This window comes from Juglans microcarpa x Juglans regia, chromosome 3S, assembly GCF_004785595.1.
Source record: "Juglans microcarpa x Juglans regia isolate MS1-56 chromosome 3S, Jm3101_v1.0, whole genome shotgun sequence".
Classification (NCBI taxonomy): Eukaryota; Viridiplantae; Streptophyta; class Magnoliopsida; order Fagales; family Juglandaceae; genus Juglans; species Juglans microcarpa x Juglans regia.
In genome coordinates, this window is record NC_054599.1 from 21,951,921 (window position 1) to 22,009,150 (window position 57,230).

Consider the following 57,230-nt stretch of genomic DNA (forward strand, 5'->3'; position numbering starts at 1 on the left):
TCTTATAATATAAACCAATTAAAATGTAAACCATTAACTTGTCCTAATTAAAAAAATATAAACTAAAAAAACTAATTACCTATAAAGAATGCACAATTATTTGCATAAAATGCCCTAATTAAATACATTGAAGTACCTATTAAACGATTTTTAACTCAAATACTTTGAATAATTTGCATAAAATGTCCAAATTCAAATAATTTTAATTATTTCTCTAAATTTCCAAATTAAAATATAAACCATTAACTTGTCCTAACTAAAATAATATAAACTAAAAAACCAATTACCTATAAAGAATGCACAATTATTTGCATAAAATGCCCTACTTAAATACATTGAAGTACCTATTAAATGATTTTTAACTCAAATACTTTGAATAATTTGTATAAAATGTCCAAATTCAAATAATATGAATTATTTCCATAAAATACCAAATTTAAATATAAACCACTAAAATGCCACATTGAAGTACCTATTAATTTTTATAAAATACCCAAATTAAAATAAGATTTCTCTAAATTTATATTTTATATAAACTAGTGGCTTGGTTTACTAGTTAGGACTGGAATGTTAGTATTATTTTCATATGCGAGTGAATCTTAGACCCGTTCGAGAGTTGTTGCCAAACATTCTCGTAAGAATGTTTGGGTACAACTCTTGAATTGTCCAAAATTAACAGTTTGAGATTCTATCATCTATATGGCAAATATATTCAGTCTAAACTCTTGTATTAGTTTTAGAAATTTTGGTTCAGTATTTCCTTACATTCTTCGGGTGTGTGGTCCATAAGTTGCTCGACACATGGATATGGTCGAGGACTTTTCACAACTAGCATACTTGGAGAATAATGCTGCCGAAATTTCGACTAACATGAGAGTTTTGGATTGAGTATATATGTGATATAGATGATAGTCTCTCGAATGGGACCAACTACCTTATCAAAATAAAAGCAGTGAATATGAAAAGATCTTTGATAGTGTTTTTCCATGAATTAAGTTTTTTTTGATAGATAGTCGACGAGTAACGGAAATAGAATGGATAAGAGTTGGATGCTTTTGGGAGATAGACTTGGTTGAGATTATAAGGAGTATGCCTAATGAGTAAAGTTTTTTATAAAATTTGCTTGCGGGAGTGTTGACAGTCGAGGATTTATAAGATGTTCGTGCAAGAACTGCAAAAACCTAAGTTCTTATAACTTGGTAGTAGTGGATGAACATTTATATATAAATGGAATCGATCCTAAATACTCACATTGGGTCTTACATGGCGAACCATTTCCTAAAGGTGTTAAGTTTGGCAGTCAGTCCAACCAAATGGAGGAATGTAACGACATCGCCATAAATGACATAAATGTGGATGGGTCTGATGATAATGGAGAGGATATGATAGAGATGTTAGACGATCTTGGTGCATGAATGTTTGGGGCGAGTGATGGAGAAGGAATATCTACACAATCATTTGAGGGAAATGGAAATTTTAAAAGACTGTAGGAGGATGCACAACGAGAACTGTACGAAAGGTGCACTCGTCATAGCAAGTTGACTTTCACGGTGAGGTTACTCTATATTAAGTCTATATGTCGTATTTCTGCAAAGGTCATCGACATGTTGCTCGAATTATTTAAAAAAGCTCTCCCACAGGATAACGTGGTACTTCGTAATTCTACTAAAGCAAAGCAATTGAAGCGAGGGCTCGAATTTGATTATAATATCATTCACACATGTAAGAATGAATGTGTTCTCTTCTTGAAGTAATATGCAGAATTTGATTCATGTCCAGTGTGTCATGAGTCAAGATAGACATCCAATAAGTGTAATGTACCCCAAAAAGTATTAAGACATTTTTCGTCAATTCATCGATTTCAAAGATTGTTTACGTCCGGTTGACTGCCAAAGATATGTCTCGGCATTACACAGAAATAGTCTGAAATGAAAATTTCCTCTCGCATCCTGTAGATTCTTTGCAATGGAAGAAATTTGATGTCGAGTACCTATGGTTTGCCAAAGAACTTCGCAATGTACGTCTTGGTTTAGCAACGAATGATTTTAATCCATTTGGCAACATGAGCATTTCTCATAGTAGTTGGCATGTTATCTTACTGCCATATAATCTACCATCTTGAAAGTGCATGAAGGATCTATATTTTATGATGACGCTACTGATACCAAGGCCGAGGTCACCAGGGAACGAAATAAACATATATTTGCAGCCACTAATTGTAGAGTTGAAAGAGTTGTGGGATCAAAGTGTCAGTACATATGATATAGTCTCTTCGCGGGAGTTCAAGATTTATGTTGTAGAACTGTGGACAATAAATGATTTTATAGCATACAGAAACTTGTCTAATTGGAGCACAAAAGGTAAAATGACTTTTTCTATTTGTAATAAAGATACACAGTCGCAATGGTTGACAAATGGTAGGAAATTATATTTCATAGGATACAGTCGATATTTATGACATGGTCATAGATGGTGTTCAAATAGAGAGATGTTTGAGGAAGTGAGCACATGTCATCACCGCCAAAGTTGTCTAGGATTGATATTATTGCGCAGTTGGGGATGTTTCAAAAAATAGATTTGGGAAGGATGCAAGAGCTTGCAAGAGGAAACGACAAGCAGTGGAGTTGAATTGGACAAAAAAAGCATTTTATTTGAGTTACCATATGGGTCTACCTTCACACTACGCCACAATCTAAATATTATGCACATTGAAAAAAATATATGCGAGAATATATTGGGCACTCTAATGTCAATAGAAGAGAAGACAAAAGATACAGTTAACTCTCGTAAAGATTTAAAGGAGTTGAGAATTAGATCGGAATTGCATTTGCAAGATAATAGATCGTCATCTTATATGCCCCTTGGATGGTATACACTTTAAAATGATGAGAGAGAAATTTTGTGACTAGTTCCTGACAATCAAATTTACTCGATGGCTATGCTTCGAACATGTTAAAATGTGTGTGAACTCATGATTGGAAGATAACTAGTGTTAAAAATAAGACTGTCATGTATTTCTGCAGCATTTGTTGCCAGTTGGTGTGCGTGGAAAGCTTACTCGAGATGTTCGTACATATTTGACAGAATTAAGGAGATGTTTTAGGGACATTTGCATTAGAACATTGAAAATTGATGCATTAGTAAAAATAGAAGCTGACATCGCAGTGATATTCTGCAAATTGGAGAGTTTGTACCCGCATTAATTCTTTGATATAATGGTTCATTTGGTTGTGTACTTACCTCGTGAGACTTTAGTCGCTGGGCCGGTTAAGTATAGATGAATGTATCCAATTGAACGACTTTTGAAAAAACTTAAGCGATTTGTGAGGAATAAGGCTTGTCTGGAAGGTTAGATCGCAGAGTCATACATTGATAATGAATGACATGCATTTTTTTAATGTATTTCCATGAGGTTGATACTAGATTTACGAGATTGGACCGAAATTATGAAGGTAGACAAATGAGAGTCTCATAATCATTTTCCGTATTTACTCAAATTGAACATCTCATAGGCGCACAAGGGGGCCATGACCTATGTGGATGAGAGTTTGATAGAGTTTGATGGTATGTCTTGAATAACTACGCAGAGATTAACCATTACTTGCGGTTAGTGATGAATCTTCGTATCAATATAAATTTAAGTTCATGAAATATAATACAATATAACTTGATATAAATTAATAGTTAACTTGAACATGCGCAATGAACATATACAACTACTTCGTTTGGATGGTGTAACTGACATAGAAAAGAAGCACAAAAATGAATTCGCCTCGTGGTTTGAACATACGGTATTATTAAAAAAATATCTTATTGTCTACGAACTTTATACCACTAAACTCTACGTTTTTTCTATCTAACATTGATATGATTAAAATAATATTTAATGATGTAGGTTGTATCGAAATATAGTAAAAATTCAAAAGAAATCTTACCAGAACTGTATGTTCTGGCATGTGTTCCGTCCAGACGGGCCATCCAACACTTAGAATGTTTGGTGCGCGGATATAGATTTTACACGGCTGACAGAGAACGATATATAAAAATTCAAAATTGTGGGGTCGTAGTCGAACGAAGTCATGGGAAGGATAACATTAACTTCTACGCAGTTGTAGAAGATATTATAGCGTTAAAGTATGTGGGGGGATATATAGTCTGGTTGTTTAAATGTAATTTGTGGGATGTCTCAAATCCTAGATTGAGAGTGCATAATGATGAATATTTTGTGAGTGTCAATACATCTCGCACATGGTATCAGGACGATCATTTCGTTCTCGCTTGCCAAGCGAATCAAGTTTTTTATAATTTAGATGATCCGGAGTATGGAAACCCAGAGGCAGACAAATTAACAACATGAAGAATTTGATGGTCCAACAAATGAAGAAGCATATCAAGAAAACGAATCAGACACAATCTATTTATTGGTCTAAGCCAACATGACATGGTCCCATTGCGTAGAGAAGATGTTTAAACAGAAGTAATTGAGGATGGAATGTCTGAAAAACATCAATCAAATGAAGTGTCTAGTGAGGATGAGGGCGACTGGTCCAGCAAAACTGATAGTGAATAAAATTAATATTTGTGTAAGATCATTGTTATAAATATCCGTAAGATCTTTTAGAATAATAATTTATTACAGTTTCAAACATATATGCATCCCAAATGCAAAACAACTTATGTGCCATCTCCATCCATTACCGACTCCCCAGTTGGTTTACTGGCCATGAATGGTAGGCCAACATCACCAAACCCAAAAGAAGGTATGTTATGGGCGTGTTTCACCGCCACCACCTCACGATCACCTGCAACCAAAGTGTAGAGAGCACGAGGGTCCAAGGGAATGCCTCCAATGCCTAAGTCATTAATCTGAGAATAACAATAATAATAACAATAATTCGATCCCTTTACTTACTTGAGTTTTTCCTTTATATAAAGCTCCATGAGTTATCTTTGTTCCCTCATTGGATAGTAGTTACCCTTTATTTGAATTCAAATTTAGAGATGATGATTCATCTCTTAGCAAATTTGAATGCTAACTTCCTTTATCTTTTGTTGTCGAATGGATAGCTATCCCGTTGGTATTGGCTTATCCAGTCATTATTGGTCACGAGTTGGGCTCTCTTTGTGTTGGGCTGGATCTCTCGGTCATGATAAGGGCCCATGTCCATTTTAGGGGCTAACCGGTCGGGGTGTCCTCTCTAAGGTATTTACCAAATTAGACACTATATTTATTGCTTGATTTAAGTAATATACATTTTCAATATATTAGTATCTAATTAAAATGTGCTTCAATTACTGTACGTATATATAGTTGTTGTAAGTCAGCCCCTAGATCGAGACACTACATGGGGTATCTGCATATAGAAAGTAAGGAAAGCAAGAAAAATTAAAGTTGATATTCCTAATGATCACACCGGTGGCTCTGGGGATTCAACAACTTGGCTTGCTTCTTATGTCGGTACCCTTACTCACACATATGCACCGATGACTACATCCTCCTGGCTAAAGTTTCCCAAGATGTGAAAGACTACATAAAAAATCGTTGTCTGGTAATAAGTTATTAGTAAAAAATTAAGTATAACATGTTAATCAATGATCTAGAACAATTCTAGAACTTATTTTTCTTCAATTGTCTTTTTATTATTCTGTCCCAACAATGGCAATCAATGATGTCCATCACATTGTCCGTTCGAATATGATCAAATATATTCAGTCGTTCGAATCAAGTTTCTGTACTGTTAGAACTGATCAAGTGATTCTTTCCCCTCGTGAAGAGGCTTGTGTTAGGCTAGTGGAGTCCTAGGCTCAAGCTCACCCCAAACTGTGCCTCTCGGATGCGCTTTTAACCCTTAGTAACATTGAGAGGTTTGTGATGGTTCCATGTCGGACCCATATTTTAGGGCGTGAGTTTTGGGGTGCTTCCCCACTGGTGGGAGACTTGAAAAAGAATAAACGTCATGTCGAAGGAGGGAAGAAACAAAGAAATGTTAAAAAGGCTCGTGTCTCACCTCGTTCAGATGAGTTTATTTCATCCAAAGGTGGTTCTCTTCTTTCCTTGGTGGTGGACAGAGATATAAAATTGGTACCTCCTACTAAAAAATAGAGTGGGGCCAAGTTGTCTACCTCTAAAGAGAAACTTTTTTAAAGAGAAACTGAGTGTTATGGCTGCCTTTAAGGATCCACTACCTCTTTCTTTGGATGACGTAATGTTGCAGCCCTCGACGGCTCCAACTGATGATTCCCAGCAATAATGTGATGATACTCCAGTGGAAGAGGACATTCTTATTTTGAATCTCGTCCTCCGTAAAACACCCTCTTCCACTTCTGCGAGCTTCCCGCCTTTTGAAGCTTCTACGCCTCTACTGACCTCATCCCCGCCAATCGTATTTGTGCCTTCTGAAGCTCCTTCGAATCTACCTCGATTGGAGGGGAGGGAAGAAAGGGTGTTCAAGAGTTAGTTGCAGCGTCTAGTTCCCCTCTTGCCTCAATGACTTTGGGTGGGGTTACTCCGGATTTGCCCATTGTTTTTCCAGCCCTCTCCCTCACCAGTGGCAGTAGGGTTTCAATTCCTTCGCCACCTTTTAATGTTTCTCCTCGAGGAAGTGGCGAAGCATCTTTGACAACTCTTGAGGAGAATCACAGAATTGATCAGACTGCACCTCGCCAGAATGAAACTGGTGAGATGGGAAGGCAAAAAACTGCTCGGACCCTTCTGCTGAACCATCTGTTTTCTATCCTTTGTTTATTGCCACTGAAGCCGCCTTTCCCCAGGGGGATTTTGCTAATGTTTCCTCACCGACTATCAAGCCGAGAGGTTCCTCTAGCTCCCATCTAGTGGCTTCCCCAGCCTCCCTACATACTCGCCGAGTGGAGGTCATCAATGCCTTTATTCAACAACTTCGTAGTATTTTTGTGCCGGTATTGTTACGTTCTCCTTAATGCTTTGGCCAATAATTTCAAAGAACATATTTTTAATCCTCTCTTTTTTTAGGGGGTTGATTGCCTTGCTGTTGACTTGATGGATGACTGGATGCACTTGGAGGGCAAGAAAAACCAACTGGCCGACGAGTTGGCTCAATTTGAGGCCCACTACCATTCATTTGATGACGAGTTGGTTACCCTTCGCACCTAAGTTGCTTCACTCCAGGAGGAGTTGGTGATTTCCGCTGCAGATGCTGACCACTACCGTCGGGAGGTGGTAGCAAACGAGATATTCCGTCGGTATTGGCTTATCCAATCATTATTGGCCACAAGTTGGGCTCTCGTTGTGCTGGGTTGGACCTCTCGGTCATGATATGGATTTTAGTCGTTTGATAAGGGCCCAAGTCCATTTTAGGACTAACCGGTCGGGATGTTCTCTCCAAGGTATTTACCAAATTAAACACTACATTTATTGCTCGAGTTAAGTAATATACATTTTCAAGATATTAGTATTTAATTAAAATGTGCTTCAATTACTGTACGTATATATAGTTGTTGTAAATCAGCACCGAGATCGAGGCATTACAAGGGATGTCTGCATAGAGAAATTAAGGAAAACAGGAAAAATTAAAGTTGATATTCCTGATGATCACACCGGTGGCTCTGGGGATTTGGTAGCTTGGCTTGCTTCTTATGTTGGTACCCTTACTCGCACATATGTAACGATGATTACATCCTCTTTGGCTAAAGTTCCCCAAGATGTGAAATACCACATAAAAAATCGTTGTCTGGTAATAAGTTATTAGTAAAAAATTAATGTTAATTTAATATTAGTTTGTATTTATACAAATTATTTATAATTTTTTGAAGGAAAAATTTGAACTTAATTTTGGCCGGCGAGAGGATCAACTAACAGTTGAGGAGCTGATGTCCAATGCATTCATGAGGTACAAAGGTCAATGCCATGCACGCTATTAGAAGTTTGGTATTGCAACAGAAGCGCGTCAAAATCCATTCCAAGCAATGCCACCAAACGAATGAGAGAAGGTCTGTGATTTGTTTGAAGATCATGTTTATCAGGTAATTTCGCTAATATCTTTTTTTATAATATATGATAGATGTATTAAACATATAGACATAACATTTTTTTAGCAACGGAGTATTGAGAATAAAGCAAATAGATTAAATTTAACGATACACCATCATGCAGGTTTTTGATATTTTCATTGTTTTTCTAAAAAAATGGTTGCAATATACTAGTCCCTGTTAAATATTAACATATATACCTTTCTGATTTAAGTTCTAATATAGAATTTCCTTTTGCAGCAAGAAGAAAGTCCTACTGACTATAATCTGACCCAATTGTATGCTAAAACACATAAAAATCGTGATGGTGTTTGGACCAGTCCCGAAACAGAAACAAATTCTGTAAGTTTAAGTTTTTTTAATTCAACTGTCTAATAATATTTTTATTACTTATACTAATTACTTTAATGTTTTTTTTTTGTAGGAAAAGATGATATTATTTAAGGAAACTGTTGTGGATCCATCTGATAAATCATCTATCAACGATGCTCAGAACTTTTCTCAAGTTCTTGGATCGCATTCTGGATATTTGAGGGGTTTAGGACGTTGTGTGAAATCATCATCAACATCATCATCCTCTCCTCAAGTTAGATTGAATGACAAAACTTAGGAATTCGAGGAAGTAAGGGTTGAGATAGAACATTTAAGATCCAAAGAAAAATGGTTGCTGACCGGATTAGATCAAGCAGCGGATCTAGAGGTGAGATTAGAAGAAAACATGCAGAAAAAGCTCGAGATTCAATCCCAAAAAATGTTTGAACAGTGGCAATCAATAATGTTCCAAAACTCTATGCCACAACCACAATTCTAAAACTTATTTTTCTTCAATTGTCTTTTTATTATTCTGTCCCAACAATGGCAATCAATGATGTCCCAATACTTTGTTCGTTCGAACATGATCAGATATACTCAGTCATTTGAATCAAGTTTCTATACTGTTCGAACTGATCACAGTTGTTCAAATGAAAGGATTTCCATTTGAACGAGTTTTTGGGATGAAAATGTTTTGTCTCAAAAAAAAATTCTCGTTCGAGCCTACGACTGGTTTAGCCCAATTTCGTCTCTAAAAGTAATTTTTTGGGAAGAAAATTAAATTTTATCTCAAAAGATTTTTTGAGACAAGCTTTTTGAGACAACTTAAAGAAGAATTTTTTTTGTTTCAAAAAATTTTTTAAGATGAAAATGAGATTTTTTGAGACGAAATAGTTGGTCCCAAAAAACCATATCTCTTGTAGTATATAAGAGTCCTCAATGTTGACCATGCAGCACGCGGATCTAAAAAGAAAAATAAAATAAAATAATCAGAACTTCAAAGACAGAGTCATGGGTGTGCAGCAAAAAACTAACCCTACTCATTTTTTTTTTCTCTTGTTTTTTTGGAGACGACATGGCCTTGTTTGTTAAAAAGGAATTGAGCCAACGGTAGGCTGTGCAAAACGAACCTGACAAACTCCATTCACAAACTCTCCTTTATTAAAGAACAAACCCTTAGAATTATCCCCTACGCTGTCACATGTATGGACTGACATAAGCAGTAGTACTCATCATACCACATGCACATGCAAACAAACATGCACCTGTTTGATCTCTCTCTTTGTCTCTCCCAAACAAGTTAAAATGAAAAAAAAAAGTGTAGATCATATGCATAGTGTATTGGATCACACTCTTTGATAGATGATCCGATCGATCGTGTTGATGATGGCATTGATGACGAGATTAAAGCCTATCCCCTTTTCTTTTTTTATTTTCTATCTTCCATCGATCGCACTCTTTTACTTAGTGGGTATGAGAAACGCAAACCCCACTTTCTGTAATGGGAACATGCACCTTAAAAAAGCAATTATCATTAGGGGTGTCCCCCCCCTCCACCTCTTATTATTGTTTGCTCTAGAGTACGGTATGCAAAATCAAATCCCATTGACTCTTAAAACGTATGAAATCATCTATCTCCCATCAATTGTCACGAGATCAGGATCGGATCGATCCCATGCATATGATTATTACGTAGACACCAATACATGATGCTTTATTATCTTCCCATGATCTTCCCTTTCCCTCATCCCTTGGGGATCTGAAGTTGATCATATAATTGGCTGGTACTTTGATAATTGGCTGCTCTCTTATTGTTACTGACTCTCGATGATCACTATATCGATCGCTTGGGGCCCCAATTCTGATCAGCTACGTACATATTGTCTTCCCTTTCAACAAGTGGTCATTTCTTATACTAATTCTTTCTTCTTTTTTGTGCCTTTCTAATTCTCATTAGGGTTCCACATTTCATGATGACAGTGCAACTAGCTAGCTGTTTGGTCGAAAGGAATGTGCAGCTGGAAATTAGCTAGCTAGGGCTCTCTGGTCATTAATTCTTCCACTGACCTATTAGCTGGCCTAGCCTGCTATATATATAGTGTGGTTTATGGACTCAAACAACGATTTAATTAGAAACCATTCGGGCATAGAAAGTTTTAGAGAGCCCGACTCCGGTGAGGAATCATTAATTATTTCACATCATTTGGCTAGTTTATGATGACAAGTGAACCCGTCATTGAAAACAAAGATAGACTGTACAAGATAATTAGTTTTAGATTTCCTTAGCTACTAATTGAATGATGCACGTGCCACACCAAGTTCTTACCTGATCATTTCAAGTTTCCAACTTAAAGCAAGTTCTATATAGATCACTACCACACATCAATTTCATCACAATGGAACATAAATTAAGATCAGTAATGCTAGCGCTATATATACGGCCAGTACCATCCCTTTTATTATCATACTCTTACCATCTCATAATATGATATTAAATGATCGGTAACTATTTATACTACAACAGATTTGATCTATTGTGACGGACGAAACCGTCACAAAAAATAAGCAAACATTCACAAAACTTTTTTGTGACGGTTTGAGACCGTTCCCACAACCGTCACCAAAAAGGCATCACAGAAAGTATTTTGTGACAGTTTACTGTACAACTGTCACTAAAAGTTTTTTTTTGTGACGGTTGGAAGTCTTACGTAAGATATAATGTTCAAACGTTAAGAGTTTTTGTGACAGTCTAATTCCATCATAGAAAGTACCGTTCACACGCACAGAATAACATTCGAACGTACCCAAACGATTAGCATTCGAACGATAAATATCTAACGTTCGATATTTTTCATTCGCACATTTGATTTTTATGAACGTTTGTGCTGCGATGTTTGAATGTCGCATTCGCACGTTAATGGGAAATTGTTCGAACGTCAAAGACTTAACATTCGGATGGTTAATCAGTCCATTCAAACGCATCTTTTTTAGTCATTCGAACGTTAACTGAATAAGTTTGAACGTTTGTGGAGTGTATACATTTGAACGTAGTGCAATATGTTCGAAAGTATTTATCAAACGTCAGTGTAATTATGTTCGAACGTTGCTTTGAATGTAAAGCAATGTTCGAACGTTTTTTCTTTACATTTGAACGTACTAATCAGAACAAATTATTTTATAAAATGAAAAGCATATAAATTGTATCATATTATACCACTAATAGCATCATCTGATGAAAATTTTTTATAGAGTTGCAAAATTAGAAAACAAAAGTTTTGACCAATAATAGCTTTATTTCTTCTCTTTCCTCGCCCAACGCGATCCTTCTACAATGACATAATACATTCCATTTGGACCAGCATCTTCCTCTGGACTTGTTCTTGAACTTCAATGCATATTCTTTCCTCCTAGTCTTTTTGTCGCTCCTGCAAAAGCATCTCTAAATCAAACTGTCACAATAAGAGAGCCTCCAACTCCTACTGTCTCGACTTCATCTGCTCAATTTCTTGGCATGCGACACCCAAATTTTTGAAAAAATTATTAACTTCTGAAGTCGAGGTCGTGGAGGATGAACCGATACACTTGAAAGAACGTCCCAACCTCTTACCAAACCAGACTTGGTCGTGAGGACTTGCGTAAATATGTTCATGTCACTAGGAGAAAATTCCTGAGAGGTTGAATGCATCTCAATCATTTTTTCCTACAATTAGGAAGAAAACACACAATAAGTAACATATTAAAAGAAATAGTAACTAAACATAATATCTATTCAAATTTTGGCATAATTTAATCACACAAAATGATCTCACTTACATAATTATCTTTAGCGACAGCGGACAGGATCAATCCACTCGTTGTGCGTATCGGTGTGAGTAGTAGCATAGACATGAATGAGAGAGAGATTTTTAGAATCATCGCGTTTCTAACAAAGCCACATTAGTAATTTTAAAAAATCATGTTAGTACTTAAATAAATAATATGATAAAAATGACTAAATTTTAACAAATTATTAATTATCATTTTATCAGTAAGGCATTGGAATGATCTTGAACCGGCGCGATGGTGGATTGTCAAAGACGCTCTATTCTTTGCATTGATAGAACTTAACTGCTACAGAAGAAATTAAAAATGTTAAACATAATAAATGAAACCAATATAAACGTAAATAGGTCATAGGAGATAAATCTAGAATACCTGATAATCTAGGCTTGCGAAAAGATCACAACACTTCTTCCAATCGTCTAACTTTATTTTCTGAAATGGGGACTGAGCAAGCTCTTCCAACGTCTCAAATTTCTTGAAGTGGTCCTGACATCGTCCATTGTGACGCTGAAATAATATAGCCATCAACTCATTCACAGTTCGTACTTCCTCACTACGGTCAAAATTTAGGTCAAATTCATCCTAAGAAGTGAATTGCGTCAAAAATATGAAGTTAAAACATCCCTAAACAATTATGGTATATAAACTCACTAGCACACGACTCCGAATGTGATCCTTAACCTCATTCGAAACATCTCCCCATGACCGCACATAAAATGGCGCATAAGCTCGGACTAGTGTTCTGACATGGGAAGAAAGTGATGCCGCACTATCATCCACACCCCCAGTTAAGTTGTTAGGGATGTTGACCTTGATTTTCTCATGCCTACTCATTTTTTCTAAAGTCAGGCCACGTGCCAAGCCACGACCGTGACGTGACAATGCAGTAGCTAATATATTTAAAATTATTAAAACCAATCTCCCCAAGTATTCAAATATAATTAATTATCAACAAGAATTTAAGAAAATATACAATATATAATATTTACATATAAATATAAATATAATTTATATAAAAAAGCTCATTCTGTATACGTTCGAACGTACAAACAATCAGTGTTCAAATGTTGCAGGAATTAAATAACGTTCAAACATTCAAACGTTCAAACATTCAAACGTTCAAACGTTACATGCATATAAGATGAGCGTCCGAACACGAAGCGTCGTTTCAACCCACCTCAAAATCCTTGAACCGTCGCCGACGCCGTCAATTGCCACCACAACCATCACAGAAGAGGTAAGTAAGTGTCCCCCCCCTCTCTCTCTCTCTCTCTCTCCCTTTTGCAGTGTTTTTTTTTTATTGATTATAAGGGTTTCGATTCAAACACTACAAAAAAATGGTAGTTTGCCAACGTCCATAAACGCCGGCAATTGGACAATAAACGCCGGTAATGATTTTACCAACGTTTGTTTACCGACACAACTCAAGCGCCAACACTTAAGGGTTGGGAATATTATTTTTCGGCGTTTATTTAAACGCCACCGTCTCATTTGGAGGCCGAAATCCATTCTTGATTTTCTACCACTATGAGTGGCCAATGGCCAATTGGCCACCGTAGATAGTTTTATCCTTCATTTCTACGATGGTCATTACAAGATTAACATTGTATTGAGGAAATCGGCAATGGCTGAGTCAGCCATTTCTAGGTCGTAACGTTCAAACGTCCCGGATATAATGTTCTGTTATAATACGTTTGAATATACTTTTTACGTTCGAATGTTGTCATATAAAATGTTCAAATCTAAAGTTTTCATGGTCGTTTGATTTCATCGTTTGAACGTAACCATTATTTAGTTTGAACTTTTGTTATACATTCGAACTGTATGAACCAACGTTCGAATGTAAGACATTTTGGCTTCTATTAGTCAAAACGTTCGAACGTAGACTTAAATATGTTAGAACATCTTAATAAATACGTTCAAGTTCACCCTCACGTTAAACTTATTTCCACCCTGAACGTTAGAATGTAAGACCTTTCAGCTTATTTTAGTCATAAAGTTCAAACGTAGACTTAGTTTTGTTGGAACATCTCATCAATTACATTCAAATGCATCCTCACGTTCGAACGTGTGGTAATGATACGTTCGAATATAAGGTTGAGTGGATCTTTTGCAATGTAATGTTCGCACGTTACAATATACACGTTCAAACATTATCCTTTTATGTTCCAACGTTAAATTGTGCATTCAAATGTTTTTCAAAAACAATTTTTTTTCTCATATATGCATGTATACTAAAGTTTTTTTTCCAGGATATAGCTCATCTTTTGACAACTAAGAAACTGGGGAGGGAAGGAACCGGCCAAGACACTTCTCAAATAGGCTGTTGAACTGTTATGGCTGAACGCGAAATGTTTATCAACGAGTTCAACTAGCTTACGTGAGAGCAGACAAGCCTCAGAAACGTCTTTGTTACTAGATACTGGACCAACATCTACACACTGAGGGGGAGGATATACCCCTCCATGATTCAAGAGTTTTACATGGAGATGTGCTCCATGCCTCCAAATGCATCCTCCCACACAGTGACTGTACGCGGTGTTTTGTTCGAGGTTTCGGCATATGTCATTGCCGAGCTACTCAAGATTCATCATGTATCTGAGACATCGACTACAGTAGATGCCCAGGCTAAGGACGCAGCAGCAAGCACATCAGCATCGATCATCTACTAGCCTAGTTGAGTCTATGGCCAGAGATGTGGATCGATCGGAGGGCGAGGATACTGATCAACCTGAGGATGATGACGACGATGAGGATTTCTACATCCTCACTAGGAGAGACCTCTACCGTTCGATAAGAAGAAAATGTTCTCCCAGACGTTGCTGCTACCATTCTCCCGCATGTTGCATCTTATAGTTGCAACAAATATGAATCTTATGACACATAAGGTCACATTCAATCAAACTCGCGCACAGTTCCTCATGCAAGTGACACACAGAGAGGCCATTGACTTGCCACTGTGGATTTTTTAGAGGATTCGCTACGAGACAATCATCATCTCCACTGACAACCTCTCATATGAAGTGATCATTACTCGGCTATTACTGGACCAGAGAGTGCCACCCCAGGCGGAGGAGTGATTGACTGAGTAGATGAGCCCCCTCGACATGACCTCACACCGTCGGAGCATTGGACAAAGAAGGGGGCGTGCTAGGCGTGAGACTCAGCCTATCCCAAATCTTATTCCTCCAACCCAGTCTGGGCTCGATGTTGCTCCCCATAATGGGAGTACTAGTCAGCAGCCAATAGGTACATCTGCATGGAATGCGTGCCCTGCTTGGGTTGATGCGATGATCTCAGATATTACTACGCACATCGACTGACAAATCCGCATGCAGTAGAGTATCACCGAGGTTGGCCATCATTTAGATATCCTAAATAAAAAGGTCAACACAATGACTGAGGAGTTTCATATATTTGTAAACAGCACGTTCTGAGTGTTTTGAACTTTTATCATATTTTGTATTTATATTTTAATATATTTATTTTTCTATACTTTATGTAATGAACAATATTATTTAATATATCTAGGGTTTTTGTATTTGAATTCTCAATCTTTTTTAATTTGAAATTCAATTTTTTATTTTAAAACAGTTCACGTTCGAACATTAATGACTATCGTTTGAATGTTTAAACGAATAACTATCTCATTCGCACGTAAGTGGGCTTAACGTTCGAACGTACATCAACTGTTCGAACGTAACATTTTACACGTTCAAATATAATTATTCCAAAATGACATTGTCTGGCTTACGTTGAAACTAAAAACCGTTTCTCGTCTACCTTTAGTGACGGTTGCCTGCAACTGTCACAAAAAATGATTTTTTTGTGATGGTTTCAAGACTATCACAAATTCAAAACCATCACAAAAACTCAACTGTGTTGTTGTGTTATTATGTTTCTAGTGTGGGTTGATCATTTAATACCACACCAAGAGAATCTTATAGCTAGGCTAGCTTCAGTTTATGAATCATTTATCAATTTAGTATGCTATATATTAATACTAGTGATGGGACCATAATTTTATTTTAGTGGGTACAAAATCTAACTAACGAATGTGAAAGAATTATATGTTAAAATCTTCAGTCGAAGAAATTACTTACTTCATTACAATTGTACGCGGTCTTCTATATATATATATATATATATATATATATATATATATATATATAGGAGTTTTGTATATATTTTCTAAGCAATATAAGTTTTGCTATATAAACCGAAATAAGTAGCAACGTCCAACCTTGATTAAACAACAACAGCAAAAGGTTTTTATATGAGCTAAAACAATTTGATATAAGATCAGTTTCTACGTTCAACTTTCGAACATAGAAATTAATTCTTTATCCAAAACAAGGTAAATATATATAATTTTTTTTTTTTTAATTTGAATTGATTTTTAGTTTTACATTTTGAGAGTACTAGTTAGCTAGCTATAATTTAATAAATTTTGTTTTGTTTTTGAGTGAAAATAATATTTTAATTATACTTAAATAACAAAACAGAAGTCATGCTGCATGAGTTTGAATACAAAATATGTACTTCACTTTATTTAAATGAAACATTTTACATGATGTTAGATTCACTTATTAAGTAAAAATCAACTCACAAGTGTGGAGAAAATGTTAAATACTCCCTATATATCATTGAACTCACCTCCTTCCATAACTCATGTATGTTTTTTAGGCATTTTGTCATGACTTAATTGTCATATTGCTTTTGACCAAATTTTTGTGATCAACTTTCAACGTGAAATAATAATTTATTATAAATGGTTGGAAACTTTCGCCACCAGTAAGAATTTAATTACAAGGAGATGAGAGAGAGATCGGGGAAAGGTATAAGCTGGAAGAAATGCATGGGGCCGGTGCCTAGAGTCTTGAAAATTAAATTTGGGTAGAAAGACATCGCCGTCAAGGTCCCTTGTTTATATATATGCTTTGATTCCAAGCTTAAGTCATTCCATGCCCATGCACTGTCACCAGTTCCATTGGCCACGCTTTCCAATATCTCAGGCTAGCTAGCTGCTTATATATATATATATATATATATATATATATATATATATATATATATATATATATATATATATATATATCTGGAGAGAGAGAGAGAGAGATGACATATATATGTCTGAAGTCTAATTCCCCCCGTTGGAACAATAGCTAGAACTTTTTCCTGCATTTATATACGTATAGGGTTTGGACAAAAACTATATATATATATATATACACACATATGCATTAACATCAAGAGGAAGATGATAGAAATTATTTATCTGAAGCTTGAAGCAAACTTCATTGCCTATAGATCATGATCAGCTGCAACGACGAATCTAAAAGCATTGTTTACTTTAATTTTTGAAACAGAAGAAAGTGATCATCATGCATTAATTCAGCCTAGAATTGTCTTACTAATTTTAGTTCCTGCTCTATCTCCAACTATCCATCCAAAACTTATAAGGTGGCTCAAATTAAAAATGCTCCTCATTATTATGGCTTTCCATGATCTGTATATAGAAATTTCATTGTTTCAGTTAGGGAGTCGTTGATATAACTGTCTTTGAAAAGTCCCTTTGTTTCGAACCAAGGCTTTTCTCAGAGAGAGAGAGAGAATGTGTGTTTAAACGTGTTTGATGGGCTGGAAAGAAACTGGCCAGCTTTTTCAGGCTGAGAGGCAGCCAGCCAAGAACAGCCACCATTGCACTTCAATTCAGAAATCAGTACTCATTTAAAGTTAAAACTGAAACCCTCTTTCACCATAACAGAGGTTTTAAATCAAAAAGAACAGTAAAGAGGCCGGATAGACAATTATTCTGATTCCGTACAGTACAGTACAGTACAGTATGTGCAGGGAGGGTGGGAGGCACATGGATTATGCAACCAATGTACTGTGCTAGCTTCTATATTTTCTCAGGTTGTGGGGAGACACCATTATGCATGCCCAAATTAAGTCCCTATAATCTATTTATTTATTTATTTGTTTATAATTACCTCTTAATCATAACCTATACCCCAATGTACGTGATCTGTCTCATTAATAACTCATTATTGACAGGTAATGCATGTCATTATGCCCGACCATTTATGTGGGCACTCCCTCCCCTCTCTCTCAATTTCAGGCATGATCTCATGAAATATTCATCTGATCCATACCGTCCTCTGTTTGATTTAGAATATATATATATATATATATATATATATATATATAGCAAGTGTCAAAGGAAGATCAATATATAATGCAGTTACTTAATTTTCTACTCAGAAATTAAGCATCTCGATCGCTAAAACCCATAACATAAAAAACTTTTAGCTAGGAGTATATATGATCATCAATATATAATTAATTCTAAGCTAGCTAGGCCATTTTTTATGGCAATATTGATGTTTCGGCCTTCAACAAGTACTGCGAGCCTAGCTAGCTAATTGTATTTGTATGGATGTCGAAGGAATAAAACATGTTTAAAAACTGATCTAATTCCGTCCAAATTGGCGAAAGAAACCTGAAAAAACTTTTTTCTTTCAAGCAAATTAATGGAGACAAAATTGGCCACATGCACTTAAAGTCGGCTCTTTGTTGCTGTCTGATCAATACAAGCTGGAACCTCTATTAGGGCTAAAAAGGGCCTTTTTGTGATATTCCAAAAAGAAAGAGCCTTTCTAGTAATTTTATCCTTGAAATTTGCCCTAAAGTTGTTAGCTGGCCGAGGACCCCTGCCCTAAAGTTTTCCCTTTAGAAAACAGGTGGAACATATATTTCATCTTAATAATAAAGTCAAAATAAAACTATATATCGATCAGTACTAATACTGTTCGACCTCCTCAAGAATAATAAATATTCAATCTAACTGACTGACCACCATCTCTTTCTCTCTCTCTCCCCCGGCCCCTCCCTCTCTCTGATCATTCTCCTGCGAGTACTATTTCATCTCCACAAGCTTCCAAACAAATAAAATTTATGGAAAGTGAGATTTGCAAAGTTTCTATTTCTCCTCGTTGTTCTCTGATATGTCTACGATGAAACAGCTTATAACAACAACCACCCTTATCTGGTTAATGGGCATCTCTCTCTTTTTTTATTCCACAGTCCCAAAACATTCTCATGGCTCCAGCAGATCATGATCCCTCTCTCACATATAAAGCCCACAATATCCCAGGATCTTCATTAATCCATGGCTTCCCTTGACACCAGGTACAAGCTGCTCAACAATAAGGAAGACAATCACCGAAACTGGCGGGTCGATATCCCAGGCAACCGGATATGACGTCCATGGTTCCAGCTGCTCAAACCCTCTCTAAACGACAACATCTTCATCTTTCCGGAGATTATGCTGGTTGTGGTGGTTCTAATTATAGAGAAGATTTTGGTCTTATGAGCCGTACTGTAGAAGGGTATGCATACTTTAGTAGTACTGAATCTTGTTTAGGATCTGATCCTGTGGTTGGTGATCAGAATATGGCTGAAGATGAATCAAGAACTAACAGTAGTCTTAAAGAAGCGGCGACGAGCTCAAAGGATCTTATTCATCAAGAAGAGAGGGATGAAGGGTGGCTAAAATTGAGTATAGGCGGTCACGCCGCCTGCAGCCATAACAGCAAGCATGATGATCATCAGGCAAACCCAACGGCGAGAAGAGGTTCCGGGTCGATCGAGCTTGATCTATTGCCCGGCCGTGGCAGTACATCTCATCAAGCAAGGCCATTAGCTCCTGTCTTCCATGTTCCCGAATTTAGAGTTCCTCGTGCCACTAGTTTTAGTACATCCTTGTTTTTTCAGCACCCGGGAAGTAGTACTTCAAACTTTCCTCATCACCAAGAGATTAACTGGGCGGCGTTTAGGCCAATCCGGAATAATATAGGGAGTACTGCTTCTTCCTCTACATCATCGTCTTCTTCCTTGATGCCATTTGGGTCGTATTTTGCACAGCCGCCCCTTCAGCTCCAATCTATGATGGATGTTGCCGCGCCGAGCTTAGATTTTAGAGTTATTGATCCTCCTCGGAGGCCCCATGCGGGCATTTGGTTTATGCTACGAGCATCCCAGAATCAGTTAAGTGCATATATAAATATATATTTATATATATATATATATATATATATATATATATATCTCTAAAAAGAGAAAAGCTGGTAACAAATTTATTGATCGAACACGATCAATTCAAAATTAATTTTTCTTTTCTCTTCTCCTATTATATCTGTATATTTGGAATTAAGCTGCTAGGCATACGAATATAATTAGCTTTGTAACAGTTTTTCACTTGGTTTCTTCTTAATGCAGAACAAAAGAACCATTTTTGCCTCAGATACCAAAGAACTACCTGAGAATCAAGTAATATATTATAACTGAAGTCTCTGATCTCTCCCCTTGTCCTCCTCTCTCAGCTTGTTACTTATTTCGCTTTTATATGTTTTGGCTTTCAAATCTTCAGGGATGGAAGGATGACAGTTCGATTGCTAATGAAGTATTTGGTCAATAAGCTGAAACTGGATAGCGAATCAGAGGTATTTAAATCCATTACCGCAACTTCTAGTACTTTTCGTTAGAAATGCGCTTATATATATGTTGGTGTTTGATTGGTTCCATGAGCTAGCTAGTTAATTTATTGCTTCTTCATTTTGGTTATTATATATATATATATATATATATATATATATATATATATGTATGTATATTTGTGTGTGTCTGTCAGCCAGATTAATGACATGAAAACATGTAGTATTGGTTGCATATATAGAATTAATAGAAAAAATGAACCAAAACCAATCACGGATTTTATCGATTGGCTAATTTAATTCCATGAATATGGACATATAGACGTACTTGTTGTTAGAGGCATGAAAGAAACAGCAGAACTTATAAGAATTTCTTTATTTCTTCTGTTAAAATCACATTTATTAATTAGGTGGGAAGTATATATCTAGGGCGCTGGAGCCATCCTCACCTTTTGGATTATTAGCCTTTCAACTCCGAATCTAGTATTAGTAGAATTTGGCTTCAACTGAGAACTTTTCTAATGCATGAAAATGATCGCCATTTCCAAATTGGTCATAAGTTTTGTGGATTTATATGCTGCGGATATTTTGGTGATGGATTTAGGTGCATGTAAAGTTCAAGTGGAGAAATCTGGACACAATTTTAGAAAACTACCTACCACCCACTTACTTTCCACAAACCCTAAAACAATAAATAAAACAGGCTGATATATATATATAGATAGTCCTAGCTAATTAATTTCATGATCTTTTTCTATAAATGAGTAGTTAATTACTGCATGCATGTGTGAAAGAAAATTAATATATCTAAAAAATAACTTTTCGATGATCTGGCAATACTTCCATGGAAAACAGGAGATCAAAGCACAACCAAATTCAAAACGCCACATAATATATATATATATATATATATATATATATATATATACACACACACACACACACACACACACACACACACACACACACAGATACGGATACACACAAACAATGATAGAACACATCTCCTAATTCTACAATTATAACTGTAATGGCTTTCTGATCAAGTATAACCACAATAACACATGTTTTGACCCTTTGTACGTAACACCTTCATGCAAGTCTCTAGATATCAATAACAAATTAAATTATATATAACGTTTTTTTCTTAAAGTTAATTATCTAGCTAAAACCAGGATACTCCAACAAAACTAAGTTCTAATCCTAATTAGTACCTGGCTAGCAGATCTTTAGATAACCATTAAAATTTAAAACTCTCATTAAATATATATATATATATATTTATATAAGCGTAGGCCTGAAATTTTCCAATGAACGAGTAATTCTCAAATTGGAGGAAAGGCTTTTAAGGAACTTAGTCATGCGACTGCATGTTCGTAGAGATAGCATACGTATTGATAGTTGGCATACATATGCATGCACATATATATATATGAGGTGCGTAAGAGAATCACTGCGCTTTAAATGGAATGCTAACCCTACAGCTGGTAATTTATCACACTTGTGTCTGTGCCTCTGTTTGAGGGAGGGGGGTGGGGTTTTATGTCTAGCTAGGATATAATTAGCATAATTAGCCGGTCGATCGATCCATATATAGTAATGACCAGCTTCACCATGCCTGAAAAAAAAAAAACAGACCAAGTACTAGAACTCTAGCTTGCTGCATGGTAGGCTTAACCGTGCATGTATAATTCCATCAATCGGCCGGCCGGCCAGTAGTACTACTAATGATCAGAATGTTATTAATTTTGGTAATTGTAAATTTTTATAAGCAAATAATGAAGAGGATCGAATTATATAAATGAAGGTGGTACGTACACGGTTCTTGGCAATGCGTTAATTATATATATGTGGAAGTAGTACGTATCCCACGTAATATATTCAATTAATTATAAGTACTTCCATCTATACTTTAATAAGTCTAGCTAGCTTGTACGAGATCATACATATTGGTAAAAAGTGACATAATTTTCCTGATAGATACACAAAATTAAAGTTGTCGCATGTACGTGTCCCGGGCCATGCACTTTATGATCATGATGATCATACGCTTCATGAACAGTACTACTCCATGCACCATCGAAAGCCAGTACTACGTCTTTCCTAGCTAATTATAATTACTATAAAATATTTTAAATTCCTTTTATATAAAATACTTGAGCACTATATATATATATATATAAACCTATGGCTATATATGAAACATAATTCAAGTATAATATATATATATATATATATGTATGTTACTCGAGATTTTTCTGCATGAAGAATTTCTAGTACTGCCTAGCTAATTGGGAGCCAATATATAAATTGTGACTCTCGGTTTCGCAGATGATCATTGCATTCAAGTATTTAAAGCACGTGTCCACTGAATTTCATTTCATGTTAATATAGTTTGAGACTTGAGGTACCTAAACTTCCAAGGTCGATGAAGGTCGGTCGAGAATCAAATTAAACATGATATTCTATACCCCTATAAGTACGTAGTACGTACTGATCGAATAGTTTTTCAAAGACCAAATTAATTATTAATTAAATGGTAGCAGTATGCAGCATGATACTAATTATTTTTTATTTTTATAAGAAAACCATCTTCATATAGACATTTATCAAGCCAAATGACTTGAGAAAGAAAGTCTAGAATACAATCACACCACATTTCTATACTATCAACCCTCCATGCATATCAAGCAAGCTGATGAGCTATCCTATTTCCCTCCCTGTTCGCATTAGTGAAGTTACAAGAACTAAAACAGCCCGTGAGCTTCTGAACTTCTTGAAACAGAACCCCAAAAGTAGAATCAGCCATGTCATTCTTCTGCAGAGATTGAACTAACAGCAAACAATCACTTTCCAGCAATAGATTTGAAATGCCCATAGTCGAGCACAGCTGTAAACCACAAAATACTGCCAGCAATTCAACGGCCTTACTTCAGATTCAACTTTACTTGCCAGCCATAACCAGTACCTTACCAGTAGCATCTCTAAGAATGACTCCCACTCCTGCCTGATGGAGGTCAGCAAACATAGCCCCATCTTTGTTCAGCTTAAGCACATCCACATGATACTAATTAATTAGTAATACTGTTAATGTGCAATGTTGCATAATTACTATGAGATAATCAAACAGCTAGATATATATCCATGTTTGCTTATACGTTTAATTCGAAGAATAACATATATAAAAATATATATATCTAATATTTAATTCTTCTTTTATGCATGATATATATGCCTGCTAGCTAGCTATCTGATTATTTGGCGTTTGTAGCTAGCTAGCTAGTTACGCTAAGCTATATATATATATATATATACACCCATAGTAAAGCCTGGAAAAATATATTCGTTTTGCATTTATTATGGTATGGAATCGGAAAAATATATTCGTTTTGCATTCATAACTTATATTATGAGCCCATTTGCTATATATTATCTTATAATGTTATAGGTTAATTAATTGAGTTTGCATTATTTAAGCATTATATTTTTCTATATGCGTGCCTGGGGAAGCTACGTACAAGGAGTAGTACTGCATGCAGCAAACAAAGACAAAACAATATATATCCGTTAATATATATATAGCAGAATTTCAATCTTTTACATGATCATCATCTGCGTACGTACACACGCACACGCACACACACATATATATATAGTATTCTTACCACCGTCGGCCGGTTCTTGAACTAATTCATATATACCTCCATTATAAGTACTTGTTGATGTAAATTGTAAAATACAACGTCGACATGTTAAAATTACGAAGATGTAAAACCAAGTAGCCAGCGTTAGAGGAATTATATATATAGTACTAATTCCCCTCTTCCAAAGAATTAACCCGCTAATTCGGAATATTTCATGTGTGTATATTCTATGTCTCCCGTACATATGTACGTAATTAATATAAGCTGTTTTTATGTGATGCATGTACCCTTGCACACACACCATATGATTTGAAGGCATATTATATTATATGATCCTTCTCTATTAATGTTTCCTTGAGCTTCATGCATGCCTGCATGAAGTAAGGAGATTTTAATTTATAGATAGTATCTTATTTTTATCACTTACAAGTTCTTAATGAAACCGATAATGCAACAACCATGAATCAAAAGTACTAGAATTCTAACACCTATACAAACACCTAGTTATATATATCACGATACAGGTACCCATATATACACAGCATAATGAATATAATAATAATAATATTAATCCATCACTAACTATGTTATTAAGGTCAAATTGTGCCGTAGATAGGCAAATTCTTCATGGATTGGATGGATGCCAGCCCTGATCACCTTAATTTCATTCACATTATATATATATATATATATATATGCAACTCAATACTTATATAGCCAATTATGATTAGGTTTCTGATCATCAATGAGTGTGAACTACTTACATTTAGCCCCACCCTTAGCGTGAATTTATGAGGATTTCTCTTTCTTATCTTTCTCTTTTGGTATGCTACAATCCGTGAATTAATTGTGGGCAATCCATTATGTTCATGCATACATAATACATACATATATATATATATGCTCATTTTTCTGTTTTTTAAGTGATGATCATTAGCTAGCCACAATCAATTAGAAGCAAAATTACCTTAGTACTCACTCTTAGGGCAATTATAATCAATGCAGGAAAAGCGAAAAGATATCTCAATTCCAGGGTAGGAATTAATAGGCCCTCCTTTACGTGATTTTACAAAGCTAAGAGCGCGCATTGACCTTAATATCTAAACGACCTTCAACCTTGATTATCTTGGCTTAGCTAGTTGACAGAATACTCATTCATGACATAGAAAAATAAAACGAAGTTGATGCTAGCACATCCAAATTAATCATATATATCGTAGGGTCATGAAAACCACACGTGTGGAGTAGATGTGGACCGGCCTGTCACTCTCAACCCCCCATATATATGCTGCATGCCTAGCTAGCAGCTAGCTAATATTATATATCGGTCCCTTTCGTCATGCTTTCGCTTCTTTCAACTCAGCTTTCCGACAGCTAATTGTAGGCCCTTCTTCTCTAAATTCTCCTTCTTTTTCCCTATCGATAGTGCTTGAAAAGGCACGTCAAAACCTTAAGTGGTTCGCTTTGGTGGAATTTAAAAGACCCCATTATCTCGACCAGAAGCAATCGTAGAGAATATATATATATGACGAAAGAATATCATCTAAACATATATTTTTTTACGTCGGAGGAAAGCAATGCATAAAGAAGAAATCAAGAACAGAATCATTGCAAGTTATTGAAAAAACAAACAACAAAAAGAAAAAATAAATAAAACGCATGACAGTATAACTCACTAGATAAGATCCAAAAGAAACCAGCTTATATTGTTGATGAATAGGATGCATGCACAACTGAAAATATATATAGACATATAATCCTTATTAGCTAGCTAGGATATATATATATATATATATGTAAACAGCTAGCGACCCTTTCAAAAACAAGGTTTTGCCAGGTCTTCCTCGGCAACTACTACATATAACATACATATGTATGTATGTATGTATGTATGTATGGAGGTTCCACAAAGGGATATTGACCAACATCTTAGGGTTTTTTTTTTAATCTCCCGAAGCAAAGTGAATGAGACGTGCATGAAGATGCTTGGAATTAGTGTGTGTGTGTATGTATATTATATAGTTTAATTAGCACTTAGGAGGTTTAGAATATGATAAATTAATAATCCGTGCACATTCCTCGCCATGCTTTTTGGATACAAACTTTGTACTATATGATATAATTGCATGCTTGGATATCGATTGTGGAATATAAGTTTATATTAAAAATAAATAAATAATTAAAGTCCAAGGTAGCATGATCGATTTTGGCTTACGAGCAAAGTCTGGGTCATGGGATCACCCTTTTAATGATTAAAATCGGGCAGTTCAAGATCGTGGGGAATATTAGTACGTAGGGCATAGCCCTCGAAGGTGGGATGACCAATTAGCTAGCTAGCTAGCTACCCGCTGATCATGACCGATATATTTTGAGGGATCTTCGAGTAATAAATTAAAGGGAAAAAAAAAAAAGGAATTTTATGGTTAAAGTAGACGTAACAAAGATTTTTATGGGTAGCATATTAATGGAGAAGACGTAAGCTAGCTATTGACAAAGCATGAATTCAGTACCTACATTAAATATATTTTATTGCATTTTTTGGGAAACAATGATCATACATACATACATATATATATATATATTATGCTGTATGATTTTTAATTTTCCTCTAATTATTTTATTTTTTATTTTTATTTTATAATATTATTGATGATCATGATCTGAATATAGCTATATAATTGTCTTGATCAGGTATTATTTATCCTTACTTACAAGTGACTTAAAAGCTAGAGTTAATATTATTGGGTATATGACCCATTGATCTCTAAGAGATGTGGATATGGGGGATCATGAATACATGATGAGATAATGCCCAATAACTAGCTAGCGATCGCGAAGTTAACTTAAAAAGACAACTTAAGAAATTAATTGTATATTTATTAATTAATTGCTTCTTATCACCGTCAAGTGGTGAGAAATCGTTGTAATTTATCCACGAGAATGATGTTGTCATCATTCTAAATTAGCTACATCATCATGTTATATAGTGTTGGACCACTAATATTGTATATTTTACTTCTTTTTAATTATCACTACATATATATATATATATATCATGTCAATCACATCATCATCATGCAAGTAATTATTTAATTAGCTTAATATATATATATATATATATATGCCTAGTAATTAACATGACGTATTTAAGTTAATTAATTAGTGATGATGGGTGCAGATACAGATAACATGTAGAGGGCAAGAGCTTCAACCTTTATTGACGTTGCAGCATGTAAGAGATAACATATGGCGGTCGATTTCTAGTCCCAGCAGGCCGCCGGAAGCAGTACTGACTTTGCAGCTTCCAGGCTCCTCCTCGACCAGTACGGATGACCATGTCATGGTTTTGGACTATGGCAGGAGTGCAGCTTGAAATTATTCACGAATATTAATTTATATTAATATTCATTCACATCTATAATTAATTATATATTGGCTCTCCCACATGTTGTATCTTAATTTGGTTAATTTATGATAACTTTTTTTTTCTTTTAATCATCTTGATCTTTTTTATAGTTTTTCTTGTTTTACTTTTTTTATTTCATTATATAATATTTGATCGAGAAATTAAATAGTTTGGAATACCCAGAAATTAACGATGTTTATGGTTCTAGCCGGGGTCAATATATATATATATAGCATAACCCGTATACGAAAATAATATTGTAATTCAGGCTATATATGCATGGGAGCTGATATTCAATTATTATTATTATTATTATTTCTTTTAACAAGTTGAAATTAACTTCAGTATAATTAATATTTGATAATCGAAACAGTTTCCCTTTCGTGTTTTATAATTTTTATGTGATATTTTCTCTATCTTCCCATTCCCCGGCTGACATGTTATGATTTATATATGAGGACGATTATTTTGTCAATATTTGATGTTGCCCCTAAGAAATGATGAAAAGATAATGATAAAAAAGAATAGTATTTCTCGTAGTAAAATAACTTCTATTAATTAAACACATGCATAAACTAGGTGTGAAGTCTCATTAACCATTAATGTGTTGTTATTAAGGCATCCAGTCCCAACGAATTAGAAGAAGATCAGTCTACCAAAATCTGTTCTCAAGGGTCAACACAGCTACCAGAATCATAATCTTCTGGAATGGCCTCTATCAACAACAAATGAAGACCTCGACACCTATCCTAGCTCTAGAATATTCTAGTATAACTGAATTGTTGATGTGTAACCACAAGAGTGGTGTATGTGATGTATTTTCTCTACCTGTAAAACTGTACAAAGGGATGAGAAACTGATTGTTTGTGAGTCATGAGAAAATATGAAAACCGAATGAAAAAGGAAAACCTTTGTCTAAGCATTTCTTCAAACACCTGGTGTGTTCTTCTTTATCTTTATCATTTTACTTGTTTCAATATGGTACCAAAGCTACAAAAGGACTAATGTCCATTTTTTTTTCCTCTCGGTAATCATCATGGTGTCCCTAGAAAATTCAAACATATCAAATTCCTCCCACCCACCCGTCTTCAACCCCTCTATCATCAATTCTTCCACTCACTTTGTCACAATCAACTTACGCTTGATAATTACCTCTTGTGGAAGGCTTAGATCGCCCCATTCCTTAAAAGGTCATTAGCTATTTGGCTACGTTGATGGCTCCCTTCCACTACCCCCTCCCATGGTCGATGGTCTTGTCAACCCCGATCATACTAAGTGGCTCTTACAAGACCAACTTATAATTTCGACCATCAATGCTTCCCTATCTGATACGGTCCTTGCCCAAGTCTTGACCTGTACAACCTCACACAAGGTTTGGTCTACTTTACATACCCTTTTTGTTGCCCAGTCCTCAGCACATATCATGCAGACCCAATATCAATTAGCCATGCTTAAGAAAGGCTCTGCCTCCATTTCCTAATACTTTGACAAAGCCACCTCTTTGGCAGCTACCCTTGGTGCTGCCGGCCAACCCTTTTCCTCATATGAGTTCATCATCTACTTACTAGCAGGGCTTGGAACTGATTATGAATCACTAGTGACCTCCATTCCCTCCCCCCCCCCTCCAAGTATACAGCTACCTGCTGAGTCTAGGCTAGCTCATCAGACTAATACTTTGCTTTCAAGTCCTTAACTTGCAGCCCATGCAATTGCAACTCGCCAGCCCAATCCCAACTCTACTTCTGGCTGTGGCCGAGGATTTTTCTCTCGTGGACGTTGAGGTTGTGGCGGTAGCAGAGGTGGTTCCACACCCTTTTCCAACAAATCTAATAATCGACCCTTGTGCCAAGTTTGTCAAAAACCTGGTCACACAACACTAGTCTGTTACCATCGTTTTAACCAAGCTTATCAAGCCCCACCACCCTCGTCCCTTGTAGCTAATTTCATGGCCTTACCTTCCTCTGCCCCTCAATCTAATGTATGGTTCCCAGACACAGCTGCCACAAATCATTTCACCTCAGATTTTTCCAACCTGAATTTGGACTCTACCATTTATCAAGGCTCAGATCAAGTTAGCATCGATGACGGGTCAACTCTTCCAATTCAACACATTGGCACCGCTCACCTCAACTCCTCCTTTGGCAAATTTCTTATCTCTCAATTACTTCATGTTCCTTCTATAACTCAAAATCTCCATTTCGTTCTTCAATTTTGCTTAGATAATTCCGTGTTTTTTGAATTTCATCCGAATTTTTGTTTGTGAAGGATTTGCACACCCTGGAAGCTCTTCTTCAGGGCCACGTTAAGGATGGACTATATGAATTACCAACTCCTGTCTCGGCCACATCCTCTCCTCACGGATTCACCTCCTCACCTCAAGCCTTTGTCGATGAACAGACTTCTTCCCAGACTTAGCACTCTCACCTTGGCCATCTGTCACCTCGAACAACTTCTTTTACCATAAATATATTTAAACTTCCAGTTACATCTAGTACAAATATATCTCCATGTGTTACTTGTCCACAAGCCAAATCACATGTTCTTCCTCACCCCCCATTCTTCTTCTCGGTCATATAAGCCTTTTACATTACTATTTCTTGATATTTGGGGACCAGCACCTATGCCTTCCTCCACTGGATGTAAGTTTTATCCTTCAATTATTGATGATTTTTCTAAATACATATGGTTTTTCCCTCTTCAATCTAAATCTGATGTGTCTTCAATTTTCTTAGCCTTCTTGAAATACGTCAATAATTTCTTTTCATCTAATGTTGCTTCAATTCAATCGGACTAGAGTGGGGAATTTCGGCCACTGCACAAAATTTCTCAATCTCTTGGCATTAATCATTGAGTCACATGTCCCCACTCTCAACCTCAAAATGGTATGGTTGAATGACGACACCTTCACATTGTCGAAATCGGGCTTTCCCTTCTAGCCCATGCCTCGGTCCCACAAAAATACTGGTTGAGGCATTTCAGACCGCAATCTTTATTATTAATCGTATGCCCACACTCACTCTAAAAAAATATCTCTCCGTTTCAGGCCCTTTTTCGCAATCCTCCTGATTATAATTTTTTACGAACATTTGGTTGTTTATGTTGGCCCAATTTGCGACCATTCAATCATCACAAGTTGGACCTTCGATCCAAACCATGTGTTTTCATGGGCTACAGCCCAGATCATAAAGGTTATAACTGCTTTCACATTCCCACAGGCCAAATGTTCATTTCCAGGGATGTCCAATTTCATAAAGCTACGTTTTCGTTTGCTTCGTCCAGCCCACCTCACTCAAATCCATTATTACCCATCACATTTCCTTCATCCTTGAATTTATTGCAACCTAGGCCTTCCTCAACAAGGCCACCTAGCTCTCCCTTCAGCTCAACATAGCCCACGGCCTCAACCCCTTCTTCTGTCTTTTCCTCTAATTCATCTGACCTAATGCCTATTCCCTCAAGCCCAATTCAAGTCCCTCACATCTCTACACCTCTTAATCCAACACCCAGTCCACGCACTTCAAATTCGGCACCTAGGTCATCATTTTCCCAACAAGTTCACCCAGCATCGCAGCCCTTGTCTTCCACAGTTCCTTCTCTTCTCTCTCATCCCACCCCATGGTCACTCACTCAAAAAATTAAGTTCATTGTCCTCTCATTCGAACCGACGGAACAATTCCATGGCTAGCCCCTAAACCATCTCTTCATCTTTTCATCTCCACCACAAATCCCATACCTGAAGAGCCCATGTCCTTCACTAAGGCCTCTAAACACTCAGAGTGGTGTGCGGTTATGGCCACTAAATTTCATGCTCTCTTACAGAATCATACATGGGACTTGGTCTCGTTTTCTTCCTACTTCAATGTGCTCGGCTCGAAATGGGTACTCAAGACTAAACACCATGCTAATGGCATCCTTGAGCGTCGCAAGGCATGTCTTATGGCCAAAGGGTTTCATCAGTAGGCTAGTTTAGATTTCACTGAAACATACAGTCTCGTTGTCAAAGTCGTAACTATACGGTTGCTCATTTCCATTGTTATCTCTTCTCACTGGCCACTGCATCAGTTGGATATTCAAAACGCCTTCCTGCAAAGTGACTTGGAAGAGGCTGTCTACATGAAACAACCCCCTGGGTTTGCAAATCTAGATTATCCCCACAATTTCTGTAAGTTGTGTAAGTCTATATATGATCTTAAACAGACCCCTAGGGCTTGGTTGGGCTAACTGGGCAAGTTGCCTTTTCTCTATCTGCCTTTTTTAATGTTGAATGGGCTGGTTGCCCTGATGACCGTAAGTCCATGGGTGGCTTCTATGTATATTTTGGTTCCCATTTTATTTCTTGGGGTTCAAAAAAACAACCTACCATTGCCAAATCCTTTACTGAAACAGAGTACAAGGTTGTTGCAAACACTACCTGTGAGCTTCTTTGGTTACAGTCGTTGCTTGGTGAGTTTGGTATTTTTCTTTTTGATCTACCTACTCTCTGGTGTAATTGCCTTGGTGCTACATATCTACCTCTTAACCCTATTTTACATTCTCGTACTAAGCATATTGAACTTGACTATCATTTTGTACGAGATTATGTGGCTGCCAAAGCACTTAAGTTCTCTTTTTATATCTAGCAAAGACCAAATTGCTGACATCTTTACAAAGCAAATCTCTATTGCTCAATAAAATTTTCTTCGATCAAGTCTCACTGTTTCATAGGTGCTACTTGATTCGAGAGGGACTATTAAGGCATCCAGTCCCAATGAAGAAGAAGACTCTACCAAAATCTATTCTCAAGGGTCACACAGCTACAAGAATCAGAATCTTCTAGAACGGCCTCTGTCAACAATAAATGAAGACCTCGACACCTGTCCTAGCTCTAGAATATTCTAGTATAACTGAATTGCTAATGTGTAACCACAAGAGTGATGTATGTGATGTATTTTCTCTACTGTGAAACTGTATAAAGGGATGGAAAACTAATTGTATGTATGTGATGAGAAATTATGAAAACTAAATGAAAAAGGAAAACCTTCATCTAAGCATTTCTTCAAACACCTGGTGTGTTCTTCTTTATCTTTATCATTTCACTTGTTTCAACAGTTATGAACAATAAAATACAACTCAAAACTCTCACAACAAAACGAGAGTACAGTAGCAACGAATTGAACAAACATGAGGAAGCAGAAGCCAGCAATCATAATATTTAATAATTAGCAGTACTACTAGCAATTGAGATAACTTCACATCACCATCTCTTATGCCCTCAACCAATTGGGTAAATGAGAATTATGTTCGCACTCGAACTTTCCAAGTAGGCTACAGAGGGAAAATGACAATACCATCTTGGGGATGCTGGCCCAAATAAATTAATAATTATTATGCGCGCTTAGGGTTTTAGCTTTATCTCTTGCCGGCCAATAATTATGTGCCACATTCTAGAGAAGAGAAGGAGTTGGATGGCCCAGCAGCCTATTGCCAAACTTGGACTAAAGCGTGAACTATGAAGGTTTTAATACAAGATATAATCATGAGTTGTGCAAGCGCCTGCACTTTTTTAAGTAATATTACGTACAAGTCTCAAATAGACAAGCCTCGCCTAGGCCCTTTGTAAAAAAACAAGTCCCATTAAAAGAGAATGGTTTTTACACTTTTTCAAAGTAGAGTCTACTTTTTTTATAAAGGCTTGCACGAGATTTGTCTATTTGAAACTTGTACAAATCATTTTTCTTTTTCAAAAGGAATGCATAGCGCTTGCGCACTCCATAACTGCAAATATCATTTCTATAATGATATAAAAGATGGAGCTTCAAATTTTCAATTAACCAATTGCCATGGACATCCACTATAAATATTGATTTCAAATTGCCAAAACAAGAGATTGATTTTCTATCCTTTCCTCTTATTATTCATTTTCATCAATGATAGATTAATATTAGGTACGTATTTGAGGAAGGGTGCATTGGTAAGTTTTATCATCCAGTGGGTGCGTCTTTGGTTTCGCATTTATTTTATGCAGATGATCTTCTTGTTTTTGCTAATGGGATACACGGTCTTTACGGATGTTGATAAAGACCTTGGGATTGTATGAGAACTGGTCGAGCCAAAAAATAAAGGAGAAATCAACACTTTTTCCTTCAAAGCACATTGATAGACGACACCGTGGATTGCTCGGGATTTGTGGAAGGTAGTTTTCCAGTGACCTATTTGGGGGTACCTTTAGTATCTGGTAGGCTTACGGCTAGATCGCTTGAACCACTTGTTAATAAAATACGTGATGAGGTTGCAGGATAGAAATTCAAGTTATTGTCCCAGGGAGGTCAGTTAATACTATTGAAACATGTGCTAACTTGCATGTCTACTCATCTTTTAGCAATTCTTAATGTGCTGAAAGTGACTTTGAAGAAGTTGAATTACATATTCTCCTTTTTTTTTTTTGGGGGGGGGGGGGGGGGTCAATGGGGAGTCTAAAAAGAAATGGTGTTCTTGGTCCAAGTTGTGCAAGTCGACGATGGAGGGGACTCTGGGTTGGTTTACGAGAATTTGTAGATGTCCAACGCTCTTTGCACATGAAATTCGCTTGGTGTCTTGTGGCTATGGGTAATTTGTGGACCAGGTTTTTAAAGCCAAGTACTTTAAACGACATTTGTTGCTTGCCAAGAATTTAGTGTCTTGCTCAAGGTTTAGAAGGCATATGATGTCGGTTTTACCTGTTGTGTGTGAGAATATTTGTTGGAAAGTTAGAGAGGGCAGGGTATCATTCTGGTTTGATCGGTGGATAGCAAATGGTCCACTTTGTTTGAGAGTGCCAGATGTGCCTAATCATTTGCTTCAAGTAAGGGAGTGTTGGGTCAATAATCTATGGGACTATGAATTTTTGGAGAATTTGGTTGGGGCCGAAATTATGGGGGATATTTTGAACTCCTTAACAGCAGGGAAAGAGAGGGAGGATATCATTGTATGGAAGCCTTCCTTTGATGGAGATTTTTCTTCAGCAAGTGCGTGGGATGTTGTCCATGTAAAGTTGGATAAAATTTCAAGTATGGACTGGATCTGGAATAGGGTATTGTCGAAGAAAATATCCTTGTGTATGTGAAAGGCTTGGTTTCAATGTTTGTTAGTAGACACACGAGTGCAATCTTGTGGTGTTCTTTTGGCATCACGGTGTCATTGTTGCCTTTTAGAAAAGTGGAGTCACTTGATCATATTCTTTGCTCAAGGGAGGTAGCGAGACAAGTTTAGGAGAGAGCAGCTGCTGAGATGGGAATTCCTTGCACGACAGTTGGGACTTGGTGGGGTTGTCTATCCTAGTGGTTCTCATTCGTGAATAATGCCTCACAGAGGGGCATGCTTATTAGTCTGCTACCTAGTCTGATAACCTAGAGATTGTGGTAGCATCGTTATAAGGCGCGAATGAAAGGTTTTTTGGAGTCCATTAAGGGTGTTTGGAGGTCGTTGAGATTTTGGATGAGAAAGTTGTTGGAGGAGTATATGAAAATAGGCTCGCTTTCATCTTTGGATAAGTGAATTATTCAATCTTTAGACATTCCTTTGTTGCCTGTTAGACGACATCGACCTCGACTTGTTACATGGAGTAAGCCAACGCATGGGTGTGTAAAACTCAATGTCGATAGTAGCTGCATAGGCAATCCGGGGATATGTGGAGGAGGAGGGGTGATTCGGGATAGCCATGGTAATGTCAAGGGAGTGTTTTCTGCTAGTTTTGGCCATGGAACTAACAATGAGGCAGAGTTATGGGCCCTCAAGGAGGGTGTTGCTTTGTGTAAGGCTTTGGATTTTTTAAATCTAGAAATTGAGTGTGACTCCAAGATAGTGGTGGATTGGGTGATTGTTGGGAGCTGCTCGGTTTGGTATCTCTAGAAGTTTTGGGAGGAAACGGTTAAGGAACTCCGGGGTGTCAACTTCAAAATTAGGCATCAACTCCGAGAATGTAATCAAGCTACGGAATTTTTGGCACGTAGAGGTGAGGAAGGTTTGACATGCAATTATGTGGATGCAGCGCCACTGCCCAACATTTTAAAGGGCATCATTCGGCTGGATAAAATAGGTTTGCCATACCTTAGACCTTAATTTCTTTGTTTGTTTGGTTTTTTTTGTTTTTATTGGTTTATGCATTGTATTGTTTATGGTTTTCGTGGATTTGTTTGTTCGTGCTGCTGTAAGGAAGGTGTTCCTCCACCTTGGGTGAGGCAAGATTGTTTCAGCATAAGTAAATCATGAAGTGATCCATTGAAGATTTTCCTGTCAAGCACCAAGATGGTTTCTTTATCGAGTTACTGAGCTACTCTTCCTGCAAATAATGTTCTTCATCGTTCATTTTCCTATCATTCTAACATCATTCCATAATATATAGAATTAAACAATTGAAAATTATTTGTTATATTTTACTTGTGAGCCAACTATTTAATACCACATAAAAAAAATGTGAAATATTGAGAGAATGAATATAGACAAAAAAATTAAAAATTCGTCATTATAACGAATATTAATTTTTTTGAAACGCTGGCCTAGATGTGAAGTTTTAGGGAAATTTGATAAATAGAATCTCACCTTCCTCGGGAAGAAAAGGCCTTCAAAATGATCCCACAACAACTTTAACCAGTATGGCAAAGTCAAAAGTTACTCAATAATCATGTCGCCTCCTGAGTTTGAAACTCCACAATGACACTCTTCAGATCTATCGGACTGAGAGAATATAAATTGTGCGCCTTGGAACTAGTCGAAACAATTTCCTAAACACCCGGTTACAATAAATAAATAAATAAATAAATAATCTGTCACCGCCACCCTCACCTCTGTCATCCAAATTCCGAAACTCTTTGAGAGCATAGGCAAGAGTTCAGAGTCCATTTCTGCTTCATCTGATTTTCAAACTACAACCTGGTTATTTCACGAGGCTCATACGACCAGCATAGTTGCATAGGCAGCGCTTGCACAGAGATGAAAAACGGGGGGAGAAGGCAGATAAACCAAGAATCGATCAAGATCTTTTTTTATTATTATTAGTATAAAGAAAATAAAGCTTTATTAAAGAAAGAAGAATCGATCAAGTTCTTCTTAACAAAAGACAGCTGATAACTAAAATGAAGCGTATCCGGTCGCTAATCGCAGTCTCGACCATTATATTCATGTCATCAGAACCTGTAAAATAAAACCTCTAGGACGAGGCTGCTGTGTAAAACTGAAAGTAGGACCTGTGAGCTGCCAACGAAACTCGGAAAGACCAGGCAGGATTTGCAGCAATATAGGCAGGCTTGAGCGTTGTAAAACAACGTTTACATGCACATACAACATTACTATCTTACCCAGAAACGTATTTTATGATCAATGATTCAAAAATTATTTTATGCTTTTGTTCCCATCAAGATGAGCCCCACAAACCTGATTTATGTTAGGTAGAGACCAAACTAAATTCTGTGTAACAGTTTTATGCAAAAGAAGGCCTATACAATGAATTACCAATCAAGCATGGAAGAAAGAGAGATGCTTACATGAGACTACCCACAGTCTTAAGATTGAACATAAGCTCATGCAATGATTGAAAAATTAATCAGATGATACACCTCTACCTACATCTTTTGCTTGGCATCAGCAGCTAAAGTTAGAACAAAAGATGATAATAAAATCAAAGAATCTAAACCGTAATCAACCTAAATGCAAAGTCCCGGTCAGCTAAACTCAGCACCATAACATGAGAGGGGCCCTACCATTCTAAAAGGTTGACAAGTTATTATACCTTTCCAATGCAGACAAAGTGAACGTGACCTCAATCTATGTGACAAGAAGCTTTTCTTGGATCAGTGAATAGCCCTTGCATTGGGGCAGGGTGAAAACTTGATTTGAAAATCAATATCTACTCTTTTTGGAAGCACAGAAGAATTTATCCTAGAAGCACAATAGTCAAGTTCTCAAAAGCGCAGTCCTGAACCAAAACAAAAACCTTATTCGTTGGTTAACTGAGCCATAATTAGAACATTACTAATTAAGGTTTTGGTCAGTACTTAAGATACAACATAAGAGGAGCCATTCAACATCAACCGACTCTTATTGTAAAATACTGAGTTATCAGTTACAAGATGGTCAACCTGCTTATCCAAGACATCAGGATAAGTTCAGCAGATTCTATGCAAGATAATTGAGCAAAGGTGATTAAGGAAACTATCACTCTCAGCTTGTATGAATTCCTTGCTCCTCTAAAACCAGTGTAGAGCCAGCACCATTTGAGATGGGCAGGCAAGAAGCGGATGTGACCAATGATTAGAACCACATACCAATGCAATGAGAAGTCAATATCTCAAAAGGATCAGTAATTGAAGCATATAAAAGCCCAAAAACTTAATCTTTGACTTGGAGAGGTCAGATGAGATAATAAGTAATAACCAACCTCGCCTAACAGGTATTTAAGACATTACACCAACATAGTATGATATTTTACTTAGGAAGTATAAAGGAGATACCATAAGTACAGTGACCAGCCGGTTTTTATACAATAACGAATAATCTTTAAATTGTTCTCGAACAAAAAACAGATTCTAAAAGTTTCAAACATTCTAAAAATTAGATATGGTTTCTTTTCATTCATTAGTAAACATATCAAGAAAGATAGCTCATGAAAGAAAACCCTCTTTCCTGGATTTCCTACAACAATTCATTAGTCATACATAGCATCTCAAGTACCATTACCAAGGGAAAGATCAACATACAAAACTGCTCCATTTCAAAACTGCTAACCAAAAGAAGGAAACGAGATTATAAATATCATCATCTTCTGGCTATTATTAACATCAGCAGCAGCAGCATCAGAACGAGGCTCAAACCATCTCAGTCATGCATTTTATCCAATATTTCAACCATGACCGAGGGTTTATAAGATAAAGATTACAGCTACGTTCTTTTTTTCTTTTCTTTTTTAAAGAACTAAAAGAGAAAATACTCACGAAAAACCCTTGCGAAGCTTTTGAATTGCGGAATACATTTTGCGCCTGGAGCCAATGGCATTGATTCCCATATCCTTGAGATCCTCCAGCGTCAACATCGGCAAAACATCGTCGTCTACCTCATGTATCTCAAACACCGGCGCGTACCGACTCAACCCCAATTCGAACAGCCACGACCTCACTCCCTCGCTCGTCACACACTTCCGGTCCCTCGAATCAGACTCGGGGAAGTTGTCCAACTCAACGGCGTCGTTTTCGCGACTCTCCGAAGCCCTAGCCCGGCCTTGCCTTCTAAATCCGTGCCACAAATCGAGCTCCACCTTGTCGACCGAGTGGACTGGGCTGTGGTCCTTCTGCTGACTGTCCGAGTCCGGATCGAAATCTCTAAATCCTTCGTTTTGGTTGCCGTCTTCTCTGCTGTCGCCCTCGGCCACGGCTCCGTCTTCTATTCTCGTGACCCAATTAGATCGGGCCCGCTTCGTCGCGCCCCGCTTCGCCTTCTTCCGGTTCGCGAATTCGAGATTCCCGTCGCCATTTTGGTTCCTATCTTCTGGAGGCTCCTGGATATCGTGGTAATCGCCGCCGTTGACAAGGTTTGTAAGGAGCCGAGCCTTCACGGACTTAGAGGAATGCTCCTTGGGGAGCCTCCAGGGATGTTGCTTGTTTCGTCGGACGTGAGACTCATACGAGAGAGTGGCTGGCTGGTCTCCGATTTCGCCTAATCGGACGCTGGGCCGGCGTTGCCGTTTCGGGGCCAAAGCCTGTCCGAGGTTGTCGGTCGACAGTACGGCAGTCGTCGCTTCTAACGCTGTTGTCGTGGTTGCGCTTGCGCTTGCGGCTGTTGGGCCTGCGGTCATTAGGGCTTCTGGTGGTTGTAGCTCAGCTGCCATTACAGTGGGTGCGTAGGAAGTCACAGAGAGCACGAGTCACTGTGTGCGCAAGCGTGCGCAGGATAAGGCTAAGTGGTACACACGGGGGAGATCGGCTTTGAATGTTGTCTTGCACTCTCCACCGTTGGATCTGCATCGAAGTTCGTGAACTTTTTTTTTATTTATTTTCAGCTTTTGATATTTAGTAGGTACGAATAAAAAAATGGCCGGACCAGAGAAATAGGGCTGGGCAGACCTGACTAGATTATGGGCCAGGCAATTTAATGGCCTTGAAATTAAGCCTATGTAGGCCGGCACTTAATACCGTGTAAATTTTATTATTTCTATAAGAAAAATTATATTCCTAAGCCTCATACACCACATATCATCTTTTTTATAATTTTTTTAATTTTATTCTCTTATTAAATGTGTAGTATATAGATTATAAGTAAAATAATTTAATTATTTTAAGAATAATAAAACCAAAAAAAATTTAAAAAATTTTAAAAAAATAAAAAAAATTGTGGTGTGGGGTGTATGGGCTTATGAATAGCAATGCTCTTTCTATAATGGGTAGTGATAGAGTTACTAGTCTATTATTATTCATCTATTATCCAAGTGTATTTCAAATTAGTTTTTATTATTTTCATTTAAGTATTTTTTGAACATTCTTAATCACTAAGAAAAGTTTAAAAATATATATATAACTTTACTAATATTCACTTTCTTAATCATTAAGTAAAATTAAAAATTAAAAAAAATCAAATACAAAAAGAATAGTAGATGGGTAATAGTAGAGTAGTAACCCTATCATTGTTCTTCTATAATTAAAAGTATGGTCGTAAATAAATCAATATGTTCGAATCGATAGCACGTTTGGTACTCGCTCGGTTAAATTCAAATCAAACTCGACTCGTGAAAAAAAAAACTCGCCCTTGAAGGTAAATATCCGCTCGATTAGTAAATAACACATACTCAACTAAACTCGACTCGACTCGACTAAGGCTAGTTTATATCCGAGTCGACTCGTTAGCTTGACTCGATTAAAACTCATTCATATATTAATAAATATATACATACACTTATGTAAATATACATATATATGTATTAACTAATAATATAAGCACAACATTTTTATAATTAAATATGGGTGGTGCTAGCGGGTCGCCCAGCACTTATCGTTGGGCGTACCACTAGCACAAATGTGTAGTTTATTTTTTTTATCATTTTTGTGTAAATATTTTTTTAACATTCTTAACCATTAAGAAAAAATTAAAAATATATATACAATTTTACTAATAATAAATTCCTTAATCACTAAGTAAAATAAAAAATAAAATATTCTAGCAGTAACTTTGAGCAGTAACATTAAGGGGGCTAAGTAACATTTTTTATTAAATATATAATATGTAACCTAATTACTTATGCCTATATATTGAATATGTTTCGTAGTTATATTTTATAATTTATACATAATTAGTCGATAAGATTTAATAATTTCATATACTAGTAAGTGGGAACTATATATGAAATAGATATATGTTATTATATTATGTGTATTGTTAATCATTTATGTAAGCATATAATATATTGTTATTATAGATAAATATCAACTAATTATATATTAATTACTTATATAATTAGTGTAACAACCCGGCCCAATATTTCTAAGGTTGGAATATAAATAATTTTATTGGACCTAAATTAAGTTTAATGGGCTAATGTTATGGAATGTTGATGGGCTATTATTTATTTAGGTTTGTGTCATTTTGAGCCTAAATTAGACAATATATTATTTACTTATTTAAATTTTAAAATATTATCAAAAATATCTTATTTTAACATATATTACTATTATGAATTTTATCAAATTCAATTAGTAACATGTGTAATTTTAATTGAGGTTATTATTATTATTATTATTATTATTATTATTATTATTATTATTATTATTATTATTATTATTATTATTATTATTATTATTATTATTACTATTGTTATTTGATTATTAGTGTTATTATTATTTGATTATCCATTAATAGAATGAACGTGGTGAAATAAACTCGCATCACGTTCTTCCTCTTCATGGATATGCACGTTATCAGTTTGTAACCGACAGCATTCAACGCATTGAAGCTCTCTTTACATTTTTTCGCAACAAACCACCTCGAATCAACAAGCCCCCACGTTGAAGTCAATCTACATTACACCTACCAGTAGCGTCGTCGACCTTGTTAGGCCAAAATGAAAACCACCATTGCATAGAACAAGCAAAAGAGCATGACTCTATTTTACACTCACGGAACAGAGCGTGCCCATGCCACGAAAAGCCGCACTGACACCACTTAGTGAGACGCCGAGCACCATGCAGCCACCACAGTTCACTACCACTGCCATTGCACGAAAGAATTAGCCAATAGCTCTACATCGTGAAGCCCCTCTCACAAACATTACGTACACCATGCAATGCCATGTTACACCACACGTACCGCCACCAAACACCAACTGTTGAGACCCCACAACCAATACTTGCCAGAAGGCGTCGCCCATCTCCTTCGTCGGCCTCTCCATCCCTACCTGCACATGGTACGTCGGAACTTGCTCAAATCGAAAGGCTTGAACACCACCGTAGACCACCACAGGACGTTGGAGTTCTCGAGTTGCCACAGAAATCTCCGGTCATTACCTCCCATCAATCCCACAGCAGTTTAGTCACCTAGATCCACCGTGCACGACATCCCTCTCTTTCCAGTAAGCCCAAGCCAATCTCTCTTCCAATTTATCTTCTCTGTTTCTCTCTCCCTCTAACTGCATCAGAATCATCTTTTACGCTAGGAGCTCCGCCACCATGCACAGAAGCTGCCGCCATTGACTTCCGTCCGGCCTCCCTCCTTGTCCCTTCTTTCTTCCGCAAAGCCCTCTGTCTCCTTGTGTAAGCTCTGCCACAGATCCTTTTATTCATGAGTGGAAGTTGGCTGATCTCAAAGTTAATGATGCTTTTAGGTTTTCAGATTTTCAAAAAAATGTCTAAAATTACATATTATTACAAAATGAGCAATGCTATGTACAGTCCCCAAATGGGGACGACACCAAGCCTAGTTAATTTTGTCTTTAAGTTTTTTCAAAATTACAATAATATCCTTATCAAAATTGTACTTTTTCTATTTAATGAAATGCTTGCACATACAGTCCCCAAATGGGGATTGTAAATAGAATTTTTCTTACAAAATTATCCTTTAATCCATTTTCATGTAGCTCCTTACATAAAGCATATTGAAGGACTTTTTTAAAATGCTTTTACGTTTCTACCCCTGGGTATGTAAGCATAGCATAATGTATTTTTTGAATTAGTGTGTTTACGATGGGCATGATGACTCTTTTATTGGGCTTGAGTTAATTATTATGAAAATTTTATTAAGTTGGGTTTAATTTATTTTGTTTAGCCCAAAAATCCTATTTTTACAGAAATCTTATTTTTTTCCTTATAGAAAATAATTAAGGAATTTAAACTATATTAGTTATTATTAATTTTACAATTTAATTTCAGTAGTAAATAGTAAGTGTTTAATCTTTTATTTTAAACACTTAAAATTTATTGTTAGAAATGAATCTTTATATGTTATTATTATAGATTTGGATATATTTATGCTATTAAAGTTTTAAGTTTAAAATAAAGAAGTATGTTAAGAATATTTAAATAATATTAGTATTTATTAGATTTCTTGTAAAATTCTAATAATTATGTTAATTATAGGAAAGAATAGTTGTTTTAAGAATTGAGGTTTTCACGACTTATTTTATTATAATTTAAAATAACCCAAGTATTCTACTAAATTATAATATGTTATTAGTATTTAAGTAATTTAAAATATCAGGATTTATTGATTATGGTGTTAAACAAAAGATTTATGTGGCTATTTTCTAAATTATGAATTTAATTAAGTAGGATATTAGTACATGTTATTCCTAGATAGATTTAATGACATTTAATACTGTGTATAGATGACGAGCTACGAAGTGACATTCAGGAAGAAGCGCAGCGAGATAAGTAATTTGATCACAAATTATGATCATCACATGTTAGCTTAGACAAATTATTATTGAAGTCAATTCTTGAAAACCAATATTTATGTATCTCACATGTCATGACTCAAAATTACGCAAACATGTCATCCAACAGAGCATACGAATGTCATTCCGCATTATATTCAGATTCAGAAATTATAATTATGTACGTATTATGTCATGCATCTCACGTGGCATAAGACACGTAAGATATCTTAAGTTCAAGTGCAAGATAACATCAATCAGTTTAATCAGATAGTCATTCAGATGCATGATACCAATACAGTTTCAAGGTAGATGTGCAAGCAACAGACTCAAGCGTAGTCCACCATAGTATGCCAGAATACTATCAGTGACTCTCATTGCTGCAGCGGGACATGGGGCCGGTACACAACCTTGCACACAAGGTTAAGTGTGTTGGCCAGTCAAATCAGTCAATTAAGTTAGCTCCGTCAGTTAAATCATATCAGTCAGTTAATTCAAATAAATCAAGACACATCATGCATAACATAAGCATCAGTATGATTATCGTGATTTTAAACTCTCAGCATGAAGTTTTTTTATGAAAACCTTACGGTTATTATGTTTACGTTGTGATAGATTTATTACTGAATCTTTGACTCATTTTAGTTTATTTAATATTTTTAAATCACCCAGGTGAGGATGATGATCAATGCGAGCAGGCGGGCCAAACTTAGATGGAGCAGATAATTTTTAATTCCAGACCTTAATTATCTATTTAGTTTGATTTATTAAATTATGAGATCTTTTGCCAATTTTATTTTATGAAAAACACATGAGACTCATAGCCTACGGAAATAAGGTGTTACAATTTGGTATCAGAGACAGGTTTAGAGATTCTGCAAACTTTTGAAAAGAAAAATAGTATTTCATTAATTCTAGGATAAGGTCACCTAGGATGCTCCTGGCCCGCTCAAGAGTTATTCGAATATTTTAGATTTAGATAAGTCACTTATTAGCTCTCATTAGATAGCATTATATGTTGTTGTTACAATTCTCATAATTATTGTTATTATTATTGTTTTAAGTTTTTGAAATACTAATTATTGGTTAACTTAGAATATGACACATGCACCAGATAATTTTATGTAGCATAGATATTTAGACTTTTATAGATATTACGTGTACTGTGGGTTTTGTGTCAATATATATGATTACGACAATGTAATTGATTAAAGGAATGTGAAGTTAGGAAACTTTTACTTCTAAGATTGATAGTATATTTGATTCATGAGAATGGATGGAGATTGAATTATATTTAATCGAGTCCTATTTAAGGAAATTAGGGAATTTAGTTAGTAGGTTTTGGAGTTATGGCGTAAATTTGCATATGGTGTTTTGGTATTTCATGATTGTTGATGGATGGTATATTATGTTCTTTAGGTAATATGATTTCTCTCCCATAGCATGAATGGGAACAAAAGATTATAGGAAAATTTCATGTATTGTGGAGTTACATAGCAATAGAGTTATAGAAGAAAATTGTGAAGTCAATATATTTTTGAGGTGTGGAGACTTAAGTTTTATAAGGAGAAGATGATTAATTTAAGTATGTGTATGCATTAGATATACACATGATAAGTTTAATGATCCAATGAGCACAGTAGGAATGCGACGAAATATTTAGAGTTGGTTAAAGTCGCTAAATGTATAATTGAGGTACTTGTTAATGGACTAGACATGGATGCTAGACAAGTGTATCTAGAGTGACACGTTGGAGATGTGGGCCCATAACCCATAGGCCAAGATTGTTTTGGTATTTCATTTTTAAAGATTCTAGAATCGAGATATTTTTAGAGACTCCAAACTTTAGAAAAGTTTTATTCTGTTATTATTTGAAGTTATTATTTTATGTGAATAAATTATTTTAGTACGTTATGTGGAGAATCTATTTATTATTTTTATGTGGAGATTTTTTTTTTATTATTTTATTTTATGTGGAGACTGTTACTTACTATTTATTGGAGTAAGATAGTGGTTTGGGTGATACTATTATTAGGTTTTTAATTAATCTTGTTGTCGAGATTTACATTTTAGTCTTGTATTGTATTTTCGAAGTGTGTGATGGTTGACAGTAAGTGCATGAACGTGTAGCCGTAAAAGGATTAGGAAACTATGCGAGGTTTATGAATGAATAATAAAGGACTAAAATCTTGAATTGTTAAACTTGACTAAAATCTTTCATGATTAGGTTTGTAAATGGACCAATATATTCGATAGTCTACTTGGTACTCTCTTGGTTAAATTCGAATCTAACTCGAAAAAAAAAAAAAAAAAAAAAAAAAAAAAAAAAAAAAAACTCACCTGTGAAAGCATATCCCCTCTCGATTAGTAATTGACACATACCAGACAAAACTTGACTCGACTTGATTAAGACTCGTTAAGACCCACTCGTTTATGCTCGAGTAGACTCGATTGAACCTCATTCATATATCGATAAGAGTGATGATACATACAATCGTGAATTGAGCAAGCGCCTCATAAACGTTTTGAAAAAGAGTAGATCCACTATTAAAAAATTAATTTTTTCATGTGGATCCTGTATTTACTCACTTTTTTCAAAAGGATTGCACGATACTTGCGCACTACACGACTGTAAATATCATTTCTCATTTATAAATATAAACATACATCTATGTATATATACATACATATATATATATGTATTAACTAATAATATAAACATAGCACTTTTATAATTAAATATATAATATGTAAACTAATTAATTATGCCTATATATTGAATATACTTCATAGGTATATTTTATAATTTGTACAATAATTAGTAGATAAGATTCAATAATTTCATATACTAGTATGTGGAAACCATATATGAAATGAATATATGCTATCATATTATATATGGGAACCATTTAGCGGCAAAGTTGAAGCGCTGGAAAAGACCAAAATCCTTGTAATACTTATGCATTCATGAAAGTTAGATTGATGATCTAATGCTGGATTTATGAAGAAAAATATACCATATATACGTTTTCAAAAATAAGCACAATTTGGTATGACTAGTCATGAATTTTTTCAGAAGTAAGTATCCTAAACTTTGGAAAATTATATAAGAACAACTATACTACAAGTTGTTTACAACTTAGTATAAAAAAAATTATTATTTTATTTATTTTCAACTGTTACACGTACAAAAATTTTGAATTAAAGTAAAAAATATTAATGTTGTAATATGTAGTAGTAATTAAGTTGTAATATAGTTGGTGGTGTAATTGTCCCCAAACTTTTCATCTTTTTTTTATAGGAAATAGACATCATTTCATTCCATGAAAGAAGGAAGTAAGTTACAGCAGTGACTCAAGATACAAGTCAAACTACACATATGTTGTAAGTTTCCCTGCACACAAATTTCTTTATGACGGACATTGTCTTAACTTCTAGAAACTCTCAACTGAGAGTATCATTCTCTGTATAAAAAAGAGATAAACCACCAGCCCCCACCTCCAAATGAGGAAATGGTATCCAACATTCATCCTCCTATGGAGGAGAATGAGAAAACCATCCCTATCATCCTAAAAGGAGGAGAAGGAAAATCACCACCCACTTCCAAAAGAGGAGGGGTTCTCCTACTATAGACATAAAGTCCAATAGCCTATTTCTTTTTATTTTTTTTATCTAAAATAAAACAATAGATCTACAAATACATAGAAGTAAAAGCACATCTACAAACAAAAAGAACCACATGAACCCAGTCTAAGCAAAGAAAGTCCATTCTATTTGTAAGTAGGAAGGCCCCTTAGGGTTTCATCTCCTTCTATACCACCTCCCCCCACCTTTTTTTTTTTGGTCTTGTTTTTCCCCCTTTTTCTCCTGCTTCTTCCTCCTTCGTCCGTGCTTCTTCCTCATCTCTTATGCGTTCACCGCCCACCTTCTTCGCACGAGCACCTCCACATGGGCCACCTCTTCTCTTCATCGGCCACCTTCACATGGGCTTCGAGTTTCCCCTCCACCTTCACACAAGCACCAGCCGCACGAGCATCGACTATTGCTTCTCGCCAGCACTGGCACACTGAAGCGATGTCGTCCACCACCACGCGGCACACCCATTACCGGCGTGCGTGCTTCCTGCTCCCCTGCACAGACGGCTCACCGAGCTTTTATGGATTAACGGCTCATCATCGACTTATCCCCTGCACAAGCGGCTCATTCACCGTCCCTCACCGTGCGTGGATTTGTGGGTTGGGTCAGGAGTTTTGTGTAGCAAATGACAAGAACCGGAAGTGTTCCTCAGGAATTTAGACTGGGATCACCGGAAAGTGTTTCTCTTTTATTAGACCTGAAAAACTTAAAACAAAAACAACACACAGACTTGAAAATTAAGGAAGTGAGGGGGAGGAGCCAAAGCTCCAACCCCCTCAAACTTTTCAGCCCTGAATTTGCAGACCATTTTTCATTTTTTAAATAGTAAAAATAACTTTTACTAATTTTCTTATACTATAATATTTTCTGCCAAAACTTGCCCCCTTTTTTACTCAAAAAGTTCCCTTTATAGCTTGTGCACGTACCTAGGACCTTGTTACTAGGCCGCCCACTACTGGCGTGTCTTTAGTGCAATTTGATTTGTTTTCTTTTTCTTTGGCAAGCTTTTTAAACATATTTAAATATAGGATAATACTAGAGCCACCGTTGAAAGCTTCCATTAGGCTATTTTATATGGTTTTTTTTGTTCTTTTTTACATAGATTTTTTTAACACTTTTAAATATTTTTGAAAAATAAAAAAAATACAATATCATTGAAAAACGAAAAACACTTTGCAGCGGTCCATCCGACATTGAAGCATTAACAGCCCTCCAATAACATTATGCCACATCAACAATTTCATAGAAATTATAATAGACTCATTACAATAGACATAAAACACATATTCTCCTCGCCCCTTCAGAAATTGATTTGTGCCCCGATCAGAAAACCTTCGCACACCGTAGTTCCCATTGCACACCACCACATGATACCATCATCAGTTTTTCAAGAAATAACGTGAGAGAGCAATGTGTGAGTGTAGTTCGGGCATGGGCTTACCGAGAGGAGGAGGATGGAGTGGTTGTGGCGTGAAGTGTCCAAAGGTGCTCTCTGTGTAGTGGCGATGGCATGGAGAAGATGTGGCAGTAGCTTGGTGGTAAACCCATGGCTCACGGTGGGGAAAACTAAATGCTCTATTTTGATGAGAAAAAAATAGGGACTAAATCGAGTGATTGTTCTCACAACTGACCAATATTTGTTGCATTAAAAATCAGCCTTCATAATTTCGATTCCCAGATTGGAAGCCTAACTTCTTTGCTTGTCCAACGATAAAAATGCCCATGGAAGGGTTAGCTTGTTTGGCTTCATCATTGCCAACAAGATAAGTCTAGTACAATGTGAAATGATAGAGACGTGACTCAGAGGAGCAAAGCTTCTAACCTCTATTATAAATAACAGGAGTTTAAACCAAGGAGAAAACAGCGGCATGCAAAGCTTGACACACAATTGGACCAGCAACAAATGCTTGATAGCAGCGAAAAATATGTGAGAGAGAGAGAGAGAGCTTTTCAGAGAGTGGGGTTATTGATAGGGGTGAGGGGCTACTACGATTCTGTTCTGAGTTTTGTTGAGAGGTGGGCAAGGGGCTGCGACTTATGCGAGGGGGAACAAATGAGAGAGGGGGAACAAAGGGGACCGAGATCCAAAGTGTGAGATTGAGATTCTGCTGGGATGCAGTCACAAGGTAGCTGCCATGGAAAGCATACGTGGCATGTTTCTATTGAAAGGCTTTTTTTTTGGTGTGGACAGTCAGACCGTTTATAAGATTTTCTCTTAAAAAACACTCCCATTGAGATTTTTATTTTATTTTTTTATTTCATAATTAATGAAGTGTTTTTTAAAAATACATAAAATAGCCTAACGGGAGCACAACAATAGCTCTAGTATTATCCTTAAATATAATTAATTTTATTCACCTACCGTCCTTTCTCCTACACCACACACCAATGGGTGATGTGGTTATTTTCTCTAATTTTTTTTTTCCTCTTAAAACTAAGGCTTGATTTGGATAGTGAGAATATTTGAAAAATGTTAAAAATATTTGTGAATAATAGTAAAAAAATAATAAAAAAATAATAAAAAAATATTAAATAGTAATAAAAATTAGATAAAAAATAATAAATAATAGAAAAAAAAATATAAAATAATAATAAAATAAAATAAAATACTCTCACTTACCAAACATACCCTCACGCACGTTTTAAATATCCCAAATCATCAATCATTTTAATTTTTTCCCCTCCCCCGCATTCGGCCGCCTTCACTCGCAGCGTCTACCACCGTCTGGCTACTTCTGAAAAGAGGTTAGTTATGAAAACGTGAAGAAGGCTGGAGCTAGGGGTATAAGCCCAATCTTCAAGATCTTTCCAAAACCCTCTCGGGGCTCTCTCTCTCTCTCTCTCGGGTTGTTTCAGCAGCTTCTTCCATATGCACGGGCTCTCACAAAGCTCTCTCTCTCTGGTATCCTACGGACCCGCGATGGCACACGTTACAGGAATTCTGCCGCTCCGATTTCCTGCTGCTTGCGACTTTTTGATTCCATATGCTTTTCAATTATCCGATCCATAAATTTTATGTTTATTGCCATGGGATTTTCTGAAAAAAAAAAAAGTTTATTAAAAACTGTTTTAAAACAAATGAATATATATACATATAAATTTTGGCCGGAAATTCCATTTTTTAAGACGTTTTGAGTGAAATATTGCCGAAATGTAGATTTGTGGTTTCTCTATTATGCGTGCTAATGCCCTTTTGCGTGTTTCTATATGTGAGTCGATTGCCAATTTCTTTGGGCATGATATCTTGATGTTTCTGATCAGTAGTAGGTGGGAGAGAGTGAGTCCAGGAGTCGTTGGTACTCGGTGTTAGGTGCTGGAAGGAGTCGTATCATCATATATTCAACTCAGGTAAACTTGAAGGGCACCCGGTTTTTGGGCAATCAATACGAGTCCACTGCTGCAGCATCCTATATATCTGCCATAGAGCATTAGTATTGGATTGATCATCCTATTCTTCAAATTATAATTAATATATAATTTTTTTACTTTTAACTAATCATTCAAAACTTAAAATATATATTAGATTAGTCATTATACTCTCTATAATAATAAAATATTATTATTTTTTATTATTTATATTTTTTTAATTAATTTATATTTTATTTTTATAATCTTCAATAACCTCCAATAATCATATTCATTTTTATTTTCACAATCTAACAATCTATAATATAATAATCTCATACGTATATAGATGATAAAATCTCATATGAATAAAAACTTCATATCTATAATATAATAATCTCAAAAAGTACTTTTAGACTTATTATAGATATTTTCATATTTGAAAAGAAGAATAGATTTACTGTAACTTATAGTTTTAGATGAAAACAATTTAGCTAATTCAACGTGGAGTAAATATGAATGATATTTGTTAAATTTAAAGATGAAAATGTATTTAGCTAATTCAATGCCAATGCTCTTACCAGCTGAGAAATAGGAATTCTATAAGTGCATTTTTATTGGTATGGTCAAATACATTTTTAAAATGTAGTCAATATCACACTTTTTTATATTTATCTGTTTTATTTAAATTTAATCCCCACATTTCATTAGTCATGCACTTCCTATATAATAATAAAATATTATTAAATTAATAATTTTTTATTTAATTTATTTGTATCACATTTTATAATTCTACCAATTTAAAATTAATTATAATTATATTCTAATTAAATTAATATTAAAAAAAATCATATTTTCAAAAGTTATTTAATGTTAATAACCAAAAATTGAGATTAAACTTATCTAAATTTCTTATTCACTAACTAAATATCTAGCAACATACTCATTTCAATGTCAATAAAAAATCTACACCTACATAAACACCTATAAAACATTTTAAGATCTAATTATAGAGTAAGAAATTAGTATTTTAATATTTGGTGAATCAATTGTAGTTCTCTAATTTTAATCGACCATTATAATAAAAATCTAAATTATTTTAAAGATATCCAATCTAATATATAATCTTTTTTATATAAATTATCTAAATTTTAACCGTCTTTCAATTTGAGCCAAGCACGCTATGAGAAACTTCTATGAATATTTTTGTTTCTATGCTGTCCTGAAGGTACAGAGTACGAGAAACCCATCAAAACCTCATCTTCTGTTCACATTCAAAACCTCCTCTCCCAGTCGGGTTCCCACCATTTTTGCGGATTCTCATCCAAACCCAACTTTTCATTCACACCCTTCAGATAAAACGTGCGTTTTACTTTTAGAAGGAAAAAATTAAAAAAGCCACATCATCCATCGGTATGCGGTGTGGGAGAAAGGACACGGATGAGTAAAATTACTCTTTAAATATTTTTTTAAAAAAAGACACCAATACATTAATTGTCAATTTCATAACTATTAAATAAATTATTTTAAAAAAAATTAAATACAGAAATACTTAGACTGCATTTAAATATTAAATTGAGTTAAGTTGAGATGATAAAATATTATTAGAATATAATTTTTTAATATTATTATTTTAAAATTTAAAAATATTAAATTATTTATTATATTTCATATTAAAATTTAAAAAATTTATAATAATAAATTGAGATAATTTTAACAAACAAACAAAACTTTAAAATAAGATAACAAAATCATGCAACATAATATCATTTTTCATGAAACTTTTCTCTAATGGTGTCCTCCTGTCCACTAAAGGTATGTCATTCTTTTGAATTTTGATAGAGTGTTACAGTGGAAAGGCATGCTTGAGTCTTGTGACAAGATATTGTACGTGCTTCAATGTCTCCTTTAGGCTTTGTTTGAATTTTGAACACTCTCAATTCATCTCAATTCATCATTATAATTTTTTTAAATTCTAACAAAAAATATAATAAACAATTCAATTTTTTTAAATTTTAAAATAATAATAATATTAAAAAATAATATTTTAATAATATTTTATTATCTCAACTCAACTCAACTCAATTCAACTCATTTTAATATCTAAATACATTCTTAATCTTGTGGTCATGTCCCATGGCCAACTCCAGCTCCAGGGGAGGCAGTCACGGCCACTGCTCAAGGATTACAAAAAGTAAGGCCTTAAAATAAAGTTTTTAAAAAAAATAGACTGACATAAAATATTATAAATAAAAATATTGCATAAAATAAATAGAATCAAAGTAGTAAAGTAGTTGCTGGAAAGTCTATACTATTAATCTTCAACATTAGCAGTTTGGATTGAGAAATATTTTCAATTTATCTCATCTTATCTTATATTATTATTATAATTTTTTTAAATTTTTACATAAAATATAATAAATAATTCAACATTTTCAAATTACAAAATAATAATACTATTAAAAAATAATATTTTATTCAACTTTTAACTTTTATCTAAAATCATTTCATTTTATCTTATCTCATTTCATCTCACTATTCAAATAGTTCTAGAACTCTAAGAGTGATTTGAATTCAGAGATGAGTTGAGATGGTTTGCGAATAATAAAATAAAAGTTGAATTATTTATTATATTTTGTGTGAAAATTTAAAAAAGTTGTAATGATGAGATTGAAATGAGTTAATGTGAGTTTTGAATGCAAACAAGGCCTACATCATACATGAACAGATACAAATACGAACCAAAATATATTACTTAGAGCATCTTCATTGGATTGGCCAAGTCCATCTTCAAAATTTAGTCAATATCACATTTTTTTACTTTTGTCTATTCTATTTAAATTCAATCTCCACGTTGGATTAGCCATTCACTCTCTATATAATAATAAAATATTATTAAATTAATAATTTTTTATTTAATTTATTTGTATCACATTTTATAATTCTACTAATTTAAGATTAATAATAATTATATTCTAATTAAATTAATATTAAAAAATCATATATTCAAATGTCATTTAATGTTAATAACAAAAAATTGAGATTAAACTTATCTAAATTTCTATCTAAATTTCTTATTCACTAACCAAAGTGGAGAAAGAGTTTCGGGCGAGAAATATTCTCGTGTTTTGTTGCCATTCCCGCATGCGTAGTTAAAAATTAATATTTTAATATTTTGTGAACTAATTATGGTTGTCTATATTTGTCCAATCACTATAATAGAAATCTAAATTATTTTAGAGATGGCTAATCAAATATAGAGTCTTTTTAGTATAAATTATCTAAATTTTAACTGACTTTCTTATTTGGCTAAGCCAATAAAGATACTCTTATAAGTTCCACATCACACAAAAGATTGTGCAGTAAACGCAAACTTACCCACCATAAATAAGCATGGTTCCTTATTTTATTTTATTTTGGTTGCAACCACAAACATAAAATGAATAATACTTGATGGTTTACTACGAACCACATATAGTGAAGTGATTCGAGAGGTAGCTAGAGTTAGTGGTTTAACTGTTAACCTAAATACAAATATTTAAATTTATTCCTTTCCATCGGTTTAAATTTTTAAAATAAATGATATTTTTATATAATATTATAATAGAAATCGTAAATTCGAACTCCGACTATCCCATTTAATTAATATTTTATGTATTAAGCTTACTTATTGAGAAGAAGTCATTGAAATAAATTGTGATTTCACATAAACATATGTGAATTTGATTTTGCTGCTATCTTTGGATGTCATTAATATAATGGTTTTAAAATGAATTGGCATGCATGCATCAATACTGTGCGAGCAATCGATATGGTGATCTATGATTGAAAATTCATATTTCAAGGAGTAACAGCAAGTTGGCCTATTTGATAATTTGAGATAATTTTATATAAAAGTTAAAAGTTGAATAAAATATTATTAGAATATTATTTTTTAATATTATTAATATTTTAATATTTTAAAAAATTAAATTACTTATTATATTTTATATAAAAATTTAAAAAAATAATAATAATAAATTAAGATAAAATAAAATAAAATAAACTACTTTCACAATCTAAACTACTCTTAACCATGCGGTCGTGGGTTTGGTGGGTGAAGTTTTTAACCCTTTCATTTCTCTGTTAAAGATTTATTTTATTTTTCTTTTGAATTTTTTCTTTTATTTTTATCACATGGTAAAAATGATAGAGTCGCGTCTAGAGTAATCCGTTCAAATTAATCGACTGTATGTTTTAGTTTTTTTTTTTTTAATATATTTAAATATTTTAAAAAATAAAAAAAATTTAATACACTTAAAATCATTTTTTTAATTATTAAATTAAAAAAAAGTTCTATCAAACGATGAAATGGAGCGATATATTAGGAAGGCGAAGTAGTTTTATTCAAAATGATACAGCCAAGTGGAGCCACTGGGACTCGCACCGGAGCGATCTCAACGGTAGGGCCCTTGTGTCCTAACAATGCCAACAAAATCCCTGTCGTAACAGTGCCAACAAAATCCCGCAAAACCCAATCCAAAGCTTAAACGTCTAACCTTTACACGTTTACGCCCACTTGCCAACCTGTACACGAGTTGCCCAGCCTTCTCCCTCTCTCTCTCTCTCTCTCTCGCTGTTTTATCTGCCCCCATCGTTCCCGGTAACCTCACGTTTCTTCAGCTTGAGAGCTCTAATGGCCACTATCTCCGCTACTTCTGCTACCTTTGGAGCTTCTCTTAAGCCATGCTTCAAGAATAATAAGGTGAATAAGGGCTTCTTTTCTTATAAGTTCATTTTCATTAAATTAGTTATGTGTAAAACCCAGATCTGATTCGCTTATAGGTGTTGAATTGATTCAGACTTTGTAGTGATATTATTGACTTTTGTTTTGTTCCCTTAGAATGCCCAAAACTTCTTCTGTTAATAGGGTGAAAAATGAAGAAGCTAAATCCGGGTTACATGAAGATATCTCTCTCTCTGACTGGGCATTGATTTATTGTTTGGAAAATTAGTCAGTATGAATAAATTTAGTTAATTTCTCACCAATCGTTTCTGAGTTCAGGCAATTGTTGAATTGAGAGGACCATAGACTTGTGACTCTCTGACAGACCCATTTGTTTAAATTAGGAGGCCGGACATAGATTGTGTACCACGTTATTAGTGTCTGGTGCCTTAGTTTCGACCATCTTATTGTTTGTCTACAATGCTTATCTCACTCTTCTGTGGTCTTGTGTAGCTTTAAATTTTTAAATTATGTTTATGTACTTAACAATCTTTTAGTTCCCGTTTGACACATTCTCAGGATTTATGACTTTACCTCATGCCTCCAGAGCTTAGGCCTCATTTGGTTACACAGCAGAGATGAGATGAAATTAAAGTTAAAAGTTAAATAAAATATTGTCATAATATAATTTTTGTTTTGGAATTTGAAAAAATTGAATTGTTTATTGTATTTTGTTTAGAAATTTGGAAAAATTGTAATAATTAGATAATATGAGTGGAGAAGGTTTGTGTAAACAAACCAACCCTAAGTCTGAATTTTTGAAATATTATTCAGATGAGTTCTACGGACCCATTATGGTTTAAGATAAGTAAAAGTACCGATACATTTTTATGATAGCTGATGTGGGAAGCTTTCACGTTAACACTTCAAATTTGGGGTTTCAATGACTTAAAAATAATTGAGATACAAGTTATTTAACTCTGAAGTCCTAAAAAGCAGCTTGTCCAGGTGACTGGTGGGACTTCAACAACTCTGAAGATGGTTAGAGCAGGTTGGGCAAAGAATGTCTTCCCTACTTTAAGGACCTCGCGCTTCAATGTTTGCTGTGCGGTATTTCACTTCCCTTCTTACTTTGGTTCCTTGAATGTTGATAAATGAAGACGAAGACTCGTAAATCTAACGTTCTTTTAATTAATGCGTGTGGCAGGCCAAGCCCGAGACAGTGCAGAAAGTTTGTGAGATAGTAAAGAAACAATTGGCATTGTCTGATGAGACTGAGCTCACCCCAGAGTCCAAGTTCGCTGCACTCGGAGCTGATTCTCTTGATACGGTAATACCACAACTGGGTGCTTAGTTTTTGCTTCATCTTCACCCGATAAGATTATTTTAATCAACATGATTACGATGATGAAATTATACTGGCAATGCAGGTGGAAATAGTAATGGGTTTGGAGGAAGAATTTGGAATCAGCGTCGAGGAGGAAAGCTCTGAGAATATAACCACAGTCCAAGAAGCAGCTGATCTGATAGAGAAGCTTGTCCAGAAGAAGCCTGAAGCTTAGACTAAGAGCTGGTTGGTTGGGATGTAACAGTTTTGTTACTATTGAGGCAATATCTTGTTAAGTAATTTGTAAGGGCTAGTTTGCTTTCCCTCCAAAATGTTCCTGTCGTTTTGATTTTTTGAATGGGTGTCCCTCTTTATCAGTCTCAGAATTAGAACTGATATTGTTTTGAATTTGAATTTGAATAGATTAATTTCAAGGAATTTGTAGCTTCTGTATCAGATGCAAAATCCATTTGGTATGGACTTTTATGATTTGGACACCAATGGCCAGCAGTGTAATGAATTTCTCCTTCCCTAATACTGCTCTCTCTCTCTCTCTCTCTGAAGATCAAAGACAAAGCATTTTGTATTTTGTATTTTTAAGGATTGGTAGATATAATTTGTTACTCATTTTTTTTATATAATTTGTTACTCTTATAGCGAGTCTATCTC

General features: G+C 35.2%; 3 protein-coding genes across 4 annotated transcripts; 2 read left to right on the top strand and 1 right to left on the bottom strand.

Moving 5' to 3' along the window:
- Positions 1-19,037: 19,037 nt before the first annotated feature.
- On the top strand, positions 19,038-27,720 carry LOC121257405. Its single transcript, XM_041158394.1, has 4 exons — positions 19,038-20,189; positions 20,422-20,472; positions 20,573-20,645; positions 27,459-27,720. Exons 1-4 carry the CDS (start codon positions 19,402-19,404, stop codon positions 27,651-27,653), a joined length of 1,107 nt encoding a protein of 368 aa, XP_041014328.1. The 5' UTR covers positions 19,038-19,401; the 3' UTR covers positions 27,654-27,720.
- Positions 27,721-38,441: 10,721 nt separating this feature from the next.
- LOC121257406 (protein bicaudal C homolog 1-A-like) lies at positions 38,442-39,652 on the bottom strand. The gene has a single exon (XM_041158395.1). The coding sequence runs from the start codon at positions 39,517-39,519 to the stop codon at positions 38,626-38,628; it is 894 nt and encodes a 297-aa protein (XP_041014329.1). The 5' UTR covers positions 39,520-39,652; the 3' UTR covers positions 38,442-38,625.
- Positions 39,653-55,053: 15,401 nt separating this feature from the next.
- LOC121257407 (acyl carrier protein 1, chloroplastic-like) lies at positions 55,054-57,017 on the top strand. 2 transcript variants are annotated; one of them, XM_041158396.1, is made up of 4 exons: positions 55,054-55,273; positions 56,234-56,344; positions 56,442-56,564; positions 56,665-57,017. In XM_041158396.1, the coding sequence occupies exons 1-4, from the start codon at positions 55,205-55,207 to the stop codon at positions 56,794-56,796; spliced, it is 435 nt and encodes a 144-aa protein (XP_041014330.1). In that variant the 5' UTR covers positions 55,054-55,204; the 3' UTR covers positions 56,797-57,017. The 2 variants fall into 2 exon arrangements, with proteins under 2 accessions (XP_041014330.1, XP_041014332.1); XM_041158398.1 differs by having other exon boundaries at positions 55,055-55,273; positions 56,243-56,344.
- The last annotated feature ends 213 nt before the right edge of the window (positions 57,018-57,230 follow it).

Bases quoted from the DNA above. Each gene is read 5' to 3' on its own strand.
- LOC121257406 (XM_041158395.1), bottom strand. From the start codon at position 39,519: ATGGCAGCTGAGCTACAACCACCAGAAGCCCTAATGACCGCAGGCCCA.
- LOC121257407 (XM_041158396.1), top strand. From the start codon at position 55,205: ATGGCCACTATCTCCGCTACTTCTGCTACCTTTGGAGCTTCTCTTAAG. The intron at 56,345-56,441 runs GTATTTCACTTC...TGCGTGTGGCAG, and splicing joins GCTTCAATGTTTGCTGTGCG to GCCAAGCCCGAGACAGTGCA. The intron at 56,565-56,664 runs GTAATACCACAA...CTGGCAATGCAG, and splicing joins GAGCTGATTCTCTTGATACG to GTGGAAATAGTAATGGGTTT.
- LOC121257405 (XM_041158394.1), top strand. From the start codon at position 19,402: ATGACGTCCATGGTTCCAGCTGCTCAAACCCTCTCTAAACGACAACAT. The intron at 20,190-20,421 runs GTTAAGTGCATA...TTCTTAATGCAG, and splicing joins CTACGAGCATCCCAGAATCA to AACAAAAGAACCATTTTTGC. The intron at 20,646-27,458 runs GTATTTAAATCC...TGATGGGTGCAG, and splicing joins AACTGGATAGCGAATCAGAG to ATACAGATAACATGTAGAGG.